Source organism: Megalobrama amblycephala, linkage group LG4 (genome assembly GCF_018812025.1).
Source record: "Megalobrama amblycephala isolate DHTTF-2021 linkage group LG4, ASM1881202v1, whole genome shotgun sequence".
Taxonomy (NCBI): Eukaryota; Metazoa; Chordata; class Actinopteri; order Cypriniformes; family Xenocyprididae; genus Megalobrama; species Megalobrama amblycephala.
Window position 1 is genome coordinate 46244767 of NC_063047.1, and position 68759 is coordinate 46313525.

The 68759-nt window shown below is 36.3% G+C and overlaps 4 protein-coding genes across 11 annotated transcripts in view; 3 read left to right on the forward strand and 1 right to left on the reverse strand.

The window, feature by feature from the left end:
- Positions 1-17026: 17026 nt before the first annotated feature.
- On the forward strand, positions 17027-33468 carry lig3 (ligase III, DNA, ATP-dependent). Its single transcript, XM_048189581.1, has 21 exons — positions 17027-17184; positions 18186-18776; positions 18871-18999; positions 20234-20446; positions 21238-21389; positions 21537-21703; positions 21823-21900; positions 21978-22146; positions 22585-22740; positions 23613-23744; positions 24319-24398; positions 24552-24639; positions 25239-25316; positions 27346-27469; positions 27576-27718; positions 27824-27898; positions 28190-28336; positions 29162-29309; positions 29420-29517; positions 30090-30167; positions 32597-33468. Exons 2-21 carry the CDS (start codon positions 18233-18235, stop codon positions 32828-32830), a joined length of 3033 nt encoding a protein of 1010 aa, XP_048045538.1. The 5' UTR covers positions 17027-17184; positions 18186-18232; the 3' UTR covers positions 32831-33468.
- A 265-nt stretch (positions 33469-33733) lies between these two features.
- rad51d (RAD51 paralog D) lies at positions 33734-38901 on the reverse strand. Its single transcript, XM_048189582.1, has 11 exons — positions 38765-38901; positions 38582-38669; positions 37970-38031; positions 37723-37841; positions 36269-36350; positions 35984-36118; positions 35079-35174; positions 34916-35006; positions 34767-34837; positions 34216-34374; positions 33734-34107 (listed from the first exon to the last, which is right to left on the reverse strand). Exons 2-11 carry the CDS (start codon positions 38661-38663, stop codon positions 34009-34011), a joined length of 996 nt encoding a protein of 331 aa, XP_048045539.1. The 5' UTR covers positions 38664-38669; positions 38765-38901; the 3' UTR covers positions 33734-34008.
- Positions 38902-39023: 122 nt separating this feature from the next.
- Positions 39024-57944, forward strand: tmem248 (transmembrane protein 248). The gene is made up of 7 exons (XM_048189583.1): positions 39024-39261; positions 46327-46485; positions 47245-47530; positions 49823-49973; positions 52116-52299; positions 56060-56203; positions 56337-57944. Exons 1-7 carry the CDS (start codon positions 39259-39261, stop codon positions 56355-56357), a joined length of 948 nt encoding a protein of 315 aa, XP_048045540.1. The 5' UTR covers positions 39024-39258; the 3' UTR covers positions 56358-57944.
- A 5154-nt stretch (positions 57945-63098) lies between these two features.
- Positions 63099-68759, forward strand: part of doc2b (double C2-like domains, beta) — a 312366-nt gene continuing 306705 nt past the window's right edge. For 5 of the 8 annotated variants that reach the window (XM_048189584.1, XM_048189590.1, XM_048189588.1 and 2 more), the window contains exons 1-3: positions 63145-63506; positions 66738-66828; positions 67027-67170. In XM_048189584.1, coding sequence (XP_048045541.1) covers positions 66752-66828; positions 67027-67170 — 221 coding nt within the window. In that variant the 5' untranslated portion in view covers positions 63145-63506; positions 66738-66751. Of the gene's footprint in view, positions 63507-64730; positions 64831-66476; positions 66602-66737; positions 66829-67026; positions 67171-68759 lie in introns of those variants that run through there. The other 3 variants (XM_048189585.1, XM_048189586.1, XM_048189587.1) reach the window with 3 other exon arrangements.

Here is a 68759-nt window from a genome sequence, read left to right on the forward strand (position 1 = left end):
TTAATATTCATACTTAATAATTTTACTTATTTCAGTGCAGTTTTATATTTTTTAGTATTATTAACTGTCACGTTAATGTTCCATTTTATTGACTTTTATTTTGACATTCTGTTCTGTTTCCTTTAGTTCCTGTTTCCCTGCTTTTTTTAGTTTTGGGCTGTTTCCGAAATTGCCCCCTATACCCTTAAATCCATTTGTTGTGGTGTCCAGAAACCATAGTGGATGTTATCAAGTGCACTTATTCAATCCCATAATGCACCGCTATGACGAGTGTACAACTGATCACACACAATGGCGCCCACATCTGAATCATCCATCCATTTCCCAAACCGCTGGTTCAATGTGGGTACAGCGTAATATCATACAGGTATAAATTCCTTTTTAAATTGATTATTCAGTTTTTTAATTAAGGTTTATACATGCTATTTTCCATGAACGTTTTGAAGCGTCAAAGTAGAAGTTGTGTAGACCGTCAATAGAGGGACAGAAATCTCAAATTTCATTAAAAAATATCTTCATTTGTGTTGTAAAGATGAACCAAAGTCTTACGGGTGTGGAACGACATGAGGGTGAGTAAATGATGACAGAATTCTTATTTTTGGGTGAACTAACCCTTCATGTTATACTTATCCTTTAACACCCCATTACTGTCTGCAGCCTCTCAGAAACACATGTGACATCCAGCAGCTTTGACAGCAATTATATGAGAGAGTCCTCATCAGTGACAGCCCTTCTATCCAACAACTACTCTTCACTTTTGTTCCCAGGGACATCTAATCACTTTGTGGATACAAAGGGCTAATGAATATCACACTCCAAACAAGAAGAATGAAGTTCAATCTATAGATAATGATTTTGACTTCTCAAGCTGCTTGTGGAGCTGTAAAAGGCTTCCTGTGACTCACAGCTTATTTCAACCAGATGAGGTCTTTATTACTCATCATCCTCCCAGGACAAGTGCATGGCAAGGGATCAAAATCCATCATCACCCGTTATTGGGTTACAGATTATAACAAAGCATTACACTTTGACACTCAACTCATACTGCTCTGTTTGTATTACAGACATGAATGATACCTCAAATCCTACAGCTTGGTGAGGAGGGGGTGTGCTTTTCTAAGCAACTCGTGGATTTCCGTCTCCCTGGTGATAAATTGGTCAGAATATCCCATATATTTACATTGAGCCATTTTATAGAGGCTCTTTTGACTTGAGGCAGTCAGCAACCAATCAAAACACCTTAGCTATCACTGTGACAGTGAGTTTTACACAGGCAAGCATCAATCTCATTTTCTTTAGAAAATGTTACAAACCTTGTTTAATCATAGCATTTCAAACCTAACACCCAAACAGGCCAGAGACAACATTTTACAAACACTTGACATCTTGATCTGAATCTGAGGCCATTCTCCCGCCTCTTAGATATTTAGCTGTTGCAGAAAAGAGTTTCACAAATTAGGAATGACCAGTTCAGTGATGCAATCAGAGTCTGTCTTGAGCTGATGCAGATGCTTTAATATTGCCAAGCGTGGTTAAAATTATCAACATGTAATCTTGTAGTGTGGGTGATGCAGTGACAACAGTTATGTTTTTTTGCCTAACTTCTTCATTCCAAAAAGTAATGCAAAAACTTTTTAATCTAAATCCAGCGATAATTGGTGCAGAAATGGCCCAGAAATGTAAAGTTGCAATGAAGTAGACATAGATCGTTACTTCCGTATTGTGATGTACATCCAAGTGTAACAGATTATCAAAAATGAAAAATTGTAGGGCGGGTCTTGGTTCTATCCGGATTGGATTTTTAGATGTGCGTGTTTGCAATCAAAAGTGGAGGATGATGAATGTGAGCTTCATCAGGGACTAAATGAAGACCTGTGTATGTCACCAGAACTGGATATTCCGGTGAAACTGACAGACTTCTCTAATTCCCCTTTTCCACCAGAATGGTTTGCGTTCTGGAGCCAAGCCTGTTCCCGGCAGGGCTGGATATACTTCATATTGTGACATAAGCTAAATAAATTTATATCGTCGCTGTTGGGTGGAAACCCCAAATGTCCAAAACCTCTACTTATCAGGAAATAAAAAATACAGTGTTTTTAATTAAACACTGTGTTGTCTAAGTTGCTTTATATGGCCAGACACTTGCATGTGTCATTATATTAACATTCTACCAAAATCAAGCTCAAATGGAGGCCAGGTGAACAAACCGGGTGCGTGTTTCCACAGACTTGAGGAATGAACGGTGATGTAACGCTACTATGTGCTGTTTACCTGCCTATAGCCAGTCTATAAAAAAATTTAAAAAAATGTGCGTCACCTAATAAGCAACTTAATAGTGAGAATTGGACTCTAAACTAAAGTGTTACCATAAGATTTATAACATAACATTAATTATAACATTATTTAGAAAATAGTTTAGGTGAATTTTCATTTCATGCAACTTTACAATGTGGGCACAAAAATGCTATAGTAATTAATTCCTTGTTTGTTTGTTTTTTACTTATTTCATTGATGTAATCTGTAAACAGATGATGTGCATAATAGTAGTAAATAAGTTTATTTTTTAATTTTATTTTTAAAACTCACATATACAAGAACACATTTAACTATTAATAGTAGTAATTTGCTATTACAATCTGTAAATTATAAAAAAAAAAAAAAAAAGTAATAAGTGAAAAAAGTGACCTTGCTCTCCCATCACTTCAGAATACAGCATGTATGACGTTAACAAGCAAAGATGAAAGTGATGGATGAAGAAGCATTTGTCGTGTACCCAAAAGTGAAAACATAAAAAGTAAGGATGAAGAGGTTAAAAGGGTGAAACATTCCCTTACAGATTGGGTCTTTTAAAATCAGAATAAACAAAATATTGGTTCTGATGAGTCCAGTGACAGACGCAATGCGAGTATTTTTAAATTACACTTAAAGATGTCCTACTTTTAAGTGGGTCAAAAATCCCTCTAAAAAAGATGCAATGGTGGGAGTGTCAAAAAGACAATTAAAGATATTTTTGTTTGAGACTCTTGCATGCTACTTACATTAACGCACTATCAAATAGCTGTTGTAGCTGTAATACCAATTAAGCTAATTTTTCCAAAAATATAAATAACTTTAAGTCAAAAGAGAAGGTTCATCTGAAAGGAGGGAGCCCATAACTGTGTTTTGCAAAACTGTTTATAGCAACCCTGGGTGTTCATCCTGGCCAAGAATCACTCTTGCAATACCTTGTCATTTCAAGACAACTTAACCATCTCTCACAGAAAGCTGAAAACCTTAGTGTCATATTTGACAGTGACCTGTGCACCCCACATAGGCTGCAAAGCATAGTCAGGACAAGTTTATAAACAGACTGTTTATTACTAGATAAGCTTCGCCTTCACTACTGCATCTCAAATCGTTGCAGCTCATCTTGAATGCTGCAGCCCACCTGATTTTCAACCTTCTCAAGTACTCCCACCTCACACTTCTGCTGTGCTCTCTCCACTGCCTCCTTATTCCTGTTAGAATCAAGTTAGTATCAAGCTGATACCTATGACTTGCCCACTCCAGCATAACCAGCAGGACTAGAGTTTTACCCAGCACTGTCCGCATTTCCAAATGATTTAATTCACTTTCAGAATTCCTCCCAATCTTCACATCCAGACTCCAGACTGGCTTGTTTATTTCCTCAAGGTTTTATTTTATCCATATTACCTTGTGAAAAAAAGTACTTAAATATATTGACTGTGGCCTTAGTGTACTTCAAATCTTCTTCAAAAGTTTTTTAAAACTGTACTTTCAGATAAGATAATATTAACAAAAGATAATATAAAAGGCCAAATAAAAGTACTGTTTCAAAAAGAGAACTTTGTAATAGTTTTACTTTAAAATGCATTTTAAAACATCATTTTAATAATCTTTTGTCATGCTTGAAAGGGCACCTGTTATGCAAAATTCACTTTTACATGTCCCAGCTTTTTTGGAATCGGGTTTGTACTTGATTAGCTAGATTTAAAAACCTTTCTAACTTTCAAATGCAGAATGACCACCCAAAACAAGACTGGGCTTACATGGTATATCAGCTGGTATGTACTGGTGGGTAATATGACTATAATATGATAAATTTATTTAGTTATTTGTTTGGCTATATAAAAAGAACAAAGAAGTAAATTAGCAAATTACAAATACAATAGTAAATTAAACAGCCTAAACTCTTTTTTTTTTTTCAGGTAAAGTAGGTTTATTTAAACTGTTAGCCAGCATCCCCGTTTTTGGAAAATCCCAAGAAATGACATACCCAAACTAAAACAGATACAGTTCATGAACCATTTGCACTAAAAGCATAAGTAAGGTCTCATTTGAAAGCAAACACTATTAAGCAGACATCATTATTTTTTGTCACAATGAAGAAAATAGTTAAAAATAGCTTCAAATTTTTGAAAAGTAATTAGAAATTTCTTTTTATGAAATATCTTTATGGAAATAAAAGTGAAGTTGACCTTGTGGCAATCTAGAAATGCACTGCAGCTAAAGCCACATGTCTAACCATGTTATATTTCAAATCTGAAGATGATAAGTTTAAAACTCTGAGTTTTATTAAATGTTTTTCAAGACCATGTCATGTGATTTTATATTGAAAAAACTCTAAAATTTTAACTGATGTTTATTGTCATCATCTAAGCATCGTCTCATTTTGAATGTGGTGCAAACTGCCCCATTCAGATTCAGTCTCCCCTGAATACATTCACAGCTCTCCGGCCTGCTTATGGCTCTAATTATTCTTTTCTTTTGTCTCTATTATAATTACTGACGATGTTCTATTCAAGATTTAATCCCTCATTTCTTTCACCAAACTTCTCACTTCACCTTCTTTAAAACTCTATCTAATGCCCTTCTTGAAAAAAAGAGAAAAAAATCAGTGAGCTTTACAATTCAAAATTATTTATTTGCATTTGCTCAGAACAGGTGCTTCTCTGGGCTTGTTAGCATGTTAGCTTAGCACACCAACAAAACACGACACTTTATAAGATTAAAACCAGTCGAGTGCTTTAAATAACCTTGTGTGATGTGATGTAGCTTCAGATCAAAAATCAGACAGAAAATATATAATTTTATGCTATTCTGCACAATGAGAAAAGCTATCTCGATTAGCATTGCATTATAAATATAATCTATTATTATGAATACCCGACATGGCGTAAGGAACACCGATAAACCATATGTCATCACAATCGTGTATTTATTACTTTCAAAAGTGTCGATCTGCATGTTATATCCATGGTTTCAGCGAACTCTGGAAGCCTCTGTTAGTTCCTGGAATGTCACATGGTATTTTTCTTCACTGTGTCATTTGTGGACTAAACGTCCACAGAGCGCCCTCCGGCTGGTGATGGGAAGTTCGGATCATTTTACCGACTCTGACTTTTGAGTCTCTTAAAATGTTACGTGTTACTTCCCCAACACATCTACTACTTACGCAAATGTTGATCACACTACAAACAATACAAAACTACAATGCTATAAGATACAGAAAAGATGAATTCATTCTTTACCTGGGTCTTCAGTTTATGATAAGCTCACCTCACCTCTTGTCTGACAAGTCTTCGGGTTTAAGTCATTCCTTAATCACGTGACAGGCAGCCCCATATGCTAAACCAATGCAATCTGAGCCGGATAGAGAATTGATTAGTTCATTTAACGAGTCTTTCGGGTTTTTGAGTCGTTCCTTAATCACGTGACAGACCCATATGCTAAACCAATGTCATTTAATTTATGTCCTTTTTGAGCAATCTTCTTATACATATATTATTGAATGAATTATTGAAAATTCGTTTTTATACAGTGTGTCTGAAAACATTACATTCAGTTTGCACATAAGTATATTCCTTAAAAAATATATTATTTCCATAATAAGTACACTGTTTAAAAGTATGCTTAAGTGGGTAGCTCCACTTTTAATTTTTTTTATTATAATTTTATTTTATTTTATTTTATTATTATTATTCACTTTTTGTTTTATTTTTATATTACGCACTTCTTTAGCAGATAGTGTTCCAAATGACACACTTGCCATATGTTGATTACAATGCTCCCATATGAGAGGATAAAAGCGCCTGCTAAATGCCTTAAATGTAAGTATGTGTCCAACTGTTTTTCCTGAATCGCACTGAAAGCGGAGCCAACATGGAGCATATTTTAAAAATAAATTGCATAATCAAATATTCATATTTAAAATTGTCCCTTTCTTGTATCTCTGTTATTTGAAAGTTTTTAGATTTGGATAATCTTGATTAAAGATTGTAATTTGTGACCGTTGACAAAAAGGCTGCAGTGTTGTGTAATGTGAGCGGTAGAGTAATTGTGGCCATGTGACAGTTGCATAGTGAGAGCACAGCCTAAATCGTACATATTTTGGTTATTACTGAGAAATGTGCCCTAATGTGACTTTTCATTTAGCAGTGTTTTGAACCATCATTGCATTGAAATGCAGTTGCACACATGCTGCTTTAAAAACATCCATCAGAACCTTTCTGAATAGAGATGTTTATTGTGCTTCAGCCTGTGTTCCTCAGCACTACAACCCACTAAAGGTCATGCAGGAGTCATGCCTGGAGACAGCTTAATTGGAAATCAAACACAGACCGTGAGAAAGGGAGAAAGAAAGGAGGCAACAGATGTTAAAGTAGGGGAAGGGGATATGAGTCAAGAAAAAAGCACAGAGTGAAAACTCTCAAGACCAATATTGATTTACGCTGAATAGAAAAATGAGGCCGGTGATGGGTGTGGTGGCGAGAGAGAGCAATAAATAAAAGATTAAATGTCCTGACATTGGGTTGGACAGAAATCAATGGAAATAATAATGTTACAATGCACATTTTCATTAGTCTGGGGAGAGACTGAAGGCGGTCTGCATGTCTAATGTATCATTCAAAACGAGCAGGTCTGCGCTTACTCCCTTGTTTGTTTTATGAATATAATTTACAGCACACTTCAGAGCAGATCATATCACAAGGAAAGTTTGGGGATTTCAGTCTGACATACAGTCTCCTTATAAAGTCAGTGCAATGTAAATAAATAATCATGCATCCTGTTTTAACATTCAGGGATGGATTATGGGCTGGGACAGTGGGCCTCAAACTGTCAAGGGCCCCTAAATCTTTTCTGTTGGAATGTGAATGTGCACTTGACTTGTAGTGTACTTCAAATCATAAAAGTATGTTTTAAAAAAAGCTGTATTTGCAGATAATGTCATATTAATGAAATAAAAGGCCACTTAAGTACACTTTCATGAATGTATTTCTTAACACACTTAAAGGGTTAGTTCACCCATTAAAGGATTAGTTCACTTTCAAATGAACATTTCCTGATAATTTACTCACCCCCATGTCATCCAAGATGTTTATGTCTTTCTTTCTTCAGTCGAAAAGAAATTAAGGTTTTTGATGAAAACATTCCAGGATTTTTCTCCATTAGTTAAAACTATGACCTGTGGAGGGCAGTAATACACTTAGCAGTGTCTACACTGCTGGAATTCTAAAAGAGAAGAAGAATAAGAGAGCTAGTTCAAGATGAGCATTTATGGTTAAATTTAAATTTTTTTTTTTGAAAATGAGTGATGGTTTCTCTAGATAAGACCATTATTTCTCATCTGGGATCATGTAGAATGCTTTGACGCTGCAATGAAACTGTAATTTTGACCTTCAACCGTTTGGAGGCCATTAATGTCCACTATATGGAGAAAAATCCTGGAATGTTTTCATCAAAAACCTTAATTTCTTTTCGACTGAAGAGAGAAGGACATGGACATCTTGGATGACATGGGGGTGAGTAAATTATCAGGAAGTTTTCATTTGAAAGTGAACTAATCCTTTAAGTACTCACCCTCATGTCGTTCATGATAGATAATTTCATATTAATTAAATAAAAGGCCACTTAAGTACAGTTTCATGAATGTATTTCTTAACACACTTAAAGGGTTAGTTCACCCAAAAATTAAATTTCTGTCATTAAGTACTCACCCTCATGTCGTTCCAAACCCGTAAGACCTTCATTCATCTTAGGAACACAAATTAAGATATTTTTTTTTTCAAAGGGTTTGAAATCCCCCATAGAAAGCAATGTAATTACCGTTATTCAAGGTCCAGAAAAGTAGTAAAGACATCGTTAAAATTGTCAACGTGATTACAGTGGTTCAACCTTAATGTTATGAAGTGACAAGAATACTTTTTGTGCACTAAAACAAAACAAAAATAATGACTTTATTCAACAAATTTGTCTTTCCCCTGTCTTTCTGCTACACTGTTTACATTCAGCACTTACGTTTATCATTACATTTATCAGTTAATGTAATTAATTTGAGTGTATTTGGGTTTATAACGGGTCTGATTCTCACCTTATTGATGAACAGGAAATGTAGTTTGCGAGTAAATTGCAAATTCCTCCATTAACGTCAGCTGCTTTCGTAATAATCCTCTGATACGTGCTTTTGAAAATGCGTGCGCAGCATAAATTACAAATAGCCTATATTAGATAGTATCTTAGTGAAAGTGCATTTCTTCCTGTTTTCTTCCATTCAAAAAGTTGCATTGTATATGACGTGAGCGTGCTCAGGCCTAGAACGTTAAGTGCAATGTGAGTGCAGGCCAGCGGGGCAGTGGGGACAATCGCGCTCGGGCTCGGTTTAAGGCAACCGTGCCTAGTGTGAGTAAACCCGAAGTTGACATTCTAATGCAGAATCTGGAAGCACTGAATGTAAACAGCATAGGAGAATGACAGGAGAGAGACAAATTTGACAAGAATGACAGGGGAGAGGCAGCCAGTGAACCCTCTCGCTCCTCCGTAACAAGTACTGGTGGCTCCCGTTACATCTAAGCCTGTTCAGTCTGTGCCATCTAACAAATTCCCTGTCATCTTCCTGCAGGCAAGCTGGTACCATTGCCTATTCCAAATTGTCCATGGTCCCACATTGGTATAGATTTTGCCACAGATTTACCACATTGAGAATCCTACACATGCATTTTGGTTGTCGTGGAACGATTCTCAAAAGCCTGCAAACTAATCCTCGTAAAATGTTTAACCACAGCACTTGAGATTGCCAAATCATTATTTCACTACGTCTTCCGTCACTTCGGATTGCCCAAAGACATAGTCTCTGACCATGGACCCCAATTTGTCTCGCGAGTCTGGCATTCCTTCTTTCAGCTGCTGGGTATTTTTTCTGTCAGCCTCTCATCCGGATACCAGTAAAGATCCAGTAAATTGGGAGATACCTGCAGTCTTACTGCCACCAACACCAGCATGACTGGAGGCGTTTCCTTCCCTGGGCCGAGTATGCACAGAATTCCCTCCATCAAACCACCACCGGACTAACATCATTTCAGTGCATGCTCCAGCCTCCCCTGTTTCTCTGGTCAGGGGAGCCATTGGACGTCCCGGCTGTGAACTACTGGTTTCAGGAGAGCGAGAGAGTATGGGATACAGCTCATGTCCATCTCCAGCAAGCACTACGAAGACACAAGAGCCAGGTAGATGCACGACGATCTGCCACTCCAGCTTACCACTTAAAGGTCTGGCTCTCAACCAGGGACATCCGTCTTCGTCAGCCCTGTCAAAAGCTGAAGGGTCCCTTCACCATCGAAAGGCAGATCAATGAAGTCACTTTACCTGAAGTGACTTGAAGTCAGAAGTTACCTGCTGAGTATCGCATTTCACCCACATTTCATCTCTCTCCTCAAACCCTTCAATAATCCTCTGCTCTCTTCTCCCACAGGGTCTGGTGTAGATGATGTACCTCCTCCTCCACTCTGAAATCACAGAGGAAGCACCTGGTTGAATGGGAAGGATTTGGCCCAGAGGAAAGATCGTGGGTGAGTCATGTTGGCATCCTATATTGCCAAAGATTTCCACGCCAGTCACCCGAATCATCCTGTTCCAAGAGGTTGAGGATGTGTGGTCTTCATGTGGTCTTCGGGAGCGGCCCATTGAGGGGGGTAGTCTCGCGTAGCCAGACCTTTAGACTGACGGCAGAAGGTCTGGACTCTATCACAGCTTTCATTGGCCAAGGACCGCTGAAAAGGATGTTTGACTGACATGTAACACAACCAATCACAGTTAGTTTTGTTCCACATAATGTTTAGAGACGTGAAAATATAAAGTCAATGTCCCTACAATAACAGAATTAATAGACCAGCATGCATCAATGGGGGGGTGGTACTGTCACGGAGTCAGATCCTTCAGCTCCACCCCCTCGATCAGAAACCGAGCAACTCTAATGTAATCTAAATCACCTGTCAAACTCATAGTATATAAGCAGTCTTCTACCAGACCAACACTGTCTGCTCTTGTTGTTCACTACCGATTAACTTACCTGGCTAACTAACTGATTTACTTACCTGTTGAGATTCCTGTCCATCTTCAGCCTTCGTCATCTGTCATCTTCTATCCGGATCCACCAGCATTCTCTCCAGCCTTAAACCATTCCAGCACTTGCAAAGACAAAGAGACAATTATGCTAAGTCTGCTAAACTAGCCATTTACTGAACACTAACCTGTTTCTCCTGCTTGCTCTCTGCAACCTGCAAATAAAATACCTATTCAATTGAGTTACTTGTGTTCTGTATGCTGACAGCATTTTAAATGTAGAGTACAGTTGGGGCAGAGAGACCGCTGAAAAATGATAAATAACTTTAATGTGAATCACACTTGACCCATGTTTTTTTTCTGCTTCACACATGTACAATAATGTCTTTATCAACTGGGAAAAATTTAAAGGACGCAAAGTTCACTAATTCAAAGATATCGAACAAAGTCTATTTTGACAGGTGAGAATTTCATTTCACCCTCTTTCTTTAACATTCAATGGCTTCTTGTCCTTTTATGAATGTATAATGGAACTTTGATGTTTGTGATCTTTAATCTGTGCTCTAAAAATTGATATACATACAGTGCCGCCTTTCAGAGTTATCATGCACTCAAAAATTATGGAGTAGGATTTTGAGAGTGCAAAAAAAATTTCAGCTAATTGTATTTAATAGGTGAATGTGATTTCGCCAAGTACGACATGTTCCTGGATCAACATCTTTGTTGATTTGAGGGACAAGTTTAATATTTATGTCAGGTTTAGGCTTGCAACCAGGGTTAGGTGCTTCTACATCAGTGTTATTCAGTGTTATCTTTCCCCTCTGATTTTAGGGATAAATTATGGGTAGGATTAGGTTTAGGGGTAGGAATAGGGTTAAGACTAAATTTTCAGACAGGAATGTTGTTCCAGATCAACAAAATATGTTGATCCAGGAACATGTCTTACTTGGCAAAATCACGGTGACCATATTGAATATATATTTTTACTTAATACATTTTCATTTAACTGCAATTAAGTGTCCAAAAGCATTACATTCATTTTGCACTTCAGTTTGAGCATTCTGTTTTCACATTCAGGACTAAATTATGGACCTCAGACTGTCATTCATCAGAACACCTGAGCCCCTACAGTGCAAGCATAAAACAGGTCCCCCTTACAGTATGAGGGCCTCTGCATGCACAGTGCAAGATAAAAACACATATTTCAGAGGACTCTCAGGACCATGATCTGGCCCTGTTAATCTTTGAATGAGCAATGAAAAAATAAATTAGTGTGCTCCCTCATTTTTGGTCTATATTGTCACAAGTCCGTTTTCTTTCTTTAATCATTCCGCTTCATTGTCATTTAATTTGTTTTTAATTGTGAACAAGCCATCACTAACTGATGAATCATTCAATTAGTTTCCCCTCAGTCTGTCCTTTGGGACTCATGTTTTACTCCCTAATTGAGTTGGGAGAAAAGTACTGCAGACATCTCACCTCATCCCAGCACGCAAGTGAACCGAGACTGCTAAACCCGATCAATATTTCCCTCTTGAAACTTTCTTTCCTCATCTTTTATTTCATTCTCATCTTTTTTGTATAAAGAAGTCACACACGAGAGGATTCGCTGAGTGGTGCTTTTTTGAGGAATCAAGAAAATTATATAGACATAAGATATCTCAGCCTGGCTATACTTTTACTGAAGAAGCCATATAATTCCTTAGTGAATTAACCTGGGTTTTTCTTCATTTATTTTTACATGGAAATATATTCCCTTGAGGAGAAAAGTATTAAAGTGGAGTTGTCTGAATAAAATCAACAGAGGGTGTTTAGCCAGCGATACTGTTTGTTATTCAACATACTCTTTTAGCTTGCTAGCATAACCGTTGATGCAATATTAACATGGTTATCTGATTAATTAACGTGATATTGTCTAGATATGGGTTTTAAAGATGCTACATTCCCACGATGCCCTGCATGAAATGATCTCTTTGTCGATTGCATGATGTGTCCTACCTTGATCTCTGTCATAGAGCACATTTAACCCTGGGAGTGGTTGGTATAGAAACCTTGAAATGCCTTAGTACTCTGACTGGACTGACGTGATTATATTGAGCTCAGCCTCAGTGGTTAATATTTCAGAGTCTGCTGAATCTTGTATGAATTTAAATTTACTTTGCTGGGAAAACATTAATGTTGCTCATTAACTAATGAACCAAACCTTTGCTGGAATAGATTTGTTATATGCCATAAACTTATAATTGTCTTGCAGATTACATTTAATGAATGTTTACCAACACATTGTGCTAAATAGGAATCGGATGTTATTTTGGTGTATTAAGTTTCACTCTCATTCAGATTCTTACATTTGCAAAATAAAACTTTTGAGAAAAATATAGAGATGTTCCTTAGACATTAACATAGAGGTAAATCTCAAGTGCAATATACAGTAAATTGATTCTGGTAGAATTACTGCCATCTCTTGGTATGATGAAGATGTGTCTGGTGAAGAACTTGCTGTGTCTACTGAATAAAATATAATTTGTCCAATCCACAAAGGCAAATAGTAACATCTGTGATTGTGCCTTTGGTACAAAAATTGCAATATTGTTATTTAAGGACATTGATTCTCATTTGCTAATGCCAAGTAGTGGCAAAAAAGTGATGTCCAGAGGGGATATTTGTTTTTAATAACCCTAAGTTTGATTAAACCATCAAAATATGATAAAAATATTTTATAATTTTTAAATATTTTAAATATGAGGGAAGAACAAAATTACACTGGTATTCAGGGACAGGCATTAAGGTGGTTTACACTGTAAAAAATTATTTTCATGATTTGTTATCATAACATTTTTTCTTTTGTCAAATCAACTTAATTAATGTGGTTCAGATAACATAATTTGAGTTTCTGTTGATTAAGCCAATCGCCTTCATTATATTAACTCAAATTTTTAATTTCAATGAACTCAAAATTTTAAGGCAACCAGGTACCGTAACTTACTTTTTTTAAGTTAAACCAACAATTCTTTTTTTACAGTGTAGATCCTCCCTGTCTGACAATTACCATTTTGTTTATGTAAATGGAAAATTATCTAAGTTAATGCCAGTAAAGTATGGAGTGCCGCAAGGGGCTGTTTTAGGCCCACTGCTATATTCAGTATACATTCTTGTTATTATTAGAAAACATGGGATAAGTTTCCATTGTTACACTGTTAGCCCGGATAAGTTGAATTTACTTAAAAAATTTGAGGATTAAGTAATGTTAACTTAATAATTCGAGTTCATTTCACTTAAAATGTTTTGTAATATTAATTACGTTGTAGATATTACACCTAGTATATTTAAGTTCAATGTACTAAGCAAGTTAACTTGCCACCAATCAAAATTCATCCATGCCTCCCATTATGCATTGCTGCATGAATAAATTATGAGCTGAATTGTCTTAGTAATTTTCTTTATTCTCACTTTTTAGTAGCTTGTTTTCTAATGTTCAGAGTTGATCTGTTTATCAGAATATGTTGCTTGTCACCATTGTTGAGATTCATACGCTGATTCTTGATGTCTGTGTGTGCCTAAAATATCTTTTTTATTTTTTGTGATAAAAAAAAAAATTGTATTGTAAAAGTTGAATCACAGTGCTGCTGAAATCAATAATGTAAATATAACTCAGAGATTGGGCTCTAAATGAGTTCAGTGATTCAGATCAAATAATGATTATGTGATAACATATTCAACACCACCTGATCATCTTTTAACTTGTCTGGTTGGTTTTAATGCAGTTAAAACTGCCCAAACAGAATCTAATATTAAAAAGTCAAGGGTCAAGAGCTCAACTAAAACAAACCCTGACCTCGATGATGGTAACTTAAAAATTGTGATTTTCTCCTTTGGTGAAAAACTATAAAAAGGTAAATGTTTGGAAAAAATGTCTGTAGAACAGCCAAAACAAATGAAAAACTGCTCATCAACAGCCCCTTGAATTCACACACACCACGACAAAATGGCGTCATTACCTGCTGCAAACCAGTGTGTAGGAGGCGTGGTCAGGAGAAAAACTTCATAATTTAAGTGCATTTAACTTACATTTATTAACACATTCAAATACACCCACAAATTAGTAGAATATACTTATATTTTATAAGTAATGCAACCAAACTTAAATATTTTAAGTATATTGTAATTATATTTTTAAGTAAATATAAAATCCAGGCTAAGAGTGTATGCTGATTATGATTTATATATTTCATCTAGGTCAGATGAAAAAAAATAAATAAATAAATAATATATATATATATATATATATATATATATATATATATATATATATATATATATATATATATACTGTATATATATATATATATCCAAGTTGACAGAGTGTATTTAAGATATAAAATATAGGATGACCAGTAATTTTCTTCTATTAAATTTGGATAAGACAGAGATATTACTTATTAGAAACCCCTGCACACAGAAGCTCTTAGAATACAATTTGCATTTAGAAGGATGTACTATTACTTAATCCTCTACAGTTAAAGATCTGGGTGTTATATTAGAGGGTCTTTTTTATATTTCATGTTACAAAAACAGCCTTCTTCCACTTTCCAAGCTACGGAACATGTTATCATGTTTCTGATGCAGAAAAGTTAGTTCATGCATAAATTATCTCTAGATTGGAATACTGTAATGACTTGCTAGGTGTCCTGCATCCTCAATAAACAAACTACAGTTAATCCAAAATGCAACTTCTAGAGTTACCAGGTCAAGAAAATATGATCATATAACGCCAATTTTATCATCTACACCAGGGATGGGCAACTTCGGTCCTGGAGGGCCACTGTCCTGCAGAGTTTAGCTTCATCCCTGATAATAACTCACTTGCCTATAGCTTTCTACTAATCCTGAAGACCTTGATTAGCTGGTTCAGGTGTGTTTGATTAGGGTTGGAGCTAAACTCTGCTGGGCAGTGGCCCTCCAGGACTGAAGCTGCCCATCCCTGATCTATACACTGGTTACCTATTAATTTAATATCGATCATTGCTTTAATGCTCACTGTGTCATTGTGCTTAAATACAGGACATTAGCTAACTGCATGATCTGTATTGTCTTAGTACATTTCTGCTAGATATGAACATAACTTTGACACAGTCAAATAACAGATTACTCTGAATTATAATGTAGAAACATTCAATTTCTGTGAAGCTGCTTTGAAACAATATGTGTGTAAATGTGGGAAAAATAGGGTGGTACTTGATTTTGTCCACTGGGAATTGATTAGATCATTGTGGTTTGAACTAAGGTGGTTGCTTGTTTAAAGTCGGCATGAAACAGAAGTTGTGACAGTCTTTTCTTCCTAATTGTGACATATATCCAAGTGAAATGGCTTCTAAAAGAAGAAAATTTTTGTCCATCAGGAATTTTTTTTTAAATTATTTATTAGAAAATGTGTTACAGAGACATCAAAGTACAATATATAACATCAAATATGTAACAAATAAAAGTACACTAGGGGGGGCTTAAATAAAGTCTAGAAAGTCCATCAGGAATAGAGGGTATGCATCGACGTCACTTTCCTGCCGAAAGCTCGCTCCCTCAGCTGGACTGAGTGGCAAAAGAACCTGCTGCGTGACTGGATTTAATAGGAGAAACTGTGAAAACGCGAGTAAAACTAACGAATTGCACTAAAGGTTGGAACTGAATGTGTTTCTTACAACTTGTCAAATAAACGTAATCCATGGATATTGACATGCAGCCAGGAGTCGTGTTTCCTGACATTTATATGTGCCTGATTTCGACGCTGGGGAAACACATAAAGCAAATCTGCCTGTGAATATTTTATATAACTTCATAATCACTTATATCAATGTTATATCGTCATATTGTCCAGCCCTAAAACATGTAGTTTTATAGTCAGCGTTGTTTATTGAAACACCCAATTATGCAGAATATAAGATGGAAAATATTTAATTGATGAGTTGTCAACATAATATATAACAATACAATATATATGGTATGATTTTACCTCAAAATCCAACAATTTGACACAAAATGATAACTGCAAAACATGTTTCTCTGCCTGGAGTCCAGCTGTTTCTGTGAATTGCAGTGATCCATTTGCTTATTTTTCTGTAGCTTTCTGCAGTTTTTAAATATATACCTCAGGTTTTGTGTCAAAGCTATTTGTACAGTCAGTCGCAAAGTTCTTTCCCATTTTGGATGTGTTTTGTGTGTTTTTCGCGACATTCATGCTGAAAGCCAATGCTGCCGCTCAGTCTTTTGCCACTCAGTGGGCGTGACCGCAGGCGTAACGGTCGACGGTGACGTCACGTGCATACCCTCTATTGATTGGATTGAATGGTGATCTCATGTGAGTGACAGGTTGCCCCGCCCTCACGCCAGGAAACACGTCATCAGAGAATAGAAGAGATGCGAGTGCACCATTTTGGTGTATATCTCAAGTCTTTGATAAGGACTACAAATAAACCTTTTTAAAAACCGTAAGTTGTTTTTCATTTTCTTCTTCTTAATATTAACAATAGCGTCTTCATAATTCATGTTTGTGTGTTGTAGAACAAAACGTGAAATTCTAGAGGAAGGAGCGCTCATCTTGCATTTGTGTCTAAGGCAGGTCGATAAATGTTTGCAAAAATAAATAATGTTAAAATAAAACATCAGCGGTATTTGTGGTGCACATGCGCACTACACAGGAAACACTTCCAAACAAAGAGGAAGGGCTCGTGTGATTTAAAGGGGACCGCACACAGTACAGAAATCATGCTCTTTTGCTAAGACATTAAGTTGTTTTTTAAAATGAAACTCGTTACGTGAGGAGCTTGGGATCGACTTGCACCACATACTGAGGTAAAACTAAATTGATATGATTTGCTGTATAACCTCACAGTTAGCTGGCTAGATGGCTTTGGTGTGTAGTTCAGCTAAGATTAGCATGTGAGCTAATTCCACGTTGATCAACAAAGCGACACGTAAACAGAACCATAAAAACAATGATCAATTACTATTCTATCAGTATCAAATGACAATTTCTGCACACACTGTTTGACAATGTCATTTTCAGTATTTTTTTTAAATGCTTGCTTATGATAGTTGCTTAAGATTAAATAGTTGCTTATGATTATTACCTCTGCAGCGCATTTAGACTGTAGGTGTTTATATTATAATTGATTAAATTCCATATAGCGTTACATAAATGTAAATTCACTAGTAGAGAATATAACTGTATGATCTTTGAGTGAAATCAAGCTGTATATTGACAGTATTGAAATCTCTTGCATAAAGGAAAAGCATTGATTTAAGTGTATATAGCTTGTTTTGCATTTTGTCACCTTGTATTTTTTTTTTTTTTATTATTATTATTATTATTATTATTATTTGCCATCTACAATTGTTTCCCAACATAACCCATTGTCTTAAAAAGGAATCGGATGTTATTGTCTTGTAATAAGCTACTTTGGTTTAAGTTTCACGTGTATTTTTATTTACAGTGCAACACTAAAAACATAATTACATAAACAAGTCACTATTTATTTATCACTATATTTATTTTATCAGTTTCTTTTTTCACTAAAGTTAGATAAAGTGGTTTATGATAATATTTGCTCTGCAGTACAATATGTTGTATATTTTAATTAACTAAATTTGGTTTTAATTTATATACCTTATTTTGCATTTTGTCACATTTTAAATTATTTGTAGCCTTCTAATGTGTATAATGTTATTGCTTAATGAGTAATAAATAAATAAATAAATAAATGCGGTGGTTTTTCAGTTAACTTTTCTTTCTACACAATCCCAGTTCATATATATATATATGAATATTGTTAATAATATTTTTTTTCTTGCAGAAATCACCTGTGCTGTGTAAGATGGAAACTCTCTATTACTGAACTTTATGCCCAGTTTTTGTTTTGGCAGACTAGTGAGGACAATAAGCAGATCATCTTTGCCAACACTTTTTAGGGAAACTGTATTCAGAGCAACACTAAATCGTCAAAATCTCCAGTGCTCGAGGGCTCTTACATTTACGTGGGGCTTTGCATCTAGCCCCAGTGGCATCTTTTTCTGTGTGCCACAATTTCGACAGTTTACTTTCAGCTCCGGCTCTTATTTCCACGTTTCTTGGCCTGAGTGGCAACGTGAACAACCAGACATGGCAGAGCAAAGGTACTGCGTGGAATATGCCAAACGTGGCACTGCTGGGTGCAAGAAATGCAAAGACAAGATCATGAAGGGCCTGGTCCGGATTGGCAAGATTGTGCCAAACCCGTTCAGTGAGTCTGCAGGGGAAATGAAGGAGTGGTACCATGTAAAGTGCATCTTTGAGAAGCTGGAGAGAGCGCGTGCCACCACAAAGAAAATCGAGGACATCACGGAGCTGGAGGGATGGGAGGAACTTCAGGATGAGGATAAAGATCTAATCAATAAACATGTTTCAGGTATTGGTCCACTGATTTGCTCTCCTTGTTTAGTTTGAATCAGATGTCATTGCAGACCTGCCATATGCTGAACAGTCTGTCTTCCCTTTAACAGAACTGGCAGCCAAAACCAATGCAACCCCAAAGAAGAAAGTGCAAGCAAAGTTAAACAACAGTGGACAGCTGTCAGCACCGCTAGCTGATCCAACAGTCAATGCTCCTCGCAAGTTTTCTGGCTTCACAGGTACAACGCCAAGAGAGAGTGTGTATTTTTTTTCTTTTGCTGCTGTTTTTGTTTGAAACTTTTGTGTATATTAAGATGCACTATGGTTCAAATATTTGGGGTCAGTTTATTTAAAGTTTTTAAAAGTCTCTTATGCTTACGAAGGCTGCATTTATTTATTCAAAATTACAGTAAAAACAGTAATATTGTAAAATATTACTATTGTTTTCTATTTTAAAATTTAATTTATTCCTGTAATGTAAAGCTGTTTTTATTTTATTTATTTTTTTAATTTTTTTTTTTAAAGCATCATTACTCCAATCTTTAGTGTCACATGAGCCTTCAGAAATCATTCTAATAAGCTGATTTTGTGGAAAATAAACATTTCTTATCAATGTTGAACACAGTTGTGCTGCTTAATATTTTTGTGAAAACTATGATACAATTTTGTCAGGATTCTTCATTGAATAGAAAATTCAAAAGAACAGCATTTTTTTGAAATGGAAATCTTTTTTATCAATGTAAATGTCTTTACTGCCACTTTTGGTTAATTTAATGCATCCTTGCTGATTTAAAAGTATTAATTTTCCCCCCAAAAAACTCTTATTGACCCCAAACTTAACTGAAATGTACCTTTGCCACACAAATATACATTTTATAATTTTTTTTTTTTTTTTTTTAAACAAAATAAATATATTAAAAAGGTAAAAAAAAAAAAAAAGTTTTACTGCCAGTAAGGAATATTAATGGCTGCCATAAATATTTCTTACTGGCAGTAAAACTATTTTTAAAAAACAAACAAATAAATTAATTAAAAAGATAAGATATTATAAAACTTATATATATGTTTGTGTATATTTATAAAGAAAGAGACTTTTTTTTATTTTAGATTTTATATATAGTTTTATTTTTATTTTTATATTTAAGTAAAAAAAACATTTTTAAAATGTATTTTATATTTGGATGTACAAGTTGTCTTTACTAGTCACTTAGTACTGTATATAGATGGTTAGATGGTATTGATTTGAATTTACATGGAGAGTGTCATATTATCATTCTCACTGTTTCATTTTATAAAGTGACTTACCGGCTGGAAAATAAATCTCTTGACCTGCCAAGCCATTTTTATTCTCATTTGCCACTAGGCCAGTGTTAATTTTGGACCATTATGATATAGATGTATAAACGTGATCTGTCGTTTCATGCTGTCATGCTCTGCCAACTTAATACAAGGCTTAACACTCTGTGTCTGCAGCTACCAAGGCTGGTTCCTCTTCCTCCAGTCCTGGACCGTCTCCAGCCAAACCCACTCAGGGCAGTGCTTTATCGGCTCAGCTATGTGACCCCAAACATAAAGACAACTTACTGCGGGAGTTCCGCAAACTCTGTGCCTTAGTCGCAGAGAAGTCAGGCTACAACGCCAAGACAGAGATCATCAGAGACTTCTTAGCAAAAGGCTCTGGTGGAGGTGAGCATGGATAATTGGGGCCATCATAAGCTATGTTTCCATCCAAAGTTGCGAATTGAACTTATGCGCAAAATTGGAATATCATATAAAACATTTGCAAATAAAGCATCCAGTGAGTCGAAGAGAACAAAATGGTCACTTCCTGATAAACTGGTGCTAAATATCACTAAGGAAAGTAGAAGAAGCCACTGTATTAATATAATAATTTTCATATATTATAAATTACTTTCGTCTCAGAGTGCGCAGATGAAACGCAATAAACGTGTTCTCTTGCGTTCTGAGGCAGATGCCTGCTGTTTGGGAATGCAGTCGTTTGAAACTGTTCTGAGAGGTACTTATACTGAACCACTTTGATCAGGCATTTCAGAAAGACCCAATACAACATTTCAGATGCTGTGCAATGAGATCGGTCCGCTGTTAGTACAGTTATGCTGTCCCATCGTGCAAAGTTTTTTTTTTTTTTTTTTTTTTTTTTATGTGCGTCAAGGAATTTATTCGGTGAATGTGTTTCAATCATAGTTTATGCGCATGTTTTGTTATCGGATAAAAAAAGTATCCGACTCAAACGAGCGCATACGTTTTTTTTGTGTTTTTTTTACATTTTTAGAATTTATGTGCATCTTGCCATCTCATACAGCTGTTTTTTTTTTATGCAATATCCCAAAATGTGCATAAAAATAGGTGGATGGAAATGTAGTTATTAACTCAAGCAGTCTCAAAATGCAGTCTTTGACAAGCAGTCAAGCAGTTTTTTTTTTTTTTTTTTTAATCTCCCTCCCACATCTTCACAGACAAATTCAGAGGAGATTTATACCTGACAGTGAAGCTTCTCCTCCCAGGAGTGGTGAAGAATGTGTACAACCTCAATGACAAACAAATTGTCAAACTTTTCAGCCGTATATTGAATTGCAATCAGGATGAGATGGTGCAAGACTTGGAACAGGTTTGTCGCATTGTTTTTCATATTTCTTTTACAAAAGTATTTCAGTTCACCTTTATTTGTTAAGCGCTTTTCACAATACATATAAAGTAGTCGAAGAAGAGAAATATTTGAGCCTTTCCTTCATTGATCTTTATTGGTTTCATATAGGGAGATGTTTCAGAGACAGTGCGGATGTTTTTCGAGGACAGCAAGTCTTTCCCTCCAGCAGCCAAGAGTCTTTTGACCATCCAGGAAGTAGATGCTTCACTGAGCCGTCTATCCCAGCTCACAAAGGAGGATGATCAGCAGGCAGAGCTGCAGGACATTGCTAAAAAGTCAGATAGAAATCATTTTAATCTTTGATTATATAAAATACTCATAAAAAAAAAAAAAAAAAAAACATGTTTTCCATTTATTTGAATTTTGAGGATGCTAACTTTTTCTTGTTTCCCAGATGTACCGGAAATGATCTGAAGTGCTACATTCGTTTGGTCAAACATGATCTGAAAATCAACTCGGGGGCAAAGCATGTGTAAGTGTTGCTAGCAAATTGTACCTAAAGGCATTGTGTTTGTTCTGTCTCGCTCAGTGTAATCTTTCTCTCGTCAGTTTGGATGCTGTGGACCCTAACGCATACGATGCCTTCAAAGCCTCCCGTAACCTTGGTGACGTAATCGACAGGGTGCTACGGAACCAGCAGGAAGCCTCTAATGGATCAGGGCCCCGAAAGATCCTTAGCGTGGAGGCGTCTCTGATGACCCCCGTACAGCCAATGCTGGTCTGAGTCTCTAGTGTTCTTAAATGGATAATTCACAAAAAAAAAAAAAAAAAAAAAAATCTTTCATAATTTGCTCATCCTTATGTTCTGAACATGTATGATTGACTTTCTTCTGTGGAACACAAAAAAAAATTTGTTTTGAGAAATGTTGGTAACCAAACAATTTTGATGAAACAATTTCTTAGAATATCTTCTACAGATGAAAGTCAGAATTTTTATTTTTGGGTGATCACTTTAATTCCATATTCTTCAGCTACAGATAACGTTCAATACTAAGAATGTGCAAAACTAAATAATTTGGACTAGTCTGCAGGTTGTAGGTTATTAATAAGCAGTAAAGATATTTTAAATATTTTTAAGAAACAGAAATATAAGAGTATGCCTACTATTTACAAAGGTTTTCTTAATTGTATCAACTGCTTGTTTTTATTCTTGTAGGCAGAAGCATGCAAGTCCATTGAGTATGCCATGAAGAAGTGTCCTAATGGGATGTACTCTGAGATCAAGTATGATGGTGAGCGTGTGCAGGTCCATAAGAACGGCGATCATTTCAGTTACTTCAGTCGAAGTCTCAAACCAGTACTTCCACACAAGGTCAGTACCTCCAGCAACTGTTAGCCATAATATGTAATACACTTCCCTGGGCAAAGAAATATGCCAAGCCAAAAATGGCAACATATTTAGTGGTCATTTAATGGTCTTAACCATTTTAATCCCAAATCACTGGTCAGGAAATGAGCAAGAATTGCACAAATACTGTAGATAAAATACCTTAGCACAGAATAGCCTTGCAGACAGCTTTTTACAGGAAGAAGAGTCAGTGTTGTTCCACTGAATGTTAATGGCTTCAAACAGTTCATGAGTAGTTGAAAAATGTCTCTCAGCTTATTTAAGTTTAATGTGAGACCAAATATTCACTATAGGGTTTAAATCTGGACAAAACATGAGCCTGATGGACTTCATGGTTGTCTTGTTGAAATAACATCTGATCATTCCTCTTTAGATAACAACTTTTCATTTGTGGGAAGCAAGCCATTCTGCAGTATTCTCCTGTACTCCAAACTTTTCACAGTGAAGCAGCTCACCAATACCAGCAGCTAAAAATTACACCTCTCCCTCCATGCTTCACTCTGCTGGAGATGCATTTATTATTATATTTCTCAGCAGATTTTCAAAGACACCGCTCTGGAGCATCACCATGCAACTCGTGTTTCATTGATTCATCACTCCACGCACAACTTCCCACATTCTGACAAAACCTTCATTCTGTCCTTTTCTGAGACTGCAAAGACATCATAAGTAGTGCATTTTCTTAAATTTAGCTAATTTGCTGACTAATAAGACAATTAAAAGCTTAGTGTTCAGCCATTTTGGGCTTTGCCCCTTTTTTTTGCCCAGGAGTGTAAATGTGTGTGTTTAAAAATCATTAAGATTTCTTTTAAAAAGAGTTTGATTTTCTCCTGCAGGTTGCTCATTTTAAAGAGTTCATACCACAGGCATTTCCTGGTGGTCATAGCATGATCCTTGATGCTGAAGTTCTTCTTATTGACACAAGGTCTAGCAAACCACTGCCTTTTGGGACTCTTGGAGTACACAAGGTAAACCAGAGGGCAATGTCGTTTTGGTGTTCCTTTAAAGGAATGTTTTAAATATACTACTGTTTGAAAGTTTGGTGGTGTTAAGATTTTTTTTAAAAATGTTTTTGTAAAGAAGCAGTCTCTTGCACTCACCAATGCATTTATTTGATCAAAAATACAGAAAAATATTATTACATTTTAAAATGTTTTCTATTTGAATATTTTTAAATGTAATTTATTCATGTGATGCAAAGCTGAATTTTCAGCATCATTACTCCAGTCTTCAGTGTCACATGATCCTTCAGAAATCATTCTAATATGCTGATCTGCTGCTCAAGAAATATTTATTATTTTAATATTTATTAAATATTTAAGATTTTTATATTCGAAAGAACAGCATTTGTTAAAAAAAAAAAAAAAAAAAAATCTTTTGTAACATATGTTTGCAGTCACTTTTGAGAAATCGAATGCATCCTTGCAGAATAAAAGTATTAATTCCTTTAAAAAAAAGACAACTTTTAAATGTTAATGTATATTCCAAACTTTATGAAGTCATCTGAACTGAGAGCATTGTTTTGTTTTTGTGTGTTTTCAGAAAGCAGCTTTCCAGGATGCTCAAGTGGGTCTGTTTGTGTTCGACTGCATTTATTTTAACGGTGTCAGTCTCATGGACAAGTGAGTCAACCTAAATGAATTCATTTTTCATTTGTCCTTTATCTATCTGAAAGTTATTTGAGATTTTATAGAACAATAAAACATTTTTATTAAAATGTGATTGATATTTTCAGTCTAAGATGTGAAAGATGTTGATGTTGTGATGTTTTCCAGACCCCTCTGTGAAAGAAGAAAGTTTCTCCATGACAATATGGTGGAAGTTCCTAACAGGATTCTGTTCTCAGAAATGAAGCATGTCACGGTCAGTTCTGCATAGCTGCATTTCCACCATCAGGCTGAACAGTTCTAAGAACGCTGGAACAGTTGGTTATATTTCCTCTTAACCTTGGTTCAGCACTCAGCCCGGAGTTCTACTGTGCTGGTAGAAAGCGTCATGAGCGCCACTTAGGATTGATCACTTGACTGCTGCCTGGCTGCCAGTTTCTATGTTGCTGGCCAAGCTCACGGTTTAAGCAAAGTAAACAGAAATTAATAATAAAATTAAAAGTAATATTTGATCATCCTCCATAACGCAGTTGCTATTTACATCTCACACTGTCTGTAAACTCTTGTTACCAAGGCAATGACTGACTCATACGTATTACATTCCAAAGAGCACCGTTATGAGCCCCACAGTGGAAAATGAAACCATATCCGTACCATTTGGGCTGGATCGGCACGGAATTGTGCGGTTAAGCAAAGGGAACGGTTTGGCCCGATGGTGTAAAATCTTGCATATGCCCTCAGTATTCTAGAGTGTTTTCAAATGTGTGGGTAGGTCAAGTTAATTAAAGGTTGATGTTATAGTAAAACTTCAGGGTGGATGATTTTATTACGGCTAATGACATTGTGTCCCAACAGAGAGCTGCTGACCTGGCAGAAATGATCACACGTGTCATCAGAGAGGGACTGGAGGGGTTGGTTCTGAAGGATATCAAGGTACAGCCTGCCTACATTTTGAATGTAATACTAGCGTACTGTATACTGCACAGTGTGCTGCCTACTGAAGTACTTGAAATAGTATGCTATTTTTGTGAAAATTTGGTGCTAGAAACATTTTCATTTGAATGAAGGCAGATGAGTCTGTTCAGACCGACACGAACATTGGCATTCCATCAATGCGAAAGTTTTTTTCCAGAGATGTATTAATCTCTTTTCCATCCCACTGCAAATAATTGGCAAACCAATAAGGCTACATTCACACTGTCAGTTTTTGGGATTGACATCCGCATTCGCTTACAGGAGTGAGACTTGAAATGACCCGTTCTCACAGCATCTTACACTAGCTTCTCGAATACTGTCTATATGAACGTGCAATAGGAGTCAAGCCCATACTCTCTTACCAGTAACCATATTAGCGATAGTGACCACAGTAATATCAAAGACGGTGACATTTGTAAAGCTGAAGTCTTATGACTTTTGATACGTATCTGTTATTATATCTGGGTGGAGAGCGGTGTATTCGAGGCGTGGGTACAAACTGACGGGAGCACTTAAACCTTCAGATGACACGCATCTCTCTCGCACTGTGTGACATGACAGACGACTAGTTGTCCAAGCCAGTTCCGTTCACACAGAGTAGGTTAGGTTATAGAATGTGGTTCTCACTCCTGTAAATAACTGAACTGTATGTGAACTTAACCATATTAAAGGGATAGTTGACTCAAAAATAAAAATTCTGTCATTTACTCATCCTCATGTCATTTCAAACCCATAAGACTTTTGTTCATCTTTGGAACACAAATGAAGATCTTTTTGATGAAATCTGAGAGCTTTCTGTCCCTCCATTGACAGCTATACAACTGACTCTTTGATGCTTTAAAAAGTCATGAAGAGATCGTAAAACTAATCCATATGAATTGAGCGGTTTAGTCCAACTGTTCTGAAGAGACACCATCACTTTATATGATGAACATTGAATTTGGGCTTTTATTCACATATAAACATTGATCAGTGAACAACGTGGTGCTCAAACGTGGTGCGTAACACGAGAATGAACTTCATTGGTTCTCGCACATCTAGCAAACATGCTTGAGCTTCTGTTTACCACAACTGATGTGTGAGTTGATGAATGTTTATATGTGAATGTAAGCCTAAATTCAATCTGTTCATCATATAAAGAAATCGCGTCTTCAGAAAATTTGGACTAAACTGCTCAATTCATATGGATTAGTTTTATGATCTATTTATGAACTTTTTTGAAGCGTCGAGGTGTTTGTTGCATAAGCTGTCAATGGAGGGACAGAAAGCTCACAGATTTCATCAAAAAGATCTTCATTTGTGTTCCGAAGTCTTACGGGTGTGGAATGACATGATGGTGAGTAATTAATGACAATTTTCATTTTTGGGTGAACTAACCCTTTAGGGAAAGACAGCCATATTCTGCTGCTGTGTGAATGTGGACTAAGATTAAGATAAGTATTTTGCTACTTGACGGTGTACAGCAGAGGAAGAATCTGGAAATGGCTCTCGTCTTTTTACACATTGGTCTGAACGTACAAATCCTTGCGAGAATTGGAACAAATTTTTGAGCCAAACATTTGTGTTGTAAACGGTCCTTGATTTGTTGATTGGCATCCTGTTACCATCTAGGAAATAGAAATGTTGCATTCATTATCTGGTTCCCAGCAGCATGGTCAAATAGATGCTAAAAATCATGGTTGATATTACTTCCGGGTTATTTAACATTTGAAATGAATGGTCAAGCACATTGCATTGTAGGATACAGTTTTCGACTCAAGGTGCTCTTTTGTGCCTTTCACGTTTGGATAAATGTAGTAAGTCTCACTCTCACAGAAAATTTGCATACTGCGCACAGTATACATACTGCAAAGTATTTTGTGAGCCCTTGATCATAATGCCAAAAACCCAAGGATTCTGAAAGCTTATTGCTCTCAGGTAAAAAGTGCCATACATTTGTGTTTGCTAGATCAGTTCATGCTACATCTGGACTTTATTGCTGTTTCAGGGGCATTATGAACCAGGAAAGCGTCACTGGTTGAAGGTGAAGAAGGACTATCTGAATGAAGGAGCAATGGCGGACACTGCTGACCTTGTGGTGCTTGGAGCTTTCTATGGCAAAGGCTCAAATGGTCTGTAACAGCAGTCCAATCCAAATGGCTTTAAACAATAATTGAACTTCAGAGCTGCTAGTGTAGCACAGTCTTGAAATATTATGCGTTTCTGTCTGCCACACAGGTGGAATTATGTCCAGTTTCCTCATGGGCTGCTATGACCCTGAATCCAGGAAGTGGTGCACTGTGACCAAGTGTTCAGGAGGCTATGACGACGCCACGTTAGCCAGACTGCAGAAGGAGTTGGACGTTATCAAAATAGGCAAGGTAAATCTCATGGCTTAATCAGTAGATTTTCTTCTGCCTATATTGCCATATCAGATTTATAAAAAGTTGCATGAGACAAGTTTCCTGTTTATCTCACCATCACAGGATCCAAGCAAGATCCCAGGATGGTTGAAGATTGTCAAGAACTATTACCCGGATTTCATTATCCGTGATCCAGAAGTAAGACTGAGATGATCCTCTTCATAATATGGGATGCTTAATGATTACGTGCTTGTAATGTGAAATGAGCTTGATGGGACTGTTAAAAGCCTGGTTACAGTTGAGTATGTGATTGGAAAAAGAGCAATGAAGGAACTTTATTGGCTAGTTATCTCTTTACCTCAGATGAATGTGTTAAATAGACCATACAACACTCAAATGTTTAAGATGTCTGTACTCAACTGAAACTGCAGTAGTTCGTATTGTGTGTACAACTGAGGAAGAATATATCCTGTTTGTTCATGCTTACAGAAAGCGCCAGTGTGGGAAATAACAGGAGCAGAGTTTTCCAAATCAGAAATGCACACTGCAGATGGCATATCCATCCGCTTCCCACGATGCACTCGAATGCGTGACGACAAGGACTGGAAGACAGCCACTAACCTTCAGCAGCTCAAGGTAAGCATTTTGCATGGAGATGCAATTAGGAACTGCAGATTGTGCCATCAAGCATCTCAAAAGATGTTACACGTGTGAATCATTTCAAACCAATCTTGTCTTGGCATGTACAAAATGAGAAAAATCTGTGCTTTTAAAATCAGCATGAAATGAAAATTTGCCTCACTCATTTTGTAAATGCATGATCTTACTGTGAATGACTCATCCTTGTATGTTTCTCTTTTTGATCCCAGAATGTTTAATCAGAATGTCATAATTTGATTTTTGGTGAAACAATTTTTCTCTGAAGCATGTCAGACTTCTCAAATCTAACCCCGCCCCTCCACAATCGGCCATCTCACATTCATTTGAGTCCAACACCCACATCTCAAAATCCGGTTGAAACAAGTCCCTGCCCTACATCAAATATTACCAATATTCACCAAGAAATCAAAATGGACAATATTTTTTTTTTTTTTTTTTTTTGGGAATATTGCAGTATTTAATATTGCAGTCTAATAATTAGGTTGTTTTTATAAATGAAATATTCATTTTTTTTATTATAAAAGTCACCATGAAATCAAAATTGATAATTGTTGTAGTATTTATTATTACTTTATAATCAAAATAAAATCTGGGGCAACCTGTCACTCATAAAAGCCTCACAGCAGTAGCCAACCACAGTCGTCCAATCAGTTCCCGATGGACAAAATCAAGTCATGCCCTACTTTTTTTTTCTTTTCTCGTTTTCTTGTTCAAGAAGCCATTTCACTTGGGTATATGTCACAATAGAGAAGAAAAGACTGTCGCAACTTCCGTTTCATGCCAACTTTATTTATTTTGCAGGAGCTGTATCGTATCTCGAAGGAAAACTGTGATTTTGAGGTAACGGCTGGTCCGTCCAAAACTAGCCAAAATGACAAGAGCTCCTCAGGAGGTGAGAGTGGAGGAAGCTCTCCCTCAGCATCTCATGGAGCTTCCTCAGCTAAGACTAGTAAGCGTTTGCCATGATCCTGTTTGGTCTGTAGTTGTCAAGTGTGACATCTGCATCATAAAAGTACCATTAAAAAGTTCTTAAGTTCTGTAATTGTTTCAACTGTTCAGAAAATGGTCATACCCCAAAAGCAAAGGCAGTGAAAACAGAATCATCCTCTCCAGCAGTTAAGAGGAAACTACCCACTGAGAAACAAAATGCCAAGAAGGTTTGTTATACACATATCCATATACACACACTACTGTTTGAAAAGTCTCTAATGCTCATCAAGTCTGCATTTATTTGATCAAAAATACAGTAAAACTGTAATTGTGAAATATTACAATTTTAAATAACCATTTTCTATTTTAATATACTTTAAAATGTAATTGTGATGCAAATCTGAATTTTTAGCAACATTACTCCAGTCTTCAGTGTCACATGATCCTTCAGAAATCATTCTAATATGATGATTTTCTGCTCAAGAAACATTTCTTATCAATGTTGAGAACATTTGTGCTGCGTAATATTTTTGTTGAAACATACATTTTTTCAGGACTCTGAATAGAATGATTTATTTGAAATTGAAATATTTTGTAACACTGTACTTAAAAGTCTTTACTGACATCAGTTTAATGCAACCTTGCTGAATAGAAGCATTCATTTCCTAAAAAAAAAAAAAAAAAATCTTACTCAACTTTTAAATGGCAAAGAGCGTTCTCTGAAACACAGGTTTAGTCTGTCTTTATCCGTTTTTGGTTAATCTCTCTCCTCAAACCCTGTGATCTGGCTTTATTTCAGATAAAAACAGAACCTGCTCACAGCAATGGACAAAGTAAATTGAAGACCATTCAAACAACCGACCCAAAGAATGAAAAGGTTTGTTTTACCTCTTTGGCTTGCTTTGGAACTATATACTTAAGGTTTGTTCACACTTGGCTGGTTTGGTTCGGTTAAAACAAACTCTGATGCGATTGCTCTGTTAGTGCAGTTCATTTGAATAAGTATGAACGCTGCCGCCCGGATATTAGTGTGCACCAAACAAGTGGACCAAAACCCACCTGTTAGATTAAAATCTCAATCATAGGTAGAATATTTGTAGTCTGTCTTCAATTTAGAAACAGGCACCTCAACCCCTGTGATGTGTGGCAGCAGCAGATCAAGTGTGGTACAAAGCATTCTCAGATTTATTCAGGAAGAAGGGTCATATTTATAGACATAGGTCAAACAACAATCTCCAGGATGGCTTGAGCATCCAATCATACGACTTAAGAATCAAACCTTACCATGTATGGCATTTCAAGAAATGTAATAACAAATAAGAAATGTATGTGCGTAAATGTGTGTGTGTGTGTGTGTGTGTGTGTGTGTGTGTGTGTGTGTGTGTGTGTGTGTGTGTGTGTGTGTGTGTGTGTGTGTGTGTGTGTGTGTGTGTGTGTGTGTCTTCAACTTCTGGTTGCGTGTGAGTGTCAGTGTGTCCAAGGACTACTACCTCTTGTTTTGTCTAGGTAGGTACATGTGCACAATGGAAAAATCCCAAGACACAAAGAAAAAAAGTGAAGCACAAGAAATAAGAAATTATTTAACACATTCAGGCAACTCTGGTGTGGATGAACTGAACAGTGTTGCCCATTACAGTTCAGTACAGGCAGTTGGACTGTGTCTTGTTGCAGCAGATCTTCATTTGTGTGTGTAACTGAGGAATTCCTGGTGCTGTTTTGACACATTTTGCACATTTTATAAGCTCTTCATGAGTTCTCAGCTAGTACAAATACCACATGTACGCACATACAACGAGCACATTTAGCCCAACACACAGCATTATTTTGGATGTTTTTTTAAAGGTGCCCAAGAACGTTCTTTCACAAGATGTAATATAAGTCTAAGGTGTCTCCTGAATGTGTCTGTGAAGTTTCAGCTCAAAATACCCCATAGATTTTTTTTTTATTAATTTTATTAACTGCCTATTTTGGGGCACCATTAACTATGCACTGATTTACACTCGGCGCCGCCCCTTTAAGACGCGAGCTTCCTGCCACAGGAGCTGTCGACTATATTACAGCGCATTTACAAAGTTCACACAGCTAATATAACCCTCAAATGGATCTTTACAAGATGTTCGTCATGCATGCTGCATATTATGTGAGTAAAGTATTTATTTGGATGTTAAAAGTTTTATTCTGAGTGAATTTGAGGCTGTCCTCCGTGGCTAACTGCTATTGCTACACTGTTGGAGAGATTTATAAAGAATGAAGTTGTGTTTATGAATTATACAGACTGCAAGTGTTTAAAAAATGAAAATAACGACAGTCTTGTCTCGCGAATACAGTAAGAAACGATGGTAACTTTAACCACATTTAACAGTACATTAGCAACATGCTAACGAAACATTTAGAAAGACAATTCACAAATATCAGTAAAAATATCATGCTATCATGGATTATGTCAGTTATTATTGCTCCATCTGCCATTTTTCGCTATTGTTCTTGCTTACCTAGTCTGATGATTCGGCTGTGTGCAGCTCAGACATTTACTGGCTGCCCTTGTCTAATTCCTTTTATAATGTTGGGAACATCATGGGCTGGCATTATGCAAATATTGGGGCGTACACCCCGACTGTTACGTAACAGTCGGTGTTATGTTGAGATTCGCCTGTTCTTCGGAGGTCGTTTAAACAAATGAGATTTATATAAGAAGGAGGAAACAATGGAGTTTGAGACTCACTGTATGTCATTTCCATGTACTGAACTCTTGTTATTCAACTATGCCAAGGTAAATTCAATTTTTGAATCTAGGGCACCTTTAAGCTCCATCACCAAATATGTCATAAAAGCTGTTTTTTGTTTTGAATTTTTAGATTTGGTGTTAAAAAAAATGTGTGAATGCTAAAGCAAACCAGGACTAAATGTATAATATTCTTTGGTCCTAACCAGAAGAACCAAGAGAACCGAACTACAAGTGTAAACTCAAAAGTAAAAAGACATCATTTACCCTCATGTTGTTTCAAACCTTTAAAAGAAGATATTTTACAGAATTGTTGTCCATATAATAAAGGCAAGGACAAAAATTGACATTTTTCAAAGTAACTTCATTAGTGTTCTGCATAAGAAAGAGTCATACAGGTTTGGAAGGTCATGAGGGTGAGTAAATTTTATATTTTTCACTGAACTGACTCTTTAAAGCATGATTTTGCTGTTAAAATACTTCCTTTCTCAGCTTAAATGTAAATAGCCATTTGTTGGTTGATTTCCCTCAAAACATGTGTAAATGCTGTACACACTTAACACGTTTTCACCATCTTCCTGCAGACACTACTGGACATTTTCACAGGCGTGAAGCTCTACCTCCCAGAGTCGGTACAGGACTTTGAGAAGCTTCGCCGTTACTTCCTAGCGTACGATGGAGATCTGGTGCCTGAGTATGATTCCGGTTCAGCCACGCATACACTGGAGAAGCCAGACGACGACAGTTCAGCCCACAGGGTCACCTCCAACTGGATCTGGGAATGCATCCGAAAGAGGAGGGTGGTTCCCCCTTGCTGAACAAGATAAAGAGACTGCCGAAGGACACTACCACAAAGCTCAGGTTTGCTGTTCTCTAACAAGCAAAGCCATTATGGGAAAAATACCTGTTTCGTCAGACCCGCAGCTACAGCAATAATGCTGTCAAACATGACAGACTGAGTTGAATGAACTTTTTCTAAACGGTGTCTCCAAATCATTTTTTTGTTTGCTTTACCACATTGTGGTATTACACGTTGTACTAGAAAACTGTCAAGTTTCCTAGCTTTTCAAGTTTGTGTTGGTTTTGACATTGAGATATTTCTTACCGAGTTCTCATATTTATGATTTTTAATTTTTTTTTGATGTCATTGACTAATGCTGATACTCATTTCTTAAGCATATTCTTCAAGGAGGTCAATAAGTGTAATGATTTTGATGACTTCATCATAATACAATGTCATTCATCTTTTTCGACAAGGATGTTTGTATGAAGTATGCTCTTGGGCACAGGACGAGTGATTAACAATACAATAGCAACAGCCATGAGGCATGATTGTGGAATGAATAATTGTGTAGAGTAAATTGGGTAAGAGCCCTCTAGCTTAGTAAGGGTAGTTGTGTGTAATTTCAAATGTTCCAATCATTCTAATTAAAACAAGCTTTTTATGCACCAAGAACTTGATTTGTGCTTGAATCGAGTTATTCTAGCACACGGTAGGGAACCGCAGTTCTGTTCTCCAGTATAAGTGATTGTGTGAGTGTTTGTATAACACATTAATTTTCTGAATTGTTTTTTTTTTCTTGTCTAATCAGTAAGGTGCACTCAGTGATTTTTGGACTTATACTGACACACAGAGGTGAGAAACAGAATAATGCAAAAAAATTCCATTACTGTTGGTACTGAGGAAAACATATTTTTTTTTTTTTTTTTTTTTTTTTTTATTACTTGGTTACTTGTTGCTCCATTCATCACTTATAAATATTAAGGTGCCAACATTATGTAAAAGATTTTAATAAAATAAGAATGGAAGGCCTTTGTGACTTCAGTAAACACAAAAGTACAAATATGCACAAATGTTCCTTATCACTTGTCAAAGACAAAAAGAGTCCACAGAAATAATACACATTTACACTTACTCTAAATATTCCTCAAAGTCTTTGAAATCAAAAAGGACAACCATATGTATTGTCAATGAAAACGCAGAGTGGAACTTTTGTCAAGGTTTACTGCTTTCTAGTTTCCTCTTGCCTGAAATGGAGGTCCTTCTCTCTTCAGACCAGTGACAAAGATCAAACTCCTCTACCAGATGACAAGCCTGAAGATCAAACAAAAAGTTAATTGTAGTAATGTTCCATTTGTATCTCCTCAGTATAGATTTTATTGGGTTATTATTAAAAATCTAGACAATTTATCCTAAAACCACCTGTCGTGATGATTTGGTCAGTGTCGCGGTTCGTAAGGACGAAGTCTCTGCGTTCTCCACTCTCTGCAGGAGTACACGTGTGCGTGGCACATGGCTCCACGACTGGCCTAGTCCAGCCTTCAAATGCCCGTTTCCATCTTTGATCACATGGTTTGTCACCTTCAATGCAAGATTTCACCATATCAGTATCTACTATAAAGGATATTTAGATAATTGGTCATAAAGTCACTGGGATGGATTTTAATGACTTTTCCAAAAGAAATTACAAAAGTTCATACAAACATGGATGAATCATTCACAGTAAGATTTATAACATGTATTTACAAAACAGATAGGATGACTTTTCAATTAATGCTGACTTTAAAAATAATTGTATTCTCATTAGCAAAAAGATAATGGATAAGAGAAAATATAAAGATTTTTTATTTTTTAAACAAACCTATGAATATTTATTGGCATTAGAATTTTCCAGCCCTGGGAAAAGCTATTTTAAAAAATTCCCTAATATATCCAGATTTTTTTTTTGTAACAGGAATTAGAAAGGTGTATACCAGCACAGCAATGTTGAATTCTTTGGCGATCATCTTCAACTCCCCAGCAACTTGCATCAGCAGGGACATACCTGATGCAAAGTAGAAGAACTCTGATGCATGAGGTAAAGTATTATGATAAAGTATTGTGCAATACTGTAAACAAATACCCTCATTCTGTTTCCCTCCGAGCATGGATGAGAGCACAGCAGAGACTGAATCCACCATCAGAGCTTTGACTGAACCACCTCCAACAGACGCCTGGGCACATTCAAGAGTTCTACTACAAACAACCACTTAAATCAATAGACTTTCACACAGAACACTTCCTACCTTCTGAAGGCCATTCGATCTTAGATTTTGAAGACATGCGAGCAAAGAGAAGACGTCAAATACTCGGAACACCTTGATTTTTTGAAGTGCCTCCATCTATGTATTCAAAAGGAAAAGCAATTTTTGTAGCACAGGAGTTACAAGACAGTAAAGTTAATTATATATAATTTGACTTGAACCTACTGTACTTTACTTTGAAAAAAGTAAAAATGGACGTTAGCTGCGTTTCCATTAACCTTCAAATTGCACAAATTGAAAATAAGTTGAACCACTGCAGTCACGGTGACATTTTAATGATGTACCTTTAGTACCTTTCTGGACCTCAAAAACCCTCAGATTTCATCAAAAATATCTTAATGCATGTAGATGAACGAAGGTCTTATGGGTTTGGGATGACATGAGGGTAAGTACTTAATGACAGAAATTTCATTTTTGGGTGAACTAACCCTATGATATCGCAAAAGTTTTGAGCAAATCTAATGGAAACCTGGCTAGTGAGGCATTTACAATAGAAGTGAATTTTGGAGAATTAAAATGTGAAGCTTTAATTTTATAAAAGCATTTACATTGTTAACTTGTGTATTATATAGTTTAAATCAATTTTACAGTTGCTTTAGGGTTTATGGTGTTGAAAAATTGGATATAACTTCAGACAGAAATCGTTATGAAGTTTCTTTTTTCACTCTAAAATCATGTTAACATTATATGGCTAAAGGTTTATGGTTTGGCTCCGTTCACTTCCATTGTAAGTGTCTTACTGTTTTTTTTTGGGGGGTTTTTTTTATAAAAGGAGGGACAAGAGGAAATTTAACATTGACACAAAAGCTATTGATCCAGAATATTGAACATACAGCATAGCGATACTTGCCTTAGCAAGCACTACTGATAAATTACACTTCAATTACCTGCTCCTCCATATTAGGGGTTTGGGTTTGTAGCATCTGAAGCAGTCGGTTGGCACACATACCACCCTTTGTGTCAATGTAAAATACAGTCTGCTTCAGCTGGTGGGACATATTAACCGCAACACTAAAGCACACCTACAAAGTGATTGAAAGAGACACAGCATTGTTGAACACCCACTCGTTTGCCCACCCAACCCTAGTAGGTAATCAAAGCAAGGTGGACTTTGACATTGTAGATAGAGCAGGACCAAGAAACTGAGAAGAGTTTCCAGAACAAAAGGTTACCTGTGTTTTCCCGCTCCCTGGACTTCCTATCAGCTCAGTTATTTCCCCTGTGTACAGCCCAGAATCTAACAGCTTATCCAAACTGAAGAGAAGACAGCACAGATTTGCACAGTGACTTAATACAAAATACATAGACTATCATTCAAAAGTTTGGGGTCGGAATGATTATTTTTCATGTTTTTTTTAAATTCTCCTATGCTCACCAAGGCTGCATTTATTTCATCAAAAATATAGGAAAAACGGTAATACTGTGAACAATGTAACTTTAACAAAGTTACATAATCGTTACTTTTTTAAGTAATAAGTAACTTTACTGTTAAAATTACAACAAAACATTGAGTTACTTTTTCAAATAAGTAACTCAAGTTACTGTTTTCCCTTTTAGTAACTGACAGCTCTCCTGTCCCCATGAGGTGTTGTGTGTGCTGTGTGAACATGATGGTTATTGTAGTTCAAGATCAAATGTGAGCATGCATTTCCTCATCTCACTTGAACAAAAACAGATTCAATATTTCTCAAAATGAATAAAAACAGGAAAAATGCAAACTCTGAATATTATGCAAGCATTCAACAATTAAATATGTTAAATACAAATATACTTTATGTATTTAATCTCACTTTATTAACCAATGTCTTTGCTGCGAACCTTCAATGATCTAATTCAACCATGCTAATAAGAAAAAAGGACTTTAAAAAAAAAACATCACATGTGTTTCATTTTTTGTTTTTTATTGCTTAAGTAAGAATGTTGAACTTTCTTCTGCATCCTATTCTGAAATGGCAGCACAGCTAAAAGGTTTGTATGAGATGCACCGTACTGTACAGACGTGAATTTGCATTTGCTTCAGGAAATGCAAATTGAGGCTTATTTATTTCACTTTTGGTGTGAAAGGGCCTTTATGTTTGCTAAAACTTTTTTGTTATTAAAAAACAAACAAGCAATCCCAGCAATTAGTTACTTTTTGTGGAGTAATGCAATATTGTAAAGCATTACTTTTAAAAGTAACTTACCCCAACACTGATTATGAAATATTATTTTAATTTATTTTAAAATGAAATTTATTCCTGTGATGGTTATGTTGAATTTTCAGCATCATTACTCCAGTCTCCAGTGTCACATGATCCTTCAGAAATCATATTAATATGCTGATTTGATACTAAAGAAACACTTCTTATTATCAATATTTAAAACAGTTGTGCTGCTTAATCATTTTTAAAACCCCAACAGGATTAACAGAAAAATAAGAGCATGAAAAAATGATATTTTGAAACATTTTAAATGTCTTTACTGTTACGTCTGATCAATTTAATGTGTCCTTGCTGAATAAAAGTATTAATTTCCTAAAAAAATAAATAAATAAATAATAATAATAATAATAATAATAATACTGACCCCAAACTATTGGTAGTGTATATACAAACAATATTATATTATATTAATATTTGTTTGGAACCTGGGACTGCCGGTGGAGAGAATAGCTGTGGAGCTCAAGAGCTCCTCATAGAGATCAGCTCCAGAGACGGGAAAAGCAGTGTACTGAGCCAAGAGCACACGCCGAACAGCTACTAGAGCCTGAAAGATAGCATGGACAGTATTTAGTTGGTTCATTTTGCTGATTGGGAAATAAAGGTGAGGCCTGAATAGGCGTTAGTAGAAGCATGAAAACTGAAGTACGCTAAAAATGAAGTCATTCCACATACCTTGTAAGACAATGAACATTTTTGCGCAAGTTCTTCTGGGTTACAAGAGACAAAGTCCTCAACTGAAAGAATTAAACATGGATGTATGATTAATTCAAGACCACAGACAGTTACAGAGTAAACTTTATAAATTCCCATAGGGACAACTGTTCAATGAATAGTCCTCTTATTATTTATGTCCTTCCAAACTCATATGCTGTTATTTTACATACAATGAGAAATTCCACAGAATCTTTACACAGCTCTTTTCCATAAAAGCAGGGTTATTTTAGTAGCACTGCAATACTATTATAGATTTTAATAAATATTTTAAATAAAATTGTATTTATTTTCATTTTAGATTGTATGGACTGAAATGACAAGAAAAATTATCTTTGTTTCATAAGGAAAAATAATTTGGTATGAGTAGCTATCTACAATGTATAAACATGATATTAAAAAAAAACATAAAGAAAAAAGGGGGTAAGTGGAAATTAATTTTTACTGTGATATTACTAGCTGGTTTAACCCCATAAAGCCATTATAGTACTAACTATACTATTTTTTTGTTTGTGCAGCAAGGATGAAATTGAAACTACATGTTGCCATCAGTGTGATGCTGACAGTCAACACCTGTTCTGATGTCCTCTGATTGTAAAGCCTTAATGAAGTCCTCATTTATTCCAGGGCAGATCCCTTCTTTCAAGATCACCATGACTCCCTAGACAGAGTTTGAGAACACAATCGACAGCAACGTTATTAAAAAAGAGGTAATAACAACGCTACGTTAAGCATCTTAACACTTGATCTTCTCACCAGATGGCTAGAAAACCCATCAACACACACTAAAGTTCTTCTGAGTATCTTTACATCTTGAGAGCAATCTTCATGACTTTATACCGCCGCCCGCCACATTTTAACAACAGTCATCGTTTAGCGTGATTGACAGGAGAACCGTCCAATCACAGCCTCCGTAGGTTTACATAAGCCAATGACAGGCTTTGCACTGTGCTAAGCCCCGCCACGCGTGATCAGGGCGTGCGTAGAGAAGTGAAAGTAACGCGATTGGTTGTGCTGGTTCCTAAACACAGAAGACATCTCCAGTCGGTTTCCGTCAACCAGCAGCTCGTTATAGACGCTAAGGCCTAATAAAATCCCGTTTTGAGAATATAGTGCACCTGCAAATAATGGGAAGGGGTGTTGTGTACTCCTATACCGCTGTCAGCTGTGCGTTTGTCGCACAGGCCCGTTAGGCTCGAGTTTGTTAGCGTTAGCCGCCTGCAGCTGTCTTGCGCACTCGCGGAGGCAAAATGGTGAGTTTGAGATTTCCTGCTTGTTTTAGCTTAATCACTTAACGTGTTGTGTTTGTGTGGTTGGGGATGGTTGCATTACTAGTTAGCCGCATAGCTGCTCCAGGTTGAGCTGTTTTGGTGAGAACAGTAATGATACGTGCCGTTCACATCGGAGCTCTTGGCTAACACAAACAACTGGATGTCGGCTGTGTATCAAAACCTAGTGAGCTGCCTGCCTATGCTGCATTTATGTGTGTCACAGACCCTCAAGTGATGCCCCATAAATACTTACTCGATTGGTAGAGCACTTGGATTTGACACACAGCCGTCGTGTAGGCTTGACAGCTCGATATATGCTGCAGAGTACGACTAAGGAGGTCGAGAGATTCAGGCCATCACCAGCAGCAGCCTGATAAGAGCAAATATGATACAAGCCAAGGGAACATGTTTCTGTCAGTTAGATCACTAAGTGCTGTCTGGAAAGTCAGGGTGGGAATCGATTTATTCTTAACGATTTTGGTTGATTAATGTTTCCTGTACTAGTACGTACTTGGTAGAAATATTTGTAAAAAAAAAAAAAAAAAAATAGTGTGTGTGTATATATATATATATATATATATATATATATATATATATATATATATATATATATATATATATATATATATACACACACACATACACACATACACATCAGTCTGTTGCCAATTCTTGAGATCATTTCTGGTCAGAGATCAGAAATGCAATTTATGAAATTCTTGTAAAAGTCTAACACAGACCTGTTTAATGACTTTTAACAGACTTTTAGGGGTGGTATATATTAGGGGTGCAACGGTTCACATTACTCACGGTTCGGTTTGTATCACGGTTTTAGGGTCACGGTTTCAGTATGGTTTGGCATCTGCTATATTCAGGGAAAACAGGACTACTGTCAAAAAAAAAATAAAGAAAATAAGAACAAATAATTAAACTACAAGCAACAGCAAAAATCAATACAATAGAGCAAAGATTCAAATAAAATAAGCAGTGCTTTTCAGGTATCTAACAGAAGGTACAGAAAATGAATAAAGTACTTGAATATAAAATAACACTGCATATTATTTTCACTGTATAAATTAAATAAAGATTAATCATTATTGTAGTTACAAAAGCTATTCAGTCAAGAACAGTGAGTGATTTCTTTGTCATTTGTTGTTTGATTAACATTAAAGGGTTAGTTCACCCAAAAATGAAAATTATGTCATTAATGACTCACCCTCATGTCGTTCCAAACCCGTAAGACCTCCGTTCATCTTCGGAACACAGTTTAAGATATTTTAGATTTAGTCCGAGAGCTTTCTGTCCCTCCATTGAAAGTGTTTGTACGGTAGACTGTCCATGTCCAGAAAGGTAATAAAAACATCATCAAAGTAGTCCATGTGACATCAGTGGGTTAGTTAGAAGTTTTTGAAGCATCTAAAATACATTTTGGTCCAAAAATAACAAAAACTACAACTTTATTCAGCATTGTCTTCTCTTCCGGGTCTGTTGTATATCCGCTTTCACTCCACGGTGACCCTGCTTCTTCTTCTTTCCTGTTTTACGGCGGTTGGCATCCAGCTTATTGGTGCATTACCGCCCCCTTCTGCTCCGGACAGTGACGCTGCTGATGTGTTATCTGGTGCGCCCGAGCTTCGTTTACAGTCTGAGGGAGACGCATGCTGTATTCAAGCTATTCTACATTGTTTGTATTTTGGTATTGCTATATTTTTTAAAATGGTGCGTAGGTGTGCATGTCGCGGATGTCCTAATCGCGTCACTGTGATGTTTTTATTACCTTTCTGAACATGGACAGTATACCGTACATACATTTTCAATGGAGGGACAGAAAGCTCTTGGACTAAATCTAAAATATCTTAAACTGTGTTCCGAAGATGAACGGAGGTATTATGGGCTTGGAACGACATGAGAGTGAGTAATTAATGACATAATTTTCATTTTTGGGTGAACTAACCCTTTAAAAACATAGGCAGCAGTTCTTTCCCTTTAAGACATAATGCATAATCTAGTACTGTTACACATGCATTGTATTTTTTCGACCGTTCACTTAAGACATAACCGACTGGGCATGTTGACAATTTTTGTGTGAATTTGTTCGTTCAAGTGCAAGACTTGAAAGAGAACTCAGTATTTGCGCACTGTCAGAGATAAGCGTGTGCGCGCTTCAGACACACAAATCTGATTTTCTCGTCTTGCTCATGAATGTTTAAATTAGCAAGGCTTAAATGAGTTCAGTTTATACACAGATATCAACGTGTGCTCTTAATATGTCCCCTACTATCAACACCCGAGTGATGCCGGCGTATTCGAGCGTACGCCACTTGCAGTGAACCAAGTTTATAAAGAGTGACTTTTTGTCCACGCTTTTTGGTCATCGCCGTTGTAATGTTTTGGGCAGCCAGAATGCGTATTTATCGACTGTAACATACATTATCTGAACTCTCTCTGTCCGTTTTACACATTGCTATTTTCAACAAACCATATTAGCCTATAGATTCATCGTCATTCGAGATGGACCATGGTGCAAGTGCGTGCCGAACCGTAAGTGGAGAACGGTACGGTTGTTTTTTTGTTTTGTTTTTAACTGAGAGCCGTTGCACACCTAGTATATATGCAATTCATTAGTTGACCATAACTATATGGTAAATAAAAATAAATATAATTGTGATCAATATTTCATTTGTTCTGAATCACACTATACAACAATTTTTTTTTTTTTAAGGCACAATATGTAATTTTTCGCCGCTAGAGGTCGCTTATTCAAAACAAAGGCATAGCTTGGTAACACCTTGATTTTGTGGAATCATTAGAGGTGTTGTCTTCACGTCTACAGCCGGTGGAAAGAATCCAACAGGTCTCAGGCAGAAATCATATTCATGGATGAGCTGATGTATTAATGTACTATATTACTGTAGTATGAAGCAGGGTGTGGCTGAAAACCATCGGAGCGGAACGAGGCCACTGGAGCGATTGCTAATGATAGACAAGCAAAACACGTGGCTCGAGAGCAGCAGAACTTTTATTATGCCGCAGGCGACCGCTTCTGCTTCTTCCTGTCATGCATATGTGGGGTAACACAGCACTGTTTTTCATACATTTATGTGTTGAAAGTTGTTATAATGCTACTCTGTTCACTCAGCAGCTGCTATGAGACACTTGTTGTACACTGCAGTAAGCTAGATAGATATTAGGCATGGTAAATCAGGGTACCAAAGACTATAGATAAAGAAAAACGATTCACTTCTATTAGTTACGAATGGGAGAAACTGCAACGTGCAATATGGTGGAATACGTCCCGCCTTCTAAGGCCCCGTTTACACTAGTGCGTTTTTGTTTTAAAATGAAAACGATCCTTGTCTGCACTGGCATTTCCACAGCGTTTCAGAATTATTATTTTTTTTCAGAAAACTACACGGCTGAAAACGCATGTCACATGACTGTTCATGCACAATAAGCATGCGCGTACAACTGTAAACAGTTGCCTCTTGCGCATGTAGGCAGCTGCAGTATTACAAAAATGTAGATTTTAACTGCACAATGGCTGCTTAAAATTACAACAAAGCCAGCAAAGATTGCAGTTCAGATACACAGAGCGAATGTGGGTAGCCACGCCATCGTTTTCAAAAGTCTCCATAGTTTCTGTATAAAAAGTTTCAGTCCGTATCCTGGTTAAAATTGCTTATTTCTCTGGATTTAAACATTCTTGGAAACATTTGGGATAAAGTAAGTGCACAGGTCAAGAAAACATATAACACTGTACTATTGGTTTTTGGATTTTTTTAAATCCAAAAATCTTACATATTGTGCCTTTAATTCACAATGAGTCAGACATGATGACAGTATTAATTTGCGGTTCAGCAAGTTTGCGATTATTTGCAGGAAAGATATGCTTCTGTTGAAGACATCAGTCTGAATTATTTCAACCTGTTTTTTAAATAATCAACAGTGGAATTCCTGGTGAAAACCTACATTACCCATAATTCTGCAGTGAAATCTCCAACAATTAGAGATTTGTGACAAACACATTGCAGGAAAAAAGAACATTGTAGCGCCTGCACTGCAAATATAGAGTTAGTTTCCCTATGCTCTCAAACTACATAAATATTTATATGCATAATATAATTTATTGAAGGTCATTGGGATGTGTTGGAGTAGACTTTACAGAGTGCTGACCTCTTGCATTGTCAATACAAGATCTTGAGCAAAAAATGGTGCACGTCTTGATGGAAAAAACACAGTGATTCCCACACAAAGACTTTACTTGGGCAGGCTGCCCAGGTATATTAATGGCCAAGTATATTTGGAGACACATTTATGCTTTTATTATTTTTATCCTCTTATACCTTTGTATCCGCCCAAGATAATGAAACCATCCGCGATCAATTAACTTGTGGAAAATCTCTCCTCGCCCTACGTGTTTCATACCGGCTCGTTATGTGTGCGTCAGAACTGTTTAGTTCCGCTGGCATTCCCACGTGCGCTGCAGAGACGCGGTGGATATTTCACAAAGAGCGCTGCATGTTACAAAGTCACAAGGCGGTGTTGTTGCGCGTTCTACAGGCTCGAGAATCTGAAGGATCAGCCCGCAATTGTGTAGACATTTCAAAATATGAGTCCTGGTGTATTTCCGGCTTGTTTATAATTAAAAGTCACACGCTTTTCGCACACAAGTTTTTTTTTTTTTTTTTTTTTTTTTTTTTCTTCTGGGCATTATTGGTATTTTAGTTACACAATAAATTGTATTTAATTTGATTTCCATTTAATTCATAGTAAATTATTGTAGTCTCCCCCACAGGAAGAAAAGACTAAGAACATTATTTGATGCATATTATTCATTATATAAATTTTACCAGTAAAATCTGTGTCTCATTCGCTGAGAGAGACACTATATGACAGCAAGGAGAACATAGGAAAAGGAGAACCATTTAAATGCTTTAATTTTGCATAATTCACAATGCATAATAATGCATAATATTAGTATGTAATTAAATGTAATAGTATGCTATGTAATTAAAATTAATTTCAATAAATAAAAATACTGTTAAAAAATCACATTATTTGTTTGTCACATGTAGTGGACCATTTTTGTGCCGTGGGGTAATAGGAGGATTTTTCACCCGGCTACCACCGCAAGTATATTTCAAACCTGTGGGAAGCACTGTAACATCATCACAACATTTATTTCCAATTCATGTGTGAAAATGATTCTTCATGCTCCCTCCCAAACATTCTTTCACAATTTGAGCCTGATGAATCTTGACATTGTCATCCTGGAATATGGCCATGGTGTGTCTTTCTACATGCTTTTTTAAAAAAAGGGCTAGAAGAACTGCTGCCAAACAAATAACATGCTAGAAACATAATAATTATGATCCAATCATTAACTCTTAAGCAACTGCCTATTTAAAACCAAACAGTGACTTTTATTTTGGCCGGGCAGTGTATATTGTTTCTCTATATTTATCTTTAAATCAATAGTTTATATTTCTCCATCATTTTAAATTTGATTGTCATTTGCATTGCTTCATTACAGCAGTTAAAGGGTTAGTTCACTTCAGAATGAAAATTTCCTGATAATTTACTCACCTCCGTGTCATCCAAGATGTTTGTCTTTCTTTCTTTCTTCAATCAAAAAGAAATTAAGGTTTTTGAAGAAAACATTCCAGGATTTTTCTCCATATAGTGGACTTCAACTGCACCAACAGTCGCCAACCATTGATTTTGTCGGATCAGTGTGTTACCCCTGTCGGCATCTCTTGCTGTTGGTTGGCACTTGTTTCCACTGATTGAACGTTCAATTGCCGTTTGTTGGGTTGTGGAGTGTCTGATAAGTAACATACTGTAATGCTATGATTGTCTGTCTTGTTCAGTGTGAATTGGCCTTATAGTGTGTTAACTGAATGCTAATATTCTATATGAATACTCAGATGACCTTTTAAATTTGCCTTGATCTTTACTGTGCAGTGTGATGGATAAATTGGAAGTAATATCAGCTGTGATTTCTTACTTCAGCAATTATTGATCAGACTGCCGACTGTTGACACATGTTCACTAAATGGGATTAAAATGCTTTACCATATGTTTTTTTTTTTTTTTTTTTTTTCACTGAATTAAATTAAATGAAATTAAATATTGATTAGATCATGTGATGAAAAATGTATGTTCAAGAACCATTAAATTAACTGAACATCACTAGAAGAATTTGAGTCCGATATTTAAAAGAAAAATGATAGGATGTTGGTTTATTTTCATATTCATAATACAAGGGTGGAAACATATGCTTCACCTCAAGATAACTTCTAATGCGTGATACGGTTTTGCTTCTACAATTTAGGGGGGGGGGGGCAGGTTTCTTGATGGTGTCTCAATGTCACCATTTACAGGATTTAATTTGATTTGTTGTAAAACTGTATTTTTTTAGGATTTGCGAAAGCTTCCAGCTGCACAGAAGAGCTCAGGGTGTTCACTGAGAATATTGTCTCCTTATTATTTTTGTCAGCTCATTCGGCTATGGTTTGTTTGAGTTTGTATGTGTGTGGGGTGTGGAGTTTCTGCTTGCGTTTCTACACCCTAAACTGTTTGACAGTGTGTCTGTTTATTTTCCACACAATTGAATCCACAGAGCTTTAGTCCTCTAATCATTCTTAAGCTGCAATAATATTTGAAATTTGTAATGATTATTTGTAATATTAATATTGCGTGACAAAAGCAAGACTTTGAATCAAGATCTGCCATTGACTGGCGTTTAGGCATTTACACGTGTTTAAATGACTAAAGCAAGTTGTGAAACTTCACGGTTCAAATCTTGTCCAGTGAAGAGAGAACAAATAAATGGATAAGATCCAAATATTGACTTAGAGCCATATGTTAGCACATGGCAAACCTTTGTGCCTTGCAGGTTGGATTAAGAACACACACCAGTTCTTACTCTGAACAGAAGACAGAAATGAATTAGAATTCACTGCTGTTTGTTTCAGATTCATTCATTGCCAGTGTTTATGTAGGTGAAAGTTTCCCTAAGCCTGTGGGATTTTTTTCTTGTTGCAGGTGTTGTTGTTGAATCCACTGGAGAATCTGAAGACCTACATAAGTAACCGTCCACCGCTGGTCATTTTTATGGTCAGCGTCAGTGCTGTGGCTATTGCTTTCCTCACTATAGGATACTTCTTTAAGATCAAGGAGATCAAATCACCTGAAATGACCGAGGTAGAAAATAACTTGGTTTACCACAAATGTGTGAGCCATGAACCATTGAAAATACTTGCGAAGATAATAGTTATTGATTGGTAGACCAGTGTTATTTTAGTATTTGTTTATATATTTATTAGAGGTGGGTGATATGACCAAAATCACGATACAATTTATTTCACGATAGCAATATATATTGTGATATAGTTATTTTTGCTTTAAATAAGTTTTTATGATATTAACAAAATATCAATATAATTGAAATATCTCATCACCAATATCAATATCACAAAAAAACATATACAAATTTCTACTGGCTAATCATGTCTACCAGTATATCGCCCACCCCTACTATTTATATAATATTGTATTTTAATATTGCATATTGTATTGTATTTTAGCTTTATTTTATTTTAGTTTTCAATTTAGTTGCAGTTTAAGTTTCAGTAATGCATTTTAGATGTGATTTATTTTATTTGTACCGCTTTAATTTATTTTTAATTCAGTTTTAATTTCAGAAATTTTATTTCAACTTATTTCAGTTGGACACCAAGGCAACATTTGTAAAGTTTTTCATATTTTTTTTATTTTATTTTTATTTTATTTTATTTTATTTTATTTTTAATTCAATTACGTAATTTTTTTTTAATAGTTTTAGACATACAGGTCTGAGAATGTATAAATATTGAACAGGAAGTGCTGGCGATAAGCTTTACTTTGAATTTACTTTTGTGACTGTTGTATTGTTTTTTTTTTTGTTTGTTTTTTTCCCACCAGGATTGGAACACCTTTCTTCTCCGATTCAACGAGATTGACTTTTGCATCTCGGAAAACGAGACCCTCAAGCACAGCTTGAATGAGTCCATTACACCAGAGAGCACAGTGACCAGTAGCCAGACACGATCCAGCACCCAGTCGCCACCCCTGCTGGAGGACCCTGGTCTGATCAACATCTCTGTGGCCATCACATTGACCCTGGATCCGCTGAGGCCATTTGGGGGTTATTCGCGCAATATTACCCACCTTTATGCTAGTGTCCTTGGGCAGCAAGTTGGCCTTGCTGGTATGTCTTGTTTTTTTTTTTTTTTTGTAGGAATTTTGTGGAAAAGTGTGCCATCTGATAACATACCTTCATGTGGGCATTCATTTTGTCAGGTTTTTTTTTTTTCTGCAGATTTTTCACAACTTGCATATTTCTACTCTGCGCTCAGTTTGCACTTGATGCAAAGTACTGTACCTATGTTTGAGTCTGTACATCTATTTTCTTGGCATGCAAATACAGCTTCTATCTCTAAGGAAAGACCATTGAAACAAGCTTATGTTTCATACATACTCAAATCATAGAGGAAATCTGACAACAGTCATATTTCTTTAGATGAAATCATGCTAAAAAAAACTGGTCCGGATGTGTATGCGCTAGGGGTGTAACGGTACATGTACTCATCCTGAACGTCACGGTACGAGGCGTCACAGTTCGGTGCATACAGTCAGACAACTAATGCAGTCAGACACAGGTGATCCACACTACAATCCAGAAGGCCGCGAGGGGTAATGCAATACTAGCTGCGTCTCATTTCAAAGTCTGTGTCCTCCGGAGGTCACGTTTGAAGGCTGCATACGTCATCGAGGCAGTCTCATTCAAGAAAAGTAACCGTTAGATTGCAAAGTAAGAAAGAAATTACAGTATTTTACACCTCACGAGGAATAACAGTTGATTTTATTATGGTTAATTTTCTTAAGACGTATACAGCCTTCAAATGCGACCTCTGGAGGATGCAGCCTTCGAAATGAGATGCAGCACTGTTTGCCAGCTGCCACAACAGGAAAAAGAGCAGAAGAAGAGACAGTCTATGCACCAACAAACAAAACAAGAGTTCAGATGGCATGCAAGAGCTTGCTAGTAGCCTATACGCTGAGTTTCGATTAATTTTTGGTACGGGCTCCACTAACTTCACAGAAAGGAAACCAGGACGGCAGAAAGTGGCATCCTGTTTTTCTTTATTTTACAAAACACGTTTTGTTTTTATTGCGAGTGTACCCTTTTGTGTAGCCAGTGTTGAATGACGTCTTGCTCTATCTGTATGACCATAAATTATGGAGTATTTTAAGTTGTTTCCGCTGACTGGCACATCTGGATGATGTCGTCTGCCTCACTGGAGCTAGGCAGAAAAAGGTGTATTGTTACACCCCTAGTATATGCGTCTTTAAAAAATAAATGCCAGGCAATACATTTAACAGTTAGATTATCAGAGTGGCACATCTCTTCCTTATGCTGCATCTGTTGCAACATCCTGAAATTGCATTTTGACTTAGAGAATATGTTGATGTGTACTGTTTTACACTTCTGAAAGCTAGCATTTAGCTAAATGTACAATTTATTATTACTTAATTTTCAGATTCATGTTTAAAAACAAGTCATGGCACCTTCTTTGTGGCTTATCTTGTGATTTTTATATATAATATATATTGATTATAAATATATTTTTCCTGCTCCCTCTAAAAGAGAAACACAATGCCAATGCAAACTTCTCTTCTGTTGTTATTTGGGTTGTGGGCAGCATTAGCTGAAAAACCATTAATGGATGCAAGCACTGAAACTCAAAATAATATACCATCTGGGCATATTTGGTGTACTATTTTACATATAATACCATTCAAAAGTTTAGAGTCTGTTTCTTAGGCTCACCAATAAGCAAAAATACACTAAAAATCTATTATTATAATATGGTTATTTGGAGCTCAAGAAACATTTCTTAAGATTGTCAATGTTGAAATCAGCTGCTTAATATTTTTCTGGAAACCGTGATTTTTTTTTTTTTTTTAAGGATTCTTTGAGGAACAGAGTTTAAAAGAACAGCATTTACTTGAAATAGAAATCTTTTGTGACATTATGAATGTCTTTACTGTGTTTCTTGAACAATTTATTGCATCCTTGCTGTATAAGTATTAAATTATTTCAAAACAGATCTTGCTGACCTCAAAGTTTTGAATGGTAGTGCACAACATGTTCTCAAACATGAAGGCCGTAGGTTGTGGTAGTTGTAATGAACTTTACATTGAGTACGTTTAGAAATTTTGAACTGAATTCAGCCTCTATGACTGTCTATTTCACTTAAACAGATCAGGTTGGAGAGTCATTGCTGTGATGTGTTTGTTTTTTTTTTGTTTTTTTTCTTTCTGGTGTTGTGACTGAACATAGTCCAGTTAAAACAAAGGTCCATTGTGCACAAAGGGATAACAGTGGGAGAGAGGCCTGGAGCTGAATACCTTCTAGATATCACTTGCAGGCACATCTAAGCTCCCTTTGTTTTACTGAACATGCTGACTCTGTGTGGGTGTGTTTGTGTCATTAAAGGCAGAGAGGCCCATGAAGAGATGAACATCACTTTCACTCTGCCGGTAGCCTGGAACTCAGATGAGTGCATTCTGCATGGTCGTTGTGAGCAGATGGTCTTCAGCACCTGTATGACCATCACAGCAGCCAGTAATGTCTTCCCAGTCACAGTGTAAGTGTCTATAGAATCATATGTCCCAAATCACATAACAGGTCAATCATGTAGTGGGAATGTGGGGTCAGCTCTTTACTGTATTTTACTTCAACTGAAATTAAAAAATAAAAAATATATTCACAATATAAATGAAACCGTTTACAACATTTTGTAATTTGATTATTTTGATATTTATTTTAATAAAATTGGTGTCCATCCATCCATTCTCCAAACCACTTGTCCTCTGTTGGGTCATGATGATGCTGGACTGGGATTATTACTAAATTTTAGTAATAATAGTTTATAATAATAGTTTCTCTTTCACTGTAGGTTGAGCCAGTTAAGTAGACCTGGATAAGTAATATACAAGCATTCAGCCATCTTGAGAATTTTGTCTTTGAACTGCCATTTTTAGGCTATTAGAATAAAGTGGTGATAGAAATAACAATGGACAAAAGGGTTTTTATTTATGATTTTTTTGTTTTTTTGCTCTCATTCTCTGACCCCCTGAAGGTTGCTGTGTAATTCACACAGACTAAGACACATAAGGGCAAGTGTTTAAATAATCCTATGAATGCACTTAAAAATGCAGAATTGAATCGCAATGAATGTCATTTTGAATTACCTCAATTCGAAACTTTCGAAACAAAAATCGTTGTTGAATCTAATTGCAAACCTATAAATCAGGAATCAAATCGATTCTGTCTATTAAAGATTCACAGCCCTCATATATATATATATATATATATATATATATATATATATATATATATATATATATATATATATATATATATAACATGATGGCATGATCATAAACTGTAATATACACTATTATAGTGTTTTAATATTTTGAAAAACTTAACATTTTTGAATTTTCTTTTTTTAATATTAAAATTGCAGGGTTTTTTGTTGTTGTAATTTTTATTTCAGTTATTTAAGTACATCAAGATAAACTAAATGGAAATGAGAAATGTTGTTTTAGCAAGTAGCTGAAATAAAATACGTTTACATTTTTTTTTTTTTGTTTTTTTATTGTTTTATTTCAAGTAAAGATATTTTTTTTTTTTTTTTTAAATGGTTTTAGTTTTATTTCAAGTCCCCCTGTTGTCAATAATTTTATCCTTTAAAACTCATCTTTGATCATTTAAAAAAAAAAAAAAAATCCTGTGAAAATAATTTCTCCATACCTTAAAAAAGTTTGATTGTAACTCTGACAAGTAGCGCTAATTGATATGATTTTGGCTTTGGCTTGACTGCGTCATCAAACAGCTATTTGTTGCTGATGCTACACAAACCATGTTCCCGTTTGCCATTTCAGAATCAGACTGCTGCCTTCAAAAAATCTGCATCCTTAGAAACGCTTTGAACAACTCAGAACGTCAGTGGAGAAAGGCATATAGTTCATCCTAACATCGTAATATACATCATATACATAATTCACCTGCTATATTGCTAAATGTACCAGATTTTTCATATCAACAGACAAATATACTGTGATAACCTGGCTTCTCTTGAGACCCCCCCCTTCTTCGCAGCATAGTTAATGATATTTTAAAGCCCACCCACATGTTGGCGGTATTGGTTACAACATTTGTGATTTAGGGAACATGGAGGGTTTTAAAATGCATTTTTAAGACTGTCTTTGGTAAACTATAGTTTTAAGGAAAAATACTTATCAATAGTGTTGACTTATGAATTTAAATATGGTTTGACTTAAAGCATATTAAAAACACCAAATAGACATATAAACAGCGTTAAGAACTTGATTTTCATTACTGGGGGTCTTTAATAAAATGACTCTGTTACTGATGTGCACAGTTTCTTAGAGAATGGGGTCGTACAACTTAACTACTGACACACTGCCCCACTCTCCCCTACTCTGTGTTTTGTATGTTCAAGATGTGCTCACAAATATTGCTGTAGGCTTTCAGCTGTGGATTTTCTCTGTAAATTTGTTTGTGTGCCGAGTAACTAACTACTCAGAAATTAATGTTTAACTGACCCAGACAGCCAAAGCAAAACAAAAAGAGTATACACAGAGGGGCAGAATAGTGCAAATTGGTGTTACATAACTGAAGCTTGATTTAAAAAATACTGATTTGAGTTTCCTTCATCTAGAATGAGTAATTCATGCCTTGTTTTGCAAATCCTCTGCAGGCAGCCGCCTCACTGTGTCCCAGAAACCTACAGCAATGCCACATCCTGGTACAAGATTTTCACCACAGCACGAGACTCGGACACAAAGTACACACAGGAGTACAACCCATTCTGGTGTTACAAAGGTGCCATTGGGAAGGTGTATCACACACTGAATCCCAAGCTCACTGTCATCGTTCCAGATGTGAGTGTTTCAGCGTTTGATAGTAACAGTGTGATTAAATGCTTTGAAAGTACAGTACTAATGTATAGCAGACAAAACACCCTATCAACCAAATAGCAATGCTCTGGCACCACTCAGAACACCCTAACAAAAACATAGCAACACACAAACTCAGAGCATCTTTGCAAACATACAATTTCCTGACAGTCACCCACAACACATTAGTGTTGTTATGATACCAAAATTTCGGTAGTCTAGAGCTGCGCAATTAAAGGGTTAATTCACCCAAAAATGAAATTTCTATCATTAATTACTCACCCTCATGTCATTCCAAACCTGTAAGACCTTTGTTCATCTTCAGAACAAAAATGAAGATATTTTTGATGAAATCTGTGAGTATATGACTTGTCCATAGACAGTAATTTAATTACCACTGTCAAGGTCCAGAAAGGTACTAAAAACATCATTAAAATAGTCCACGTGACTACAGAGGTTCAACCTTAATGTTATGAAGCAATGAGAATACTTTTTGTATGCAAAAATGACGGCTTTATTTAAAGGGGTAATGAAGTGGATTTTTTTTATTATTTTATTATGTTTCCTGAGGTGCACTAATATTGTTAGTATGATTTTTACATCATAAAATGTCATAATTTCGAAATAAAAGGCATTTTTCTATCCTGATTTTAGCCCTCTGGCTTGAACGCTCTGTTTGAAGGGGTGTGTCTAGTGTGAGACTTCAGTGTAAACACCCACTGTTAGATAAACGAATCCTGAAATGTGTTGATTATAGCCTTATATTTAGATCTTTTCCCATCACTTGAAAGGTTGCAGTGATGAGCACTGAGCAGATGACACAGTCACAGTGTGAATGCAGTGATCTCATCATGTAACTCGATTCGTGCTGTGTGATTGACAGCTTCAGCCATTGTAAAGGGAGCGTACGTTGATTGCTTTTTGTATGTAATTTAATCACAATTTAAAAATCCGATTATTTTCATGCTACTAAGAGATACAATGCGAAGTTGATCGTTTGGTCACTGGCTTGATTTATTGATGCATAAACGGTATTAAATGATTTGGGGACTTGAATAATTACACGGCGGATATCACTAATCGCATATCAGGTATTAGAATTAACAGTTACTTACATGTTTGTGGCGTTGCTGTCGAATCCATATCGTAAAAGTCCGTTTGCAAAGCCTGCTTCGATATTGCGACTGAATTACCAAATAATCCACAGTGAAATGTAAAAATAAACTGAATCCATTTTTCTCTGACATCGGGATGATGATGTTTTTCCACAGCCAGGAATAGCACAACGTCTGCGTGGCATCGCAATCTTGTTAATATATCACAGTCTTGTCATAAACAACTACAATTACTTTAGATCCACTCGCTGCTCATCGACTGAGCACCAGTGTGTCAACGATGCAATGATGTAAAAGTAGGTGTTGTTCTCTTGCTCCAGAGGCAGTCATTTGCAAATGATCGTGCCCCTGTGACGTCACATGCCACCTCGGATTCAAACGAAATATTTTTACAGCTTGATTATATAAATGCTTTTTTTATCGATAATGAGGATGTTTTAAGTTATGGAGCTTGCAGGGTGTATTAATGCTACAAAGACCTCTTATATACCAAAAAGATCAAGGAAAATTTGTTTTCTCATGTCATGACCCCTTTAACAATTTAAACTGTTGTCATATGCAGTTGACGTAGTGAATGCAGTGCAGGCTTCCGTGTTTAAGTCAGAACGGTTACTCGGTATTGGCCGAAGCTGTACACATGAGCAGCACGATGCATGCGTGTGATGTTATGCGTGCATGCCTTAGTTACTGTTGCTTTGTCCGACAAGCCGTGGCACTGTCAAGCCACACAGAGTGAAAAATACATAGCGGAGCAAAGAGGACACTGACAACACGTTGACAGACAAGACAGAGCAGGTTACTTATAATATTAAGTCCAAGCTTTCAAATTGACCCTTCGCAGGGAGTTTGATTGACAAGCGATCTAACCAATCAGAACGCTGAATCCGCCATTATGTCCGACAAAGCAGTCAGTAGTTAGAAGATTAACCTCGGAGGAGTTAAACTTGAAAAATTGTGTATATTGACGTCTTTCCGCGTTTGAAACAACATTCCTTCTGATGTTCATTCATGTTTATTTGATGCTATAAATGGACTAGTAGGAAGAGATGATCAGTTCACGAGCCTCTTGAGCTGAGGCGCTACAGCAATCTGTCACGACCATGGTCACGACACATTAAAGAGCCACAAAACGGTTTTTATTGTTTGAATTTCTTAAAAAACTACAGTTTGAAAGCTGGGACTTTGTTGAAGATCATAAGTAACCCGCTTTGTCTTGTCTGTCGACCTGATGTCAGTATCCTCTTTGCTCCGCAATGTATTTTTCACTGCGTGTGGCGTGACAGCGCAACGGCTTGTCGGACAAAGCAACAGTAACTAAGGGGGGCGAGTCTTTGCGAAGGGTCAATTGTGTAGTTTTTTTTTTTCGAACAATAAAAACTGTTTTGTGGCTCTTTAATGTGTCGTGACAGATTGTTGTCAGCTCAAGCGCCTCGTAAAGCGATCATATCTTCCTACTAGTTAATTTATAGCATCAAATAAAACTTAGAAAGATGTCAATACACACCATTTTTCAAGTTTAAGTCCACCGAGGTTAATCTTCTAACTTCTGGAAAATGTACCACCTGAATGTATTTTAGATTTTCTATCTTATGTTAAATTGAAATGCTTTATATAATGTAAATTTTTATGGATGATACTGACCTTTTTTGCCATGTAAATGGCCATGATGTTAACATGGCATAAAAACTTAAAGGTCCCGTTTTTCGTGGTTTTTTGAAGCTTTGATTGTGTTTATAGTGTGCAATATAACATGTGTTCATGTTTCGCGTGTAAAAAAACAGTATTTTTCACATAATTTACTTATCTGTATACCGCTGTTTCCACTGTCATAAAAACGGGCTGATGACTTCCTTGTTCTATGAAGTCCCTCCTTCAGAAATACGTAACGAGTTCTGATTGTGCCAGCGGTTCCTGTGTTGTGATTCGACAGCAGCTTAGCGAACCTTGCCCGGAAATGTCACGCCTCTTACCATAACGTGGAGATGCACGCGCTCAGTGTTATTGTAAACATGTCTTTAATTTTACCCTATCAATTTGAGCCGGAATCAGACCCGGTGATTGGACTGCGGGATGAAAATAACAGCGTTTCGACGACATGGCGACAAACACACTCTACAAACGCAACTCTTGTGTATTCCTGTGGGCGGAGGTTAGTCAAAAAACTGTTTTAGTGACGTCATTAAAGAAGGAAGTAGAGGGATGTAGTCCAAACTGGCCGTTCGATGTAGGCGACTTCTGTTAAATAAAATATCTCGCTTGGCATTGAACTTTGAGCTTTAAAATTGTACAGATTTTATTTATACTCTAACAACAACATTACACACTAACTAAAGTTTAAAACATGGGAGCACGAAGAACGGGACCTTTAATAAACAAACAGCAAATCTTCAATCTTCTAACTTCTGACTGCTTTGTCGGACAAAATGGTGGATTCAGCGTTCTGATTGGTTAGATCGCTTGTCAATCAAACTCCCGGCGAAGGGTCAATCATGAGCCGGTGTTTGGACGATATTCACTTTTTATCAATTTAAATGATTATACAGAATATGAACTAAACTGTTAGAATTTGTATAAAAACCTGTGTAAAGGCATGTATTTACAGAGGCAAATTGCATTCTCTTTCCCGACAGGACGATCGCTCTCTCATTAACCTGCACCTCATGCACACCAGCTACTTCCTGTTTGTGATGGTCATCACAATGTTCTGCTATGCAGTCATCAAGGGCAGGCCTGGCAAAGTTCGACAGAACAACCCAGATTTCTGTCCAGAAAAGGTACGTGTTGGTGTGTAAGATGAGCTGTGTGCTAGTTAAATTATAACCGAGTCTGTAGTTGCTGCTCCACTAACATGAATGTCGTCATCCAGCGTCTCTAGTTGAATACTAAAAGCGCCTGTTTTTCTCACAGGTGGCCTTGTCGGCAGGATAAACGGGGTCGAAGGTGAACATCTGAACTGAAGCATATCGGAAAGGGAAGTGAGAAAACTACATGTTGCCTACTGAACCCAGGAGAAGGGTGCAAAAAAAAAAAAGCTCTGTGAATGCATTTTTCTGCAATGTTGGGTCACTCCAACCAAAGACTTTTAAGTGCCTGTATCTACTGTGTAAATAATTATAGGACTCTTAAATTCAGTACAGAAGCAGTCTGCCTGAGCTTCCCCTGCACCCTGTGCCATCCTGTAAATGTTCAGTATATCCTGTATCAACAGAGGAAAGCGTTCGACTAGAGATGGGGAACATCGCCTCCATTAAATTGAATCCATTCTCGTGCTCACTCTTTGTGTTCTTCATCAGATCACAAATGTGTATCCTACTTCCTGTGATATTTGATTTCTCTGGAGGTGACCTTTGCCTCGTCATTCCTCTTGTGTCTTTATCTTAACCGACCCTTTCATATGTGTCCATTGCAGATTCTGCAGTGGCATTTCTTTTGATTCCTCTTTGAGATGTGTGGATCTCTGCCATGAACCATGATCAGGCTGCTGGTCATGATCTTTGAAGGAGTTCCTCTAGTGATGACAGCAGGCATTTGTTTGACACGTTTCTTTTATCATCTGGTTTTACTGTGTCTAAAAGAAATGCCTGAGTGGAAGTTGACACAGTGCTCGATTTAAATTCCTCTTAAATGCAATTGGATGGGAATAAAAACATGACAAAATAACATCTTCCTCAGAATGTTACAGTGTTAGTGAGTGGAGATAAAATGCCTATTCGTGGATCGAAGGATTTGTGTGTTTAAATCTGAATTGACGCCTTGGGCTTCACGTCTCATTTAGATCTGTTTCTGGACACTTCAAATGAATGTATTTGTAAAATCAGCAAATTAACAGCAGTGATGCAGCAGCAATCTCTTGTACATTTAACATTGAAGATTAAAAAAAAATGTAAATCGTTATTGTAGATATTTTATTTTTTGTAATCACATTACCTTGTTTTGTTTTCACAAAACGATTTATACTCTTACCCATTTCTCAACCATCCATTTTGTTTCGTTTAATGCCTAGTTTGATACTTCAGCAATGCCTATGTTTTGTTTTAATCTTAGTGCAATATATGACCTGTCTTTTTGCCTTCCAGACTTACTGTTTTGTTGTTCTTATTGTCAATAGGTTTTCATTTCCACTCAAAGAAACGCATATCATGCATGCGTGATCATATCCAGTAGACGTGCGTGAGACATAATACGAATGCTCTCCCCCTCCATTTTGTGTAGTTCATGCTCCTATTTAGTTCAGCATTGCATCTTTGTACTTTCCCACCTTTCCCACTGCTCTTTATCGACAAACCCGTTTTCCCATTATGCCTTGCTTAATTACAGCCTTCTGAAGCTGCATCAGTCACGGTTCATCGGCACTCTTTCTTTCTCCCGATATCACAGCCCATAATAAACACTAATGTGCCTTTGCACTGTGTCAACCATGTTCATCGCTGTCTTCTGTTTAATAGCCTTTTCCTTTTCCAGTTTAACCTGCTGTGTACATTTTGAGTTGAAATAAATACGTCTGATCTGCTCGCACTGACTTCTTCCCCATTTCATGTCCAACTCCAAGTCAAAACTGCAGTAATGGCTGTGAAAGAGTGGGATTCAGTTGTGCTTTTTCTGTTGATGAATAAGAACGGACACCTGCCTTTTTTTTTTTTTTTTTTTTAAATCACCAAGTCCATCCTACTATAACTAGTTTGATAGATTTTGAGGTTAGATTAAAATGCTAAATGATTGCGCTGAGCAACCTATGGAAGCTTGTTTCCATCATGTAATTAAAACATGTTATTGCGTCTTTTTGTCTCACAATTGCGAGTTTGTCTTACAAGTCTGACCCCTTTTCCTTACAATTACAATTTATCTAACAATTATGACTTTTTCACACAGTTGCGAGTTTCTATCTCAAAATTGAATTTTTTTCCTCACAGTTGCAATTTATATTTCGCAATATCTCAGTTGTGAGTTTATATCTTGCAATTGTGAGGTATAATTTTGCAATTGCAAGTTTTCATCTCACAAATCTGACTTTTACCCACAATTGAGTTTATATCATGCAATTACATTATAAACTTATAATTAAGATTCAATTGCGAGATGCGTTTTTTTTTTTTTTTCTCACAAATCTGACTTTTTTTTACCCACAATTGAGTTTATATCATGCAATTACATTATAAACTTATAATTAAGATTCAATTGCGAGATGCGATTTTTTTTTTTTTTTTTTTTTTTTTTTTTTTTTTTTTTTTTTTTTCCCCTCACAATTCTGACTTTTTCCCCCTCACAATTGCGTTTTTTGTTTTTTTTTTTTGTTTTTTTTCCCCAATTGACTTACTCAGTTGTTTGTTTATATCGCGCAATTGCAAGTTATAAACTCATACTTACTAGTTCTCACATTTCATTTTTTTTCTCACAATTGTGAGTTTATAAACTCGTAATTGCGGTTCAATAGCAAGACGCTGACTTTTTTTCTCACAATTACGAGTTTATATCTCTCAATTCTGACTTTTTCTTACAGCTGCACGTTTATATCTCGCAATTACAAATTATGTACTCGTAATTGCAAGTTTGCATCTCTCAATTCGGACTGTTTTTCCCCACACCTGCAAGTTAATAAAAAGGCAAAAGACAAAGACAAAAAGGTAGAATTGCGAGATACAAGCAGTTACGAGTTTATATCTTGCAATTCTGCCTTTTTGTCTCACAATTGTGAGTTTATATCTCACAATTACAAGTAATACGGTGCTTCTCAGTTGGAAGGCTGCATCCTAGTAAGGCTGCATATCTCTGCTGGCACGTCATCAAGCTCCTTTTGGAGATGAAGTCATGTGGTGTTTTGTTTTGTTGTAAATTAATCACATAATGCTAAACCGTGTAATTTAAAACACTGGAAGACCTCAGACATTTGTAATTACATGGACTGCGTTAATATAAAGCTTTTTAATATAAATATCGTGCAGTGACTGCAGGGGCGGAAACATTTATGACGTAGCAATGCGCACTTACTAGACAGTCTCATTCTAGCATTTGATGCTGAGGAGGACTCTAGCCTAAAAACCTCTGAAGGACTGGACTAAGAAGAACGCAGCCTTCCATTTGAGAAGCACCCATAAACTCGTTTTATTTCACAATTCTGACTTTTTTTCTCGTGATTCTGAATAATGAATAACACTTTTTTTTTTTTTTTTTTTTTTTTTTTTTTTTTTTTTTTTTATTCTGTGGTGGAAATGAGCTTCCAAATAAACCTTTTTGAAGCTTTTTTCTTCTGCCCTGGAGACATTTAATTATTATTATTTTTTTTTTTTTGTGATTGTGAGATCAGTTCAAACTATTCTGAATTTTAATGGAGCTTTTCTGAAAGAGAGCATTCTGCTTCATAACTGCAGCTAATGCATCATTCCTGAGATCATTAAAGTTGGCCTTTCAGTGCTGCTGGAGGACAATGGAAAATGACAACGAATTCCACGGATGCTGCCTGATGCTCAGATCATATTGATCTTTCCCCTCGTCCTTCCTTTTGGGCTCGTAGCATTTGAGTGAAGTGTATTCGTAAGTGGTAGAAGGTCCTCTCCTCGTCTGGACTTGCGTCGCACACTCTCGGCAGTTCCCTCATGTTGGCGAGAGGCGTCGCGAGCCCTTTGACTCGTCATGATGCATGATTGTAAATGTTCTACCTGCTGACCTGTTTGTATGAGGACAATCCCTCTGTTTTTGTTCTGTTTGTTAGATATTGTAGGCACATGCTTTGCTGAATAAAATCTGAGATAACACTGACTTCTTGTCTTTGGTGTTTTGTCTTATTAAAGAACAATTTCATGGTTTCATTTTTTTTTTTTTTTCTTGCTTCATGACACCTGTAATCTAATATTGTTATTTGACTTACAGATCATGGTTAATAATATAATTATGTTATATCCATTAATGGCAAATAGAAAGCAAGGGATTCTCGGTTTGCTAGAAGCATGTTATAAACTGAAGTGGTTGGTTTTGTGTGGAGGGCACGATGCACTCAGTTCTGTTGAAGGCCATTTGGGCGTAACTAATTGTATTTTCTGTCAATAACAATTTGATGGCTGCTGCAGCCGGTTTACCTGAGGAACGAGAGCCTGACATGTAAGCATTTATTTTCTCCATCACACTTGAATAAGCAACAAGACACGTTAAAGGGATAGTTCACCCAAAAATGAAAATTTGATGTTTATCTGCTTACCCCCAGGGCATCCAAGATGTAGGTGACTTTGTTTCTTCAGTAGAACACACATGATGATTTTTAACTGCAACCGCTGCCGTCTGTCAGTCATATAATGCATTAAAACGGTATCACCATCTATGAGAATTAAAAAAAACATGCACAGACAAATCCAAATTAAACCCTGCGGCTCGTGACGACACATTGATGTCCTAAGACACGAAACGATCGGTTTGTGCGAGAAACTGAACTGCATTTATATCATTTTTTTACCTCTAATACACCACTATGTCCAACTGCCTTGAGCATCCAGTTGGGAAGGTCTGAAAACGCGATCTGATGACGGAATTGATCTGAGTGTGAGAGATCACTTCCAGTGTGAATCATCATTTGTGTTCTACTGAAGAAAGTCACCTACATCTTGGACGCCCTGGGGGTAAGCAGATAAACATAAAATTTTCATTTTTGGGTGAACTATCCCTTTAAAGAGTTTTTAAAGCATTCATTAACAAAACAAATTATTGTTTATCTGTGTTCTTCATTTGTTAGACTTTTTTCATTGTTTGGGCATATAAAATTAAAACAGTAAAATTATAAAACAAAACAGTTAATGTGAAAAATGGAATGGAAATACAGCCAATTTTAATGGCAAACAAATATTGTTTTTAATACGTTTTAAACATTTAAAACACATTACAATTTCTTACAATAGAAATGATTGGAAAAATACCCTTTTATCAAGATCGATTACTTTATTGGTCCCTAAGGAAATTTGTCTTGGACAAAAGACACATTTCCTTAGGGACCAATAAAGTAATCTTGATCTTTGAGAAAGCAAGTCTACTTTCATTATATAGCCAACTCTTGTCTGAATGTGTTCCACTGTTTTTACAACAGCTAAAATAGGTTGACTTCTTGAAAGTCTCATTTATATGATCCAAAATACAGTAATATTATGGAATATTGCCATTTAAAATAACTGTTTTGTATTTTAAAATGTTTTAACAATGTCATTTATTTATGTTATGTTATAAAAGATTTCTATTTTGAATAAATGCTGTAAAAATCCTGAAAAAAGTATCACATGTTCCAAAAAAAAATATTAAGCAGCACATCTGTTTCCAACATTGATAATAACTGAGTATCTGATTCATCAGACCAGGCCACCTTCTTCCATTGCTCTGTGGTCCAGTTCTGATGCTCACGTGTCCACTGTTGGCTCTTTCGGTGGTGGACAGGGGTCAGCATGGGCACCCTGACTGGTCTGTGGCTATGCAGCTCCATACACAACAAACTGCGATGCACTGTGTATTCTGACACCTTTCTATCAGAGCCAGCATTAACTTCTTGAGCAATTCGAGCTACAGTAGCTCGTCTTACGGATCGGACCCCACATGCATCTTGGCCGCCCATGACCCTGTTGCCACTGTTCCTTTCTTGGATCACTTTTGAAAGATACTGATCACAGCAGACCGGGAACACCCCACAAGAGCAGCAGTTTTGGAGATGTTCTGACCCAGCAGTCTAGCCATCACAATTTGGCCAATTTGAGGACAAAATGTTCATTTGCTGCCTAATATATCCCACCCACTAACAGGTGCCGTGATGAAGAGATAATCAGTGTTATTCACTTCACCTGTCAGTGCTCATAATGTTATGCCTGATCGATGTATAATATTATATATATATACACACACACATACATCTACTGTACATACATATATGGTTACTGAGATATAGACCTTGCGACAACTAGCCCCAGTCTCTCCAATATTTTCAGTTCCTTTTAAGTATTAAAATGTGTTCAAAAATTACAATATACTTTATATTTAATTCAACATATCCAGAAATGTATTCACTCACACTCAAGAGTTTTAACAAACATATTTGAACAGTAAAAGTCCCACCTCAGAAGAAACACACTGTCACTTTTCTATGTTGTTTAGACAGAATGCTGTTTGAACAAGAACTAGAAAAGTACACCTGTCACTAGGCTTTTTTTTTTTTTTTGTTGTTGTTGTGAATACCTAAGGGATACCTCATTTTATTGGCGACACAGCCTGATTTTATTGATTTTACAGCCCAACTGTGTTCTTCTCCTCCTGTGTGGGGGTCTGTGCTTTTTTCCACAAGCTCCTGTTGCTAAGATACCCAGGAGAGACACTGGCCTCTTGGCAGGTTGCAATTCACAGATGCCCAGAGGTTCCAGTGTTTCTGTCTAAATATTTTCCAGGATTGTTTGTGACTTATTATTAATTTTGCTTAAAACTTAAAAGTTCTTAAGTATTTGTATTTATTGTTACTGTGTCACAGGCACAGTCAGTGTTTAGCAGCTAATAATCTAGTTACATGTTCTGCACCTGGCGTCTACCTGGAGTAAGGGGAAAAAATCTTATTAACTTTAACTTTTTGACGTTGATTTTAATCCGTAGTTTTATTGACCAGGACAATAAAAGATGTTTGCTTAATTTTAACATAAAGACATCTTAACCACACCGGCGCTCTGATAAATAAATAGCCTACAGTTTACCGTACTTCCTCTTTCTTTCTCCTTGGAAACTCGCACGCGCCGAGTATATGTGCGCGCATTTGCCCGGGAGCGAGCACGTGGTCAGCTCTCTAGCATCTGCTGTGGCAGAAAGGTGTGACCTCAGATTTTCCCCTCACACTCTTTTCACAGAGTTGTAGATAAACTACTGCGTGGCTCTCGTCCACAACAAACCTCAAAGCGCAACAAACACCTCTTCACACTATTATCCATGGGATTACTCTCTTTTCTGTGACACCTGCTACCTTTTTGGGTTCGCAGACTTCGCACAGCCTTGACCCTGCCCCTGCCAACGGGGGTTTGTGTCCGACAGCTGAACAGCATTAAATAACTTCTACTTTGGACACATCACGTCTCAAAGGTAAGGCGTGCACGGTGCACTTGTTGTGTTTAGACCATCTGTTTGTTACCCTTTATGTTGTTTGTATGGGAATAAAGCTGTTGTTTTTAACAAAATCAATGTGACATTGTCAAGATTAATGCCTGCAGAGATTATAAAGAAGATTTTCAGGATTGCATTAGATAACTTGATATTGTGAGACCAAGCAAATGATGCTAGAAATTTTCTCTAAACTTCACTTTTCCCCCCCTGAGACTCTTTGTTTCTAACCATCTGCTCTCAAGGTGATTTTAGTGTATTTTGAAGTCATTTCTCCTCACATTCACACAGGTGTCATCACAACAACTGTGAACATGGTCACTAGAAAGTATTGCAATACCTTTATGTGCTTGTTGTCTTATAATTTAAAACCCAACAAACTTCTTTTGTCAAAGTGTTTTGTTTGAAAACTGCTATTTTTCTTGTTAATGACACTTTTAGTTTGATTATTTTTTTATTTTTTTATTTGGCAATGACTCTCATACACTTACTGTGGCTAAGTGTGCAAATAGACAGTTTTATTGTCTTAATTTTATTGACTGAGTTCCTGAAATAATTCTAACAAGCTAGTAAAACCAAAGTTATAGGGTGCATCTGAGATACAGGTAATTTTATTGTGATAAATGTCTTCTTTACACAGTTTAATGCTCATCTGAGGTGGCATAAATGGATTTACACAGCAATTATAACTGTATACTGTACTTTGGGGCTAGGTGGGACTGAGCAGGCATAATTTAGTCTGGCTTTTATATTTGTCTTTACACAATTTTGAGCAGGCACTGTCAGAGCAGCCTTAACTCGACGACACTTTTCATAAAGATTGTAAGGTCTTTGCAACTGTTGATCTACCATACGGCCTAATTGCATAACCACCACTGATACTTTGTTTTCCACAAGAAGTTTTTCAATGTAGTCGTCCTTTAATATGCTATTCTAAACGATTTAGTGTTGCAGCAGACCAAGCGAATGAGATTACTGTGATTTATATTGACTGATTTTAAAGGCCAGGTCAATGGTAAAGCCTTTAGCCTCTAGCACCTTGGAGGCCTGTCTCCGTTTGGCTTTGTCACCGTCACTCTTTTGCTTCTTTATTCAATCACTGTAATCAGTGGAGGAGCAGGATGTTTTGGATGAAATGTGCTTGGGTCATGTGACCTGATCCATTGCAGGAGAGGCAGCGAACCTGATCTGAGATCAGTATAATCAGGAGTTTCCTCCTCCTCTGCAGCCTTGTTTCCTCTTCTCTCACTTTTCTTATGCTGAGATACGGCCTGCAGCAACGCCACTTTATCTGTCCTCTTGTAAGGTAAACAATCTTTCTTGTCTGTCTGTGCCTGTTTTCTATCAGCATTTAAGTGGATTGGACTTGAATAAATGCCTGAATATTGACGTCTTAAGAAAGATGTCTTGCCTGCAGTCAGAGACCTGTAGTTAATGTAATGGATAGAGGCGTACTTTATGTTTTTTTCTTTAATATCCTACTGGATATCAGTCAGCGATTTCTACAGCGTGTAACTTGGAGGTTGTAATAAGAAAAGGGAATGTTTGATATCTGATCTCTTCAAGGAAATACCAGGGTTTGCAGCTTTCAAGATTTCTTTCCCTGGAATTACAGTTGTTGGCTTGGGAGGAAACACTATACTGTGAAGTGTGCTAGTGTAACAAAGTAGTTTGTTGGAGCGGTTGTCATCTGTGCCCGAGGCCTGAGCAGCAGAGCCAAATAAAGTGCAGTTCCCCTCATGGAAAAGTAAACAGACTTGCCCTGGTTAACCCTAAAGGTGTAGATTGTATCTTTGTGTGTGTTTGAGAGAGAGAGAATGTCAGGTTGTTTTTTTTTTTTTTAATGAGTAGGTGCTTTAACATAAATTTATGCACAATACAGTATGTGTGATGCAGAAAGTTTATAAATGCATTGAGTGTCAACAGTAAATGATGTCCCCATCATTGCCTTGATTTAAAGCCTCTTAATAGTAATAATAATATAAATAAATAATACACATTATTATTATTATTATTATTGTTGTTGTTGTTGTTGTTGTTGTTGTTGTTGTTGTTGTTGTTGTTGTTGTTGTTATTATATCAATTTATATAATGTATATAAATGTAGCCTATAATTTATATAAAGTATTTCAATTATATTCTTACAAATACAAATGTAAGGTAATATATAAATGCTATTTATTATTTATTTATTGTTGTTGTTATGCATTCATAAATTACCTTGACATTTGTAAGAATATTACTGAATTACAGTAGTCAACATTTGAAGTGGATCAAAACCTTTCATCAAAGTTGTCGTAAAACAACTTAGTTCTTAGGACAGCTTTGAGTAACTTTTTTGATCCACTTCAAATGTTGACTACTATATATAAATTATACTTAATAATAATAATAATAATATTATTTAGTTAAAAGCACAATTTATATTCATTAATTCAATAATGTTCTTAAAAATAGAAATGTCATATTGTCAAAAAAGTGCTTCTTATCCAGTGAAAATAGTGTCGGTTTATTCCATTTATTTTTTGATTACTTAATTTAGACATTTATATATTAAAATGAATAAACTTTATTGTTATTATCATTATAAAATAATTTACATTTAGTTTATATCATTAATTCATTAATTTGTGAATGTCTACATGTTTCTATACTATTTATGGTATAACTTCAGCAAAAAAGTTGTATAATATTTTGTTTACATTTTTGCTTGTTTTTTTTGTTGGATTGTTTCTGTTACACAACCCCTTTCATTTAACTTGCATATAACTCATTAATTATTAAATGGGATCCATGCAGTACCAGAACATAGTGACATCTATACAGTATTATTCCATTTAATAACGTGCTGTTATTTTCTTGATTAAACGTTATGTAAATGATTCTTATGTTAGACAGACAGCACAATATGTGCTACAATCGTGTTTGGTCTCTAAAACTGTTATTTGGCAGGTGTTGTGAGACGAGTAATCCAATAATTGAGCCGCGTCCTTCCAGTTCTACATAATTGGATGTAAGCTCTATCACAACAAACAGACAACACCTGTCAAAGCCAATGAACGGTTGTGACGTTGAAGGTGAATGCTATTTCATTCACCTATATATATATCCTGACAATTACATTCTCAAACCTATTACTCCTGTTGTTTCATACTTTACATCAAATACCTGATTATTTTATGATTTTAGACTTTTAATTCTGCTCTATTACAGCTCCAAAGTGAATCATGACAGACACAATGTTTGGCTGTGAGAACGAGCAGTGGGTTTGTCCCAATGACAGACAGCTAGCGCTTAGAGCAAAGTAAGTGTTGTTTTTGTTTTAATTTTGTTGCGCAATTTGCGCATTTCAGCATGTCGTTTGACAAAAACACCCAATGTAATGTGTGTTGAAATAGACAAGTCTTTTCAATGTGATGCGTTTGTATTATTGTAAAGCATTAATTTCTCACTGATCTATGATGTGATTTTTCTCTTGTTTATGTGACTGGATTACACCCAGGTTACATACAGGTTGGTCCATCCACACATTTCAGTCCGAGAGACAGAGGAAAGCTCAGACAATTGAGAAAACCGAGCTGGATCTCATCATGAGTGTCCTCCAACGCGCTGAGCAACTCGAGATCATTGAGCAACACCGGATTGGGTGAGACTTTATCACTCTGCATCACATTTGTGCTTTTTCATGCCTTATTTTGCCTTGTCACACAATGGCCAGCCTGACTTTTTTTTTTGATGTTAAAGGGGGACCTATTATGACCCTTTTCACAAGATGTAATATTAGTCTCAGGTGTCCCCAGAATGTGTCTGTGAAGTTTCAGCTCAAAATACCCACAGATCATTTATAATCATTTGTCAAATTTGCCCCATTTGGATGTGAGCAAAAACAGGCCGCTTTTTTAAATGCAAATGAGCTGCTGCTCCCGGCCCCCTTTCCAAAAGAGGGCTGAGCTTTAACAGCTAGCACTTCGGATACTCAATAACAACAAAGCTGGAGAATCTCACACAGCCAAAATGGCAAAAGTTACAACTCTTAGAATGAAACTGGACGTTTCTGAATGCTTAGTGGATACGTTTATGTAGTTGCTGTGGGATTGATTCAAATCATCGACTAGCATGTGTCGTCATGTTAATATTTTGTGCACAACCCATATGGATGCCCACTATATATAGTGTTCCTGTTTGCCAAACAGAGCCATACACACCAGACTAACATTTATGATTGTTTTCAAATGCTGTGAATGGTCAAATATTTTTTTCAAAATATCGCTCTGACAGAAATGCTCCTTTTTTAGCAATCGTGCTATCCAAGCTAATGAGACTGCTAATGAGTGTGCTCGTCTGTACAGCCAACGACAGAACAGTTAGCATGCTTGTCTCAAACTTTTGCCATGGTGTTAGAACTAGTACACTGTTTTCACATGCAAAAACGAAATGACAGTGCAGACATGCAATTAAGGGGCGGTAATTATAAGCAGTGTTGGGCACATTACTTTAAAAAAGTAATTAGTTATAGTTACTAGTTACTTCTCACAAATAGTAACGGAGTTAGTAACTGAGTTACATCATTATAAAAGGAACAAATTACCAGGGAAAGTAACTATTGTGTTACTTTAAAAAAAAAAAAAAAAGTCAAATAACTTGAATGCCCCCATTATTAAAGGTGCTCTAGATTATGTTTTTAAAAGATGTAATATAAGTCTAAGGTGTCCCCTGAATGTGTCTGTGAAGTTTCAGCTCAAAATACCCCATAGATTTTTTTTAATTAATTTTTTTAACTGCCTATTTTGGGGCATCATTATAAATGTGCCGATTTTATGCTGCGGCCCCTTTAAATCCCGTGCTCTCCGCCCACAGAGCTCGTGCTTGCCTTAAACAGTGCCTTAACAAAGTTTACACAGCTAATATAACCCTCAAAATGGATCTTTACAAAGTGTTCGTCATGCATGTGGCATGCATGCGTCGGATTATGTGAGTATTGTATACTGTTATATTGTTTACTTCTGATTTTGAATGAGTTTGATAGTGCTCCGTGGCTAAAGCTAACATTACACACTGTTGTAGAGATTTATAAAGAATGAAGTTGTGTTTATGCATTATACAGACTGCAAGTGTTTAAAAATGAAAATAGCGACGGCTCTCTTGTCTCCGTGAATACAGTAATAACCGATGGTAACTTTAACCACATTTAACAGTACATTAGCAACATGCTAACGAAACATTTAGAAAGACAGT

Coding starts and splice junctions, on each gene's coding strand:
- lig3 (XM_048189581.1), top strand. CDS start 18,233: ATGCCCAGTTTTTGTTTTGGCAGACTAGTGAGGACAATAAGCAGATCA. Junction 18,777..18,870: donor AATCAATAAACATGTTTCAG/GTATTGGTCCAC, acceptor TCCCTTTAACAG/AACTGGCAGCCAAAACCAAT. Junction 21,390..21,536: donor TGGTGCAAGACTTGGAACAG/GTTTGTCGCATT, acceptor GGTTTCATATAG/GGAGATGTTTCAGAGACAGT.
- rad51d (XM_048189582.1), bottom strand. CDS start 38,663: ATGGTGATCTTGAAAGAAGGGATCTGCCCTGGAATAAATGAGGACTTC. Junction 36,119..36,268: donor CAGGGAGCGGGAAAACACAG/GTAACCTTTTGT, acceptor ATCACTTTGTAG/GTGTGCTTTAGTGTTGCGGT. Junction 34,375..34,766: donor AATTCAACATTGCTGTGCTG/GTATACACCTTT, acceptor CTTGCATTGAAG/GTGACAAACCATGTGATCAA.
- tmem248 (XM_048189583.1), top strand. Junction 49,974..52,115: donor AATGTCTTCCCAGTCACAGT/GTAAGTGTCTAT, acceptor AATCCTCTGCAG/GCAGCCGCCTCACTGTGTCC. Junction 56,204..56,336: donor CAGATTTCTGTCCAGAAAAG/GTACGTGTTGGT, acceptor TTTTTCTCACAG/GTGGCCTTGTCGGCAGGATA.